At 39.2% G+C, this 51,749-nt stretch overlaps 1 protein-coding gene across 2 annotated transcripts; it reads right to left on the bottom strand.

The window, feature by feature from the left end:
- Positions 1-15,555: 15,555 nt before the first annotated feature.
- On the bottom strand, positions 15,556-44,907 carry CLEC2D (C-type lectin domain family 2 member D). 2 transcript variants are annotated; one of them, XM_032159582.2, is made up of 5 exons: positions 44,774-44,905; positions 29,827-29,937; positions 22,854-23,038; positions 17,595-17,698; positions 15,556-15,790 (listed from the first exon to the last, which is right to left on the bottom strand). In XM_032159582.2, the coding sequence occupies exons 1-5, from the start codon at positions 44,832-44,834 to the stop codon at positions 15,676-15,678; spliced, it is 576 nt and encodes a 191-aa protein (XP_032015473.1). In that variant the 5' UTR covers positions 44,835-44,905; the 3' UTR covers positions 15,556-15,675. The 2 variants fall into 2 exon arrangements, with proteins under 2 accessions (XP_032015473.1, XP_032015474.1); XM_032159583.2 differs by lacking the exon at positions 17,595-17,698 and having other exon boundaries at positions 15,688-15,790; positions 44,774-44,907.
- Positions 44,908-51,749: the final 6,842 nt, after the last annotated feature.

The following is a 51,749-nucleotide window of genomic DNA, read 5'->3' as shown; positions in this document are numbered from 1 at the left end:
ATCTATCTATCTATCTATCTATCTATCTATCTATCTATCTATCTATCATGTATCTAGACAACAAATCAATAATACAATGACTATTGATCTTGAGAAGCTAAGAGAGGCTCTCAGTCCTCAGCCAAGAAGAAGAGGAAACTTCAGCACTATAGTCGAATAAACTGGTTTTGCCAACAACCTGAATAAGCTTTGTATTACACTCTTTTTGCATTGCTATAAAGAATTCCCTTTCCAGGTGCAGTGTATCACGCCTGTTATCCTAGGACTTTGGGAGGCCGAGGTGGGTGGATCCCTTGGGCTCAGGAGTTTGAGACCAGCCTGGACAACATGATGAAACCCAGTCTCTACTAAAAATACAAAAATTAGCCGGGCATGGTGGCATGTGCCTATCATCCCAGATACATAGGAGTTTGAGGTGGAGGGACCACCTGAGCCTGGGAGGTAGAGGTTGCAGTGGACTGGGATGGCCATTGCACTAGAGCCAGGGCAACAGAGTGAGGACGCTGTCAAAAAAGAAGAAAGAAAGAAAAAGAAGGAAGAGAAGGAAGGAAGGCAGGAAGGCAGGAAGGCAGGAAGGAAGGAAGGAAGAGAAGGAAGGAAGGCAGGAAGGCAGGCAGGCAGGCAGGAAGGAAGGAAGGAAGGAAAGAAGGGAGGGAGGGAGGGAAGGGAAGGAGGGAGAGAAAAAAGGAGGAAGGAAGGGAGGGAAGGAAGGAAGACCTGAGGGTGGGTAATTCATAAAGAAAACAGGTTTAATTGGCTCATGGTTCTGCAGGCCGCACAATCATGACTCCAGCATCTGCTCCTGGTGAGGCCTCAGGAACCTCACAATTATGGCAATGGGGAGCCACCATGTGAAGAGAGCCGGGGGGAAAGTGCCACCTGCTCTTACCAGATCTTGCCTGAACTCACAGTGAGATCTCATTTACTACCAAGGGGACAGCACTAGGCCATCATGAGGGATCTTCCCCATGATCCAAAGCCATCCCCCCAGGCTCCTCTCCAACTCTGGAATTACATTTCAACATGAGATTTGGAGAGGACAAACATCCAAACTATTTCCAGCTTAAAAGTAGACTTTTCCCCAGAGCTTCCAGAAAACAACTGGGTCCTCGAATTTGGCCTTATAGGACCCTAAACAGAAAACCAACTGTGCCTGGACTTCTGAGCTATAGAAACCGCAAGATAATCAGTTTTAAGCTGCTAAATTTGTGGTAATTTGTTACGGCAGCAATATAAAAAAATAGTATCTTTAAAAAATTTTATTTTCAGTTTGTTTCTGAGAAACAGAAATACAATTGATTCTTTTATATTGAATTTGTATCCAGCTGCCTAATAAACTCCTTTATTAATTCTAATAATTTATCGATAGATTTTCTTGGATTTTCTATAAACAGAATCATATCCATGGCTGATGTGTGCTGTATTTTTCTTTCCAGAGTTTTATAACCTAAAAATTATATTGTATCTGTTAACATCATGAACAATGATGTTAAGTGGAAATTATAACAGTGAGTACCTTGTCTTGTTCCCAATGTCAAAGGGAAAGTTTTTAATATGCTACCATTAACTGTAATGTTTGTTCTAGCTTTGTTTACTTGTTAGGTTGACTGGTTGTTTTGGGGGGAGATGCTGAGAATACATATTATTAGATTAAGAATTATTTCTTTTGTGAAATTAATTTTAGTTACTGTGGATTTTAGTTCTAGAGTTTCCATTTTCTCCTTTTTCAAACTTTCCAAGTTTCAGCCCAAATTCTAATACATTCATTTTATTTCCAGGAGTTCATTTTAAATATACTAGTATTTTAAAAATATTTTATGTTGTTATATTTTAAATACTATATAGATATGTAAATTTAAGAAACGATTTATTTAAAATTTAAATATGTATTGACTTAAATCTGATTTTTCGAAATAATATTTGAACATGCTTAAAGTCTGTGTGTGATACTGCATTTTCTAGAGCCCTTGGAATTTCTTAACCACTGCCTGTTATTTCTATTTGTAACTTTTAATGTCATCTTATCTATTTATGTACCCAGTTATTTATTTTGTGTTGTTGAGTGCTGGACTTTCGTCTTAAAAAAAAAAACAAAAAAAACTGAGGCTAGGCACAGTGGTTCACACCTGTAATCGCAGCTACTCAGGAGGCTGAGACACGGGAATCGCCTAAACCTGGGAGGTGGAGGTTGCAGTGAGCTGAGAACGTGCCACTGCATTCCACCCTGGGCAACAGAGCGAGACTCCATCTCAAAACAAAAGAAAAAAATACAGTAATTATTTGCAAACTAGAATCATGTTATATTCTTTGACAAGGAGGGCCCTAATGTTTCCCTCAGACTTCTTTTCATCTATGAATCCGTGATTTTTCTTTTCTTGGATCATTTAGGAAACTTGTAATTACAAATCCTTTCTCTGCTTCTTTGAAACATAAATCTTCTCCCAGCCTCTTTCCAGTTTTACAGCCCAGGAATGTCTTTCTCAAAGACCCGGGAACCAGGCTTTTGAAATGGAACCATCGAGCGAGACACTGCCCCTATTTCCCGGCTTCTGTGGAAGCACAGGCACCTCACTTCAATGAGCTTCAATTCACAACTACCGATGACCTAATCACATTGACCAGAGTCCCCTCAACATGCTCTGGTCCTTTTCCGCCAGCTCACTCCAGTATTTAGACATCTTCCCACTTCAGCATAATTGGATTCAATTACTCTCTTCTATTACAATGGTCTTGAATAAAATCTTTCTTCCCTTTTTAGTTTGTATGATGCAATTTTTCTTTGACAAAAAAGGTACCTGCAGAAAGAATGTAAACGTGCTTCTAGAAAATCATCACAGCCATTAGCAATCTAGGATCAACTTTCCTTCGGTTTTAGTAATAGAAAGGATTTGAAGGTGATCTTCACCTCCTTCAAGAGCCAATCTACTCTTAGATGAGTCTCACTCCTAGGGCAGTGTTTTTCTACCTGGGATGGGGTGATTTTATCCCTCAAAGGGTATTTAGCAATGTCTAGACATATTTGTGATTGTTCAACTTGGTGAAGGGTCAGTGTCAGGGTAGGTGAGATGGGGGAAGAGCCTGGCTACCGGCATCTACGGGATGAAAGTAAAGGATGCTCCTAAACATCTTATGATGTGCTGAACAGCAAGAAAGAAGAATATGACTCAAAGTGCCAATAATGTCAAGATCGGAAGATTTTGTGTGGGGTGCAGCTTTTGGTGAACTAACTAGAACTATTATTTTTTCACCCCACCCCTACCTGGAGACTGGAATTACTCTAGCACCGAAGACTGCCAAGAGCCCCGCTTGGCTCCTTAGCTTTTCCATCTGTAAGATTTTCTGTTGGAAAAGCAGCTCTTATTTCTGGGTTTCAGTTTTCTCTTGGATTTGTATTGTTTTATTTTTCAATAGCATGTAATTTCACTGATGCCTTTATGATGGTTTCAGGCTGAGTGCAGTGGCTCGTGCCTGTAATCCCAGCACTTTGGGAGGCCAAGGTGGGAGGATTGCTTGAGCCCAGGAGTTTGAGGCTGCAGTGAGCTGTGATTGCACCAGTGTACTTGAGCGTGCGTGACAGAGTGAGACCCAGTCTAAAAAATTAAATTAAATTAAATTAATGATTTGAAACATTTTGTCTAGACTTTCAAATTGTCCTCAGTGGAAAGAGGGTTGGTATTACCCAGCAAGGGATTATCCACACTTCTCGTAATAGCCAAATAAAATAACTTGAAGTCTCATTCTGCCTTTAAAAATATATTTTTCTGAATAATCCTGAGAATTCTCAGAGGGTACTTAAAAAAACTTGTTTGTTACTTATTAATTCTCTCTCTTAACTGTTGCTCCAGTCTGCTCCACTGGTCACATCTTATTGATTTATAGCTGGTTCTATATGATGTGGTCTTCAACCCACACTACTTTGCTAAGTTTTAGCACTCTTACTCCCTGTCTTATCCAAAGCACCAAAATAGTAAAAGTAACAAAAGTGTGTACCAGATGGTGGCAATTACAGTAAGGATGATTAAAATATGACAGTAATTATAACCAATATCTCTATAGTGTTTCTATATGCCAGACACTAAATGTTTTACATATGTCATGTAATCTCCAAAGCAGCCCTGTGACTTAGATCTAATATCTCATTTAATATGTAACAAAACCAAGTCACAAATAATTGCTTTACTGGAAGGCTTTAAATTTGCTTCATACCCAGACAATCTGACACTTTGGAAAAACATGACATATTTTGACACATAAAAATATAGAACGTTGGATGGGAATGGTGGCTCATGCCTGTAATCCCAGCACTTTGGGAGGCCAAGGCAAGTGGATCACCTGAGGTCGGGAGTTTGAGACCAACCTGGCCAACATGGTGAAACCCCACCTCTACTAAAAATACAAAAATTAGCCAGGCGTGGTGGGGGGTGCTTGTAATCCCAGCTACTCAAGAGGCTGAGGCAAGAGAATCACTTCAACCCAGCAGGGGAAGGTTGCAGTGAGCCGAGATCCTGCCACTGCACTCCAGCCTGGGCGACAGAGAGAGACTCTGTCTCAAATTATATATATATTTAAAGCTGAACGCCTGCCTGGTTTCATTTTTGTTAAAGTTTATGGCAACTTCAATCACACAGGGCCCCCTACTGGCAGAACACCTCCTTTTCTTCCAGCTTGCACTGTTGCTGAAGCTTGCCTACTCACCTCCAGACTATTTAAATTCATCTACTCTTTCCATAGTTTCTGAGGGCGTTTGTCAAAAACACCAGGGATAATTGTTTAACTTCCGGAGGCAGCAATATAATAAAAACTGAGACAAAGAGCTGATGAAAACTTAAAAACAAAAAAACTGGAAATGAGATGTATATAGTAGGCTTCAAAATCTCCAACATATTTATTGGAATCTTGAAGGTCGTGCACAAGCACAGGGCAGTGTGAATGTACAGGGCTGTATACAGGTTCAGGAGTTACCTGAGAAGAACCTAAGCTCTCGCCTCTGGCTGACCTTGAAGCTCAGGCTGTGCAGGAAGTGAAGGAACAGCACAGCGAACTGCTTGCTGAGGGTCCAGGGTGTGCCCCCACGTGCACACAAAGTCTCTCAGCGAAGAATGGGAGAGTGAGAGTTTTCAAACTCATGAATCAGTTTAAAAAGACAGGCAACAACAAATGTTTAAGTGAGAAAAAGACTACAGAAGTAATTTCACAGAAAAAGGACACCAAAATGGCAAATAAGCTTATCAAAACACTCAAATTTGTCATCAGAGAAAAGAAAAAACTTAAAGGAGTCACTACACACCAACTAGAATATCTAAAATTTTTAAAGAAATAAACAGAAATAAAATCTGAGAATACCAGAAGTTGGTGAGAATTTAGATCAACTGAAATGTTCATAAACTTCTGGAGGAAGTTCAAATTGATAACCATCTTAATTTGGTCATCTCTACTAAAGCTGCACATCAGCACACTCCGTGAACCAGGAATTCCGCTCACTCGTTAATAGAAACAAACATGTATGTGCACCCAAAGACAGGAATAAATATTCATAGTAGTTTTATTCATAATAGCCCTGAATTGGAATCAGATGTCCATCAACTATAAAATAGATAAATGTTGCAGCATCCATATAAGAAGCACTATACTCGTTATACGTGCAAAAACACAAACAAATATCAGAAACCTACTGACAAGCAAAGAAGCCAAATATAAATGATCACAAGATTGTGTGATTCCATTTGTATGAAGTTTTTTAAAACCCTAGAATGACAAAGAGAAACCAGCCTAACACAAATTGCTGCAAAACCTGAAAATGCTTTTTCACCGCCCATTTCAGTGTGGTTAGACCACTGATTCATCATCTCTGTTTCTTAGTAAAACTAAATGCTTATTTATGTCAATGTAACATCTTATTTCAAGTGGCGCTTCCTCTCTGATGCACCTGTGGGCTGCAGTAAAATCTCATGCATGCTCTGTTGGGGCATTTTTGTTTTGTATATCAATTGTCAGTAAATTACTTACTTATTGACATACTAGAAAATCAGCTCCCTGAAGGGAGGACATCATTTTTAATCTTAACTTCCAGTTTCAGGGAAAGCAATATAGTTTAACCATTGTATTTATACGCTTTTTGGTGTCAAGTAATCTGGTTTCAAATTTCTGCTCAACTCCTATCCTTCTGTGTGACTTTGAGTGAAGTACCTTGTTTTCCTCATCAGCAGTTAGGGATAATAAAGGTGCCTAGCTCCTACAGTTGTGATACCAGAAGACTTAAATGAGCTAATACCTGAAACACACAATGTTCTTAGTAAATGTTAGTTTTTAGCTAATCAAATCATCAAACTACATTTATAAGTTTAGTGTAAATTAAGATTGCTACTTTCATATGAATATTTTCACATAAATTAACACAAATTCAATATAAATCTTATAAATTTTGTATGAAATTTCATAAAAATTAATCTATTAATACAAATCTAACCCAATGTTTCTCTGAATGGAAACTTTTTGGCATGTATGTATCAAGTGGCCTTGAAAACTCATTAATATTCTAAATTAGGTTGTTCTTTAAGAAAACTAAATAAAACATTAAAAGTAATATATCTGATTTTTTCTCTCATAGATGTGAAGTTTTTTTGTTTTAATTTTCAAACTAACAAAGGCTACCTAAAAATTCAATAGGGCACTTTCAGGTACATTTGTAATATTCAATAGATGTATTTGTTTCTGCTTTCTCTAAAATCTCAGTAAAAGTTATATTAATAAAAATATTTAATAGAATAAAAAATGATTGGGAGCAACTAGGCATAGATGAGAAATGTCTACAAAGTTTGGAATATGTTAAGTAACTTAGGCCATAGGTCCCTGGATGCTAAAGCATCAGAGACCCTATGCACCATGGACTCTATGGTGGCTTCCATCATCGCTGTGTTCTGGTCTTCAAGCCCTTGTGTGATCTCCTCTCCTTGAATGTGGATAGGACTTGGGATTTGCCTCTAATCAATAAAATACAGCAAAGGTAATGGTATATGCATGATTACATGAATGTAATGTAATGTGCCTAAGATTATAATAACTGTCTGCCAGAGGGGACTCTTTTCATGGCTGGCTTTGAGAAAGCAAGGTGCCATGTCGGGAAAGTCCTTACAGCAAGAAACTGAGGGCTACCTCTGGCTAGTAGCCATCAAGAAACTCAGGCCCTCAGTTGATGGCCCACAAGGAAGTGAATGCTGCCAGCAACCATGTGAGCCTAGAAGCAGATCCTTCCCCAGATGAGCCTCAGATGAGATGAGAGCCACAGCCAACACCTTCACTGCAGCCTTGTGGGTGTCTGAAGCGTAGCACCTACCCAAGCCATGCCTAGACTCCTGGCATACAGAAATTATGAGATAACAAATGTGCATTGTTTTAAACCACAGAGCTTAAGGTAATTTGTTATTTAGCAATAAAAAACTAATACTGTATGGGTTCAATATGGGGGAAAACTGGAGAATTAGTAGAAAATATATACAAGGAGCCCCTTGAACAATCAAACCGCAACCCTGTATGTCTACTGAAGATTGGAAGTTTATTGCCTGGCATTACTGAACCAAAAGGAGCCTGAATTCAGAGGAGGAGTCTCTAGGCAAGGCTAAGGGAGGAAGTGACTTATTAAAGACAGAGGAATTAATTGAAATTCTGAATAACAGACGTGCCTTTGACAGGTGACAGCTTGCTGGCAGTCCTCACAGCCCTTGCTTGCTCTTGGCGCCTCCTCTGCCCGGGCTCCCACTTTGGCGGCACTTGAGGAGCCCTTCAGCCCACCGCTGCACTGTGGGAACCCCTTTCTAGGCTGGCCAAGGCTGGAGCCGGCTCCCTCGGCTTGCAGGGAGGTGTGGAGGGAGAGGCTCGAGCGGGAACCCCGGCTGCGCAGCGGCGCTTGCGGGCCGGCTGGAGTTCCGGGTGGGGGTGGGCTTGGCGGTCCCCGCCCTCGGAGCAGCCGGCCGCCGGCCCTGCCCGCCCCGGGCAATGAGGGGCTTAGCACCCGGGCCAGAGGCTGCGGAGGGTGTACTGGGTCCCCCAGCAGTGCCAGCCCACCGGCGCTGCGCTGGATTTGTCGCTGGGCCTTAGCTGCCTTCCCGCGGGGCAGGGCTCGGGACCTGCAGCCTGCCATGTCTGAGCCTCCCACTCCCTCCGTGGGCTCCTGTGCCGCCGGAACCTGCCCGGTGAGCGCCGCCCCCTGCTCCGCGGCGCCCAGTCCCATCGACCACCCAAGGGCTGAGGAGTGTGAGCGCACGGCGCGGGACTGGCAGGCAGCTCCACCTGCAGCCCCGGTGCCGGATCCACTGGGTGAAGCCAGCTGGGCTCCTGAGTCTGGTGGAGATGTGGAAAACCTTTATGTCTAGCTCAGGGATTGTAAACATACCAATCAGCACCCTGTGTCTAGCTCAGGGTTTGTGAATGCACCAATGGACACTGTGTATCTAGTTCCTCTGGTGGGGCCTTGGAGAACCTTTGTGTGGACACTCTGCATCTAGCTAATCTGATGGGGACTTGGAGAGCTTTTATGTCTAGCTCAGGGATTGTAAACGCACCAATCAGCGCCCTGTCAAAACAGACCACTGGGCTCTACCAATCAGCAGGATGTGGGTGGGGCCAGATAAGAGAATAAAAGCAGGCTGCCCAAGCGAGCAGTGGCAACCCGCTCCGGTCCCCTTCCGCTTTGTGGAAAGTTTGTTCTTTTGCTCTTTGCAATAAACCTTGCTACTGCTCACTGTTTGGGTCCACACTGCTTTTATGAGCTGTAACACTCACCGCGAAGGTCTTCGGCTTAAGTGAAGCCCGCGAGACTACGAGGCCACCGGGAGGAAGGAACAACTCCAGACGCGCCATCTTAAGAGTTGTAACACTCACGGCAAAGGTCTGCAGCTTCACTCCTGAGCCAGCGAGACCACGAACCCACCAGAAGGAAGAAACTCCGAACGCATCCGAACATCAGAAGGAACAAACTGCGGACGCGCCACCTTTTAAGAGCTGTAACACTCACCGTGAGGGTGCGCAGCTTCATTCTTGAAGTCAGCGAGACCAAGAACCCACCAATTCCAGACACTTTGACCTCTCCTAATTGACCTCAATATCTTCGACAATCAAGCTTAAGGCACCCAAGAAGAAAGTCGGAGAATTTCTCTTTCAAAAAACTGACCTGCTTCATAATAAAGACCTACAAATACTGAGATTAAGAAGAAATAAATAACTTCTGCCTGAAGGTCCAGTGTTGTCCACTGATCCCAGACCCAGAAATTCCCTTCGCTTATTTAATACCTCAGTCTTGCATACTGTTACACATCTACAGCCTACTAGATATTTAGAAAAATGTCCAATAAAAGTAAGATCAGGCTGGGCCCGATGGCTCACACCTGAATCCCAGCGCTATGGGGGGCTGAGGCAGGCAGGTCACCTGAGGCCAGGAGTTCGAGACTAGCCTGGCCAACATGGTGAAACCCCGTCCCCACTAAACATACAAAGAAATTAGCTGGGTGTGGTGGCACGTGCTTGTAATCCCAGCTGCTTGGGAGGCTGAGGCAGGAGAATCGCTTGACTTGAACCTGGGGGGTGGGGGTTGCAGTGAGCGGAGATTGTGCCACGGCACTCCACCCTGGGCAACACGGCAGAACTCCGTCTCAAAAAAAAAAAAAAAAGAGATCACAACAAGTACATATAAGATGAAGTTCAAATTAGAATTGAAGATAACCAACATAACATGCTTTATGCAAAGACCACAACATCAAGGCAGCTGTGAACATAAATCATAATATCCAGCATCTAATCAGGAATTATCCAACATGCCAAAAAACAGAAAATATGAACAATAACAAGTAACTGTAAATTTTTAAAAACTATCATGAAGTGACAGAAATGAAGAAAAAAGCATACAAAAATGTTAAAACACTTCTATGATTGCATTTAGTATTGGCTATGTAAGCACATTCTTCTTTTCAAACTAAATATAGAGAAACTTTCCTTTTCAAAAATTTAACGACACAAACCACTACTGAAAACATATACATAAATAAACATGAAGCCCCTCTATTAAGAGAAATATACTTCTATGCAATTATTGTCTTTATCTTCACCTCCAAGATCTCAAAATTACGTGTCTGTGTGTAAGTCAGATTTGGATATGACTTATGGTCCATCAATACACATGTAAATTTTAATTTAAGCACGTCTAACACAGAGAGAAAATATAATAGGATAATCTTTGTTAAAAAAAAATGTATAACACATATAGGCCAGGCACGGTGGCTCACGCCTGTAATCCCAGCACTTTGGGAGGCTGAGGTGGGTGGATCACGATGTCGGGAGATCGAGACCATCCTGGCTAACATGGTGAAACCCCGTCTCTACTAAAAATACAAAAAATTAGCTGGGCGAGGTGGCGGGCACCTGTAGTCCCAGCTACCCAGGAGGCTGAGGCAGGAGAATGGCGTGAACCTGGGAGGTGGAGCTTGCAGTGAGCCGAGATGGTGCCACTGCACTCCAGGGTGGGTGACAGAGCGAGACTCCGTCTAAAATATTAAAATATATATATAGATATATCTCGCATATAAAAGAACTGTGTAAAAATAAACTTTAGTGATTTTAAATTCATTAACTAAGTCTTCATGCTGTACATAACAAGGACTTGTTGCGCTGATGCTGCAGAAACCCCATAGCAGTCCAAGCAATTATGTCAGAGAGACAACCTACTGCATATATTCTAAGACAGGTTTTCCCCCAGTGCTAATGTTTTGGAATTGGAAACGTCTTATCAATGACTTGCAGTAGTTTAATTGGCAACTTTATTTTTGCTTTCTAATTGATATTAATCTTACACTTTATAATTGAAAGGACCTTACATTCAATGAAAGAAGTATTTATCTTGTTTAAGCTAGTTTTGCTTCTCAGTCACCTACAGCTGAATTCACTTAGCTTTCTTGCATTAATTACCTTTGTACTATGTTAAAAACAACCAGTTGACTATATTTGCCTAGATCTATTTTGAGCCTTCTTTTCAGTTTCACTCATCTATCAAACTCTTCTGAGCACTGCCTTCCTTGTTAGACTCTTTTTCTGACATCACCCAAGACATTACGTTATCTCAGATTTCATGATTACTTTATGTCCTTTAGTCATTGAGTCAGTCTCAATTAATACCCAATAGCAGCTAATGATTGTCTGTCAAATGGTGTGTACCAGGTGGCCCCATTCCGAAATTTTCTGGTCCGAAATCCCCAAGGTAACCACTGGGAGGCACTCAGGAGCTGTTGCCATAAGCTCCAGTCTGCATTCGTAGGAGTGACAGACACTTGTAAAAGCCTATTTGAGTCGAGATGATAAAGGTCCAAAGGCACTGAGAGAGCTACCTGTTTTTGCAGTTTAGATAGGCCTGCCTTTGTTTAGGTTCCCACTTGTACACTGCTTTCTTTCAGGTAATCTCATGGAAAGGAGCGGGCCAGCTGTAGAGCCTGTGTTCTCCAAAATCCAAGAAGACCAACCAAACTCTGGGCTTCTAGTTTGGTCCTAGGGGTGAGTAGCAGCAGAGATTTTTTGTTTTTTGTTTCAGTTTTGTTTTTGTTTGTTTGCTTGCTCGCTTTTTGAAGTTACTGTTTATTTATAGATAGATTTGTAGATTTCAGTGTCTACCAAGTATCTGCCAGCCTGCTAGGCACTTTATAGATATTGTATCTAATTTTCAAAACAAACTTTTTTCTTAATATTTTAAAATACATTTTTTATTGTATATATTTAAGGTGTACAACATGATGTTTGTATAGGCTCACACACAGTGAAATGGTTACTGTAGTCAAGCAAATTAACATACTCATCATCTTACATAGTTACCATTTTGGTGTAAGTATGTGAGAACACTTATAATCTACTATCTTAGCAAATTTCCAGTATAGGATACAATATTAAACCTGTAGTCCTCAGGTTGTACAATCCATCTCCAAACTTATTCATCACATATATTGACAAATTTGTTCCCTTTGACCTATATCTCCCCATTTATACCACCACCCCCCAAATTGTGGTAACCACCATTTTATTCTGTTTCTATGTATTCAAGTGTTTAGATTTTTTTTAAAGGATTCCACATATAAGTGAGATAATGACGTATTTTTTTTTTATGTCTGCCTTATTTCACTTAGCACAATGTCCTCCATGGTCATCCACATTGTCACAACTGGCAGGATCTCATTTTTTAAGGCTGAATAATATTTCATTATATATATGTATATATGTATACATATATATGTACATACATGCAAGTGTATGTACGAATATGTACGTATACATATATGTACATGCATGCAAATATATGTACGAATATGTATATATGTATACATATATGCAAGTGCATGTACGAATATATAGATGCAAGCATGTACATATATCTGTGCATGCATGTGTGTATACACATATATGTTTACATATACATATATTCATATATATCATACGTATATATGTGTATATACACATACATACATAGATAGGTAGTTGAAAATTTGCCATAAAGACTTACATTGTTAGACTTACATTTTTATAAATTCATTCTAAATAATGTGTGCAGAATAGACTATGGGGATGAGGAGATAGGAAACAAGGACACTGGTCAAGAGCCTATCACAATAATCAGGTGAGAAATGAAAATGGCTTAGTTTGGGTTGGCAGCTATTTTTAAGCTAGATAGATCTTTACCTTAAAAGTAAGCTAAAGGGTCTTGCTATGTTGCCCAAGCTGGTCTTAAACTGGCCTCAAAAGGTAGAGAATATCTGGATATACTCCAAATTCATCTAGATGTATTGGGTAGGTAATATGAAATGAAAATCAACTAGTAAGATGTATTCGATAATGATAATACTGAGGGAGAAGCTTGTATGAAGTAAACACTAGGTTTTCAGCTTAAGTCATGTTAAGTGTAAAGTGCCTATTAACTATCATTGTAGGAATGTCAGGAATCTAGTTAGATACTTTAGGCTGGAAGTCAGGGGAGAGGCTAGGTCTAGAGAAATAAATGTGATTGTTAGCAGCCCATAGATGAGACCAGAAGACATTGCGTAGGAAGTAAGCACAGATAAGAAGAGGTACAAAGACTGGGGTATTACAAGCTTTAGGGGGTGGAAAAAGGAAAAGGAACCACAAAAGAAAGCTGAGAAGGACCATTGAAAAAAAAAAAAAAAAAAAAAAAAAACAATAATAATCTGGGGTAGGGAGAGGGCTTATTTTTTTTTTTTTAATTTTTTTCACATGTTAATGATAGATTTTAATTTTTCCTTTTAGTTATATAATTTTGCAAGTTACATTTTTCTTTACATGTTATTTACGTACAAATTTAGAATTATTCCATCTTTCTTGTGAGACAAACTTTTTACCAATATAAAGTGTTTTTTTTTTTTTATACTTTAGGTTTTAGGGTACATGTGCACAATGTGCAGGTTTGTTACATATGTATCCATGTGCCATGTTGTTTTGCTGCACCCATTAACTCGTCATTTAGCATTAGGCATGTCTCCCAATGCTGTCCCTCCCCCCTGAAGGGGAGAGGGCTTTTTTTAAAGAAAGAATTTCAAGGAGGAAGCAATCAAGTATGTGAATTTCTACTGATAGTTGAGTACAGTGAAAACTAAGAAGCTGTTTTTTTTTAAATAACTTGCTCTCTGAAACCAGGCAAAAGCAAAATTTTCACAGAAGCTTAATAATATGAAGTGGAAAAGCTCTAAGTAGCTTTAATGAAGAGCAGTTAATTCCACAATCAGCTTGTTTGACCAAAGCTTTTAGATTAAGTAGCCAATGCAATTCTGAAGGTAGAAACAGAACACCAACCTTCTCTGGAACCCAGAATAAGTATAAGCCAGAAAATTACCCATTGTTTCTCTTAACAGTTCTGGCTTGAATGTGAAATGGGAAAAGTTCCCTTATCTCCTTGCAGGGTGTGGCTGGCTTCTTCAGTGCCCCCTTGCTCGAACCTCTAGGGGAGCTTACAGGCGGGCAGGCTGTGGGGCTCAGATCCCACAGCAATGTCTAGGGGTGAATGTTTGCAGCTGAAGCCCCAGTAGGCATGTGTTACAGTGTGCTCTTGTAGTTTTGCTCTTCTAGTTTAGCCGCTCTAGGTGCCTTGTGTTAGTCAACTCAATTAGACCCCTGCCTTATCACAAGGACAGTGGGCTTTCTGTATCCTGAGGTTCTTGCCTTGGTGTACTGAAAGAATCAGATCACATATGGGCTTGGAGAATGAGTGGAAGGTTTTATTGAGTGGAAATAGCCACCAGCAGATGGGAGAGCCAGAAGGGAGATGGTTTTCCCCCGGTCAGGCTGCTCAGCTGCCCAGACTCTCCTCCAGCTGCCCCAGGCAAACGCCGCATTGTTCTGTCAGTCAGTGGCCTATCAGCACGCTGGTGCCTGTCAGTGTGTTCCTCTCAATGTCCAGCTACCTATGTGTTCCTCTGCCTGTGTTCCTCCGCTGATGTGCTCCTCTTGATGTCCAGTTGCTCCGGTGTCTGCCTTGCTAGGGTCTCAGGTTTCTATAGGCACAGGATAGGGGCATGGCAGGCCAGGGTGGTCTTGGGAAATGCAACATTTGGGCAGGAAATGCCTGTTCTCAGTTAGGTCCGTGGGTGTGGAGCCCTAGCCAGGGTCCACACGCTCCTCTACCCAGCACTTCTCTTCGCCTCTTCCATATCATTTAAGGGGACCACGTTCTTCCCTTCCTAGCACTTTCATATTATTTCCCCTCTCTGAAGAGGTGTATCTAACTGCCATGAGGATATGGACAATGACTGGTCTTAGCTGCTTCCTGCTGACACGGGGATTGTTTTGGGGTAAACTGCTGTCGGATGCTTCCGAGAGGTCTACCTAGGGGTTCTTAGCAAAGCAGAGCTATCATCTGAGGCTCTGGTTGCCTTTTGATTTATTACAGACATTTTCAAAGTTGCCAGTGTTACTTTAATTGGACTGCCTTCGTAATTCATTGCCTCTGCTTCAACAATGTGCAATTCATCCTTTGCACCAGCCCCTAAACTGACCGTTCTTAAAGATAACTGGTGCTCATTTTCATCATTATCCACCTTAAAGCGATAATCTTTGTCGGCCTTTAGTTCACAACCGAAAAGATAGTTCTGGGGCCTCAGGGAGCTCGTGTCCATGTCCGTCGAATCTTCCATCGGGTGGCGGCACACACTTACGTAGGAGAGAAGGCAGACGGAGATAAATGAACGCTGCTCCAGAGAACAGCCGCGCAGGACAGAATCACACCAGGGAGCCCCACACTGTTCTTGTCTCAAGATACCTGATGGTTGTATAAATAGGAGTTCCTGTACACAATCCCGCTGCCTGCCACCATATAAGACATGACTTTGCTTCCCATTTGCCTTTTGCCATGATTGCAAGACCTCCCCAGCCATGTGGAACTATGAGTCAATTAAATCTCTTTTATTTATAAATTACTCAGTCTCGGGTATGTCATTAGAAGTGGGAGAACAGGCAATATCAGCACCATGAAAACAGGTAATATTTTACTATAATTTTGATTTGTATTTTCCCAGTTATTAGTGATATTCAGCACATTTTCATATACCTGTTGGTATAAGAAATAAATTCTTTGCTCATTTTAAAATGGAGTTATCAGTTCCAATATGCTTCTAAAGATTAAGTGGGGCTTTGCTGTAACATCTAGACATGTATATCTGATTTGGAACAAATCCACTTCCTCTCTGTGTAGTGCCTGGCACTACTGGCACCTTTGTCATTCAAATAGGCACACTCTCCTGCTCCCAGGATAGGAAACCTGCAAGAGAAGAAGCAGAATCAGTTGGCCACTGAACATTTCTTCAAAAGCAGAGAGAATGAAGATGAGAAAATGAGAAAACTAACATTGATTCAGCCTCTAAAAATAATGTTTTTCCTTGTGTAGTGGTGACTAATTAGTCAGTGGGCTTTGCTTAGCAGGAGATGTTATAAATCAACTATAGGAATACTGCAAAGTCCTGAATCAAACCTATTTCATGTCTGTAAGCATAATATTCTTTCCAGTACATCCAAAGCCTTACCTGGCTGATGGGAGAAGTCTGACATCTGTTTTCTTTACACAGTTTCCCAATATTTTGCTTCCTTAAATAACTGAAGACTCAGCAGCTATTTCTAAAAACCATGCTTGATTTTATTCCTCCTACTTCCCTGGTGGTTTTAGTACTGAAACTGTAGTGCTATTTAGCTGAGTTTAGATGGCTTGGCACAGATATTTTAGGTCAGCATTTGGATTATCAATTTTCCTCTTTGCTCATTGGAATCACTGTCATCTGTGATATGATTTGCTAATTGTTGAAACATGCTAGACCTTAATCATATAATATTTTACATTTCTTTAAGTGATGAACAGTTTCCAACAACTGGTTGGTTAATAATATATTTGATCCTTAAAATATTTTGAGAGGCCAGGCATGGTGGCTCACACCTGTAATTCCAACATTTTGGGAGGCCAAGGTGGGAGGATTGCTTGAGCTCAGGAGTTCAAGATCAGCCCAGGCAGCATAGTGAGACCCCATCTCTGAAACAAAAAAAAAAGCCAAGCAAGGTGGCACACATCTGTAGTCCCAGCTACTCAGGAGGCTGAGGTGGGAGGCTCACTTGAGCCAGGGAAGTCAAGGCGTCAGTGAGCCATGATGGTACTACTGCACTCCAGCCTGGGTAACAGAGTGAGACCCTGTCTCTCAAAAATACAAACTAACAAAAAACCATTTTAAGAATTAGATAGAGAAAATTTACTACTTCTGTATTGTAAAATAAGAAATAAAAGTTAATTTATTTTAGACATTTATGAAGCAGTCACAATGTGCTAGGCAGTGTAGATACAACAATGTATAAATCTACATGTTCTCTGATTTCTAAAACTTACCATCCTATCCAAGGTCAAAAGCTAATGAGAAAAAACTCATTTCAAACCTGCCAATGTCCAGTCTGGGGCTCTTTTTATTAAATAAAGTTATATTTCCAATATTGATGAATGTATTATAATAAAGTAGATTTTCAAAACTGTCTCATCTCTCATTGAGCGAAATTGTGTGAATCCAATTTTTCCAGCATTATCTCAAATATTTTTAGTAATGTAAAGATCCTATAAATATACAATTGAGATTAAATTTTCTACTGTCAAACTTTACTCATTTTAAAATTTTAAAACTATTATTTTAAATAATAGGTATAATTGCTATCACTCATAATCTTTCCCTCATACATCAAAACCTCTGTTCCTCACATCAACCCTGTGAAATCAGGAGGACAAGTGCAATTTAATTTTGTTGTGGAGGTAAGGAAAAGACTTAAAGATATTGTATGTTTTGCTCAAAATGAAAGTGTTTGAAAATGACATAGATAAGCCTGGAGCCAAGTTCACAGTCAGTCTACCTCACCATGACAGGTTTTGGATTCATTCGAGGAAGTTGTGAAACATTTGCAACATACAAGTTGGCACCATCTTCTTTTATGACTAATCTTAAAATGAGAATTTTTAAAGCATGTAACTAGAGAACACTTTAGATTTAATGCAAAGTAAATTCAAATACAAATATTACTGCCAGATTTTTAGAACTTACTGTCTTGTCCATTCAGTACCATTTATCCATTTCCATGGTTGGCCTTGTTCTCTGCTCAGCCCAATCCAGTGATCAGATGGGCCTTTATATCTCAACAGGAAATTCTTTCAGAAAACAGAGATGATATTCATTAATCTAACATAACCCATCCTCTCCCAGAAATGTTGCTGCTATGCTATATTCTTAACTACTCATAATTTTCTTCCTTTTAATTTTGTATTGTTTAGTAATACATACAGAATAGGTGTGCTATATTATCATACATATCAAGAGAATATAATTTAAAACTGAGATAAATTGTTGATAATTTGGTTACTTTTGTTTCTGTATAGTACTCCTTTGTATGAATCTTCTCCAGTTTATCTATTACACTATTGGTTGACATCAGGGTTTTATCAAGTTTGGAATGTATGCTACTATGACATTCTTGGCACTTGTCCTAGAATGGAATTTTTAGGCCCCAGGCTATGCTTTTTGTCAACTTTAAGAAATGACACCACCAGGCCACGCACCTGTAATCCCAGCACTTTGGGAGGCCGAGGCGGGCGGATCACCTGAGGCCAAGAGTTTGAGACTAGCCTTGGTCAACATGGTAAAGCCCCCTCTCTATTAAAAAAATACAAAAATTAGCTGAGCGTGATGGCATGCACCTATAATCCCAGGTATTTGGGAGGCTGAGGCGTGAGAATCATTTGAACCTGGGAGACAAAAGTTGTAGTGAGCCAAGATCACACCACTGCACTCCAGCCTGGGCAATAGAGTGAGATTCTGTCTCAAAAAGAAACAAAAGAAAAGAAAAGAGAAGAAAAGGGAAGAAAAGGGAAGGGAAGGGGAAGGGGAAGGGGAAGAAAGGGAAGGGGAAGGGGAAAGGGAAGGGGAAAGGGAAGGGGAAGGGAAAGGGAAGGGGAAGGGGAAAGGGAAGGGGAAAGGGAAGGGGAAGGGGAAGGGGAAGGGACACCAAACTAATGTAAGTGCACCAAATTATCCTCACAGCAGCAGCATAGGCTGGTTTCCTTTGCTGTGTTTCCTTGTCAACATGTACTGTCCTTTTTATGATTACAAGTTCTGAATTTTAATGCAATTAAATATATAAACAATTTCCTTTATTATTAGTAAATTTAGGGACTTATTAGGTAAATCTTTTACTCTTTCAAATCATAAAGATGACTTTTATTTTTGCTTTACCTTTTTTAGTTCCTTACAGTGTACAGTTAGGCTATGGATTTGAGATCTTTTTTAGTTATCTGTTCACAGCTATAAATTTCCCTCTTAGAACTATGTTCAGTGTTTACCATAAACGTGCTATTTGTATTTTTACTTCATTTGTCCCAAGGTATTTTCTCATGTCCCTTGTGATTTCTTCTTTGACCACCGGCTGTTTAAGAGTGGGTTTTTAAATTTCTACATATGCGTGACTTTTCCGGTTTTTCTAGTTATTGATTTCTAGCTTCATTCCATTGTAATTGCAAAAGATACTTTTTTTTTTTTTTTTTTTTTTTTTTGAGACAGAGTCTCGCTCTGTCACCCAGGCTGGAGTGCAGTGGCGCGACCTCGGCTCACTGCAAGCTCCGCCTCCCGGGTTCACGCCATTCTCCTGCCTCAGCCTCCCGAGTAGCTGGGACTACAGGCGCCCGCCACCATGCCCGGCTAATTTTTTGTATTTTTAGTAGAGACAGGGTTTCACCGTGTAAGCCAGGATGGTCTCGATCTCCTGACCTCGTGATCCGCCCGTCTCGGCCTCCCAAAGTGCTAGAATTACAGGCGTGAGCCACCGCGCCCAGACAAAAGATACTTTTTATGACTTCAAACTTTTCAAATTTATTAACACTTGTTTTGTGGCCTAACATATGGTCTATTTTGAAGAATGTTCCATGTGCACTTGAGAAGAATGAATATTCTGCTCTTGTTGGGTAGATTATTCCGTATATGCCTGTTAGGGATAACTGGTTTATAGTATTGTTCAAATTTTCTATTTCCTTATTGATCTTCAGTCTAGTTGTCTAATCTCATGTTGAAAGTGGAATATTTCATTCTCCAACTTTTCACAGAACTGTTCATTTCTCCCTTAAATTATAGCAATTATTGCTTCATGTATTTTGAGGCTGTGTTATTAAGTACATATATTTTATAACTGATAATTGTTTTGCTATGTCAGAATTTTTATCAATGCATAATGCCCTTTTTTCTCTTGTAAAATTTTTTACTTTATTTTGTTTGACAAAAATATAGCCACTCAGCACTATTTTGGTTACTACTGCTTGTATGGAGTATCTTTTTCAGTCCTTTTACTTTCAACTTCTTTATGTCCTTATATCTAAGGCAAGTATCTTATAGACAGCATGTGGATGAGTCTTGTTTTTCTTTTTAATTTATTTTGGTTTTTAGCCAACTTGTCAGTCTCAACCCTTTAATAGGATGGGTTCATCCTTTTCTAGTTAATGTGATTACTAAAACAAGATCTACTTTTGCCATTTAATCATTTGTTTTTTCTATATTTATATGTCTTTGTTTCTCAAGTTGTCTGTTACTGACATTTTTTGTATTTGATTTTTTATAGTGTATTGTTTTTCTTTTTCCTTTTCTGTATATTTTTGGTAATTTTATTAGTGGTTACCTTGAGAATTATAATTAGCATCTTAAACTTGTAACAATATAATTTCGTAATATCAACATAGCTTCAATAACTATGCAAACATTTTGATCCTATATGTCTTCATCCCTCCTGCTTCATAAGATTGTCACAGATTGTATCTTTATAGATTATATGACCACTGTCATAGATTTATAATTTTTATTCATTTGCCTATGAAATTATAGACAAATATAAATATAGAAAGCTATAAATAGGAGAAGTTATAAACTATATGACATGTAGTAATTCTGGGTTTTATATTTACCTCTATTGTTACTTTTATGAATATTCTTTATTTTGGAGGCTCTGAATTGCTGCCTAGTGTCCTTTCAGTTCAGCCTAAAAGGTTTCCTTTAGCATTTTCTGTAGCACATGTCTACTGGTAATAAAATCCCTTAATTATTCGTTATCTGAAAATGTGTTACTTTTTCCTTCATTCTTGAAGGACAACTTTGCTATACATAGAATTCATGGTTGGCAGTTTTATTTTTTCTTTCAGACATTTAAATATGCCATTCCACTACCTTCTGATCTCCATGGTTTCTCAGAGAAAATCAGCTATTAATTTTATTCAGGGTCTTATGTAAATGATAAGTTGCTTCATTCTGGCTGCTTTCAAAATTCTCTCTTTGGATTTTGTCACCTTGACTATAATTTGTCTCAATGTAGATCTCTTTAAGTTTACCCTTTTGGAGTTCATTGAGCCTCCTGGATGTATATATTTACATATTTCCTCCGATTTTGGAAAGTTTTGTTCATTATTTCTTTAAATGTATTTTTCTGCTTCTCTTTCTCTTCTCTTTCTTGGATTTCTACAGTACATATGTTAGTATGTTTGCTGACGTCCTACAGGCTCCTTAGAATTTGTTTATTTATCTTCATTCTTTTTCTTTGTTTTTCTTAGTCTGGATTGTTTCAATTGTCTTATTTTCAAGTTTTCTGATCTCTTACTTCTCAAATCTGCTGTTGAACTTCTTCAGTGAGTTTTTAAAATTATTTTTAAATTTCAGTCATTGTACTTTTCAGCTCTGGAATTTTTGCTTGTTTTTTTTTTTTTTTTTTTTTTTTTTTTACAATTTCTACCCTTATATTGATATTCTAATTTTGTTCATTTATTATGTTTTGGGTTTCCTTTAGCTTTTTGTCTCGTTTCCTTTAACTCATTGGTTATACTGAAGACAGCTGATTTAACATTTTTGACTCATATTTTTAATATCTGAGCCTCTTCAGGGATAGTTTCTGTCAGATTACTTTTTTTTCCTGTGAATGAACCATCCTTTGCATGTTTTGTAATTTTTTTTGAGAACTGTATATTATGAGTAGTATGTTGTGGTAACTCTGGTAACTTAATTCTTTTGCTCTTCAGAGATTGTCGAATCTTGGTCGTTGTGGCTCAGAGTCATTTGGTCATGATTTTTTCCCAACTATTTTTATTCTCTGTTGTGCATGGTCATTGAAATCTCTGTTCTGTTATCTCTGCAGTCAGCCAGTTATCTAATAAAAATTGTCTTAAATGCCTGCTTCCCAAATGGAGGAAAAACACATACTATTTATTTAAATCCTTGGGAAGCCACTTCAGCTGATGAGGACTGATGCAATGATAGCCCACTTCTGTGTCTGCCCCTCAGCATTCAAAGGCAGAAATCAGCAATAACCCTGATACTTGGACAAAAAGGTTCTTATTGTCCACCCTGGCTGCAGGAATTCATTACAGGAACATGGGCAGCAGTTCCCATGGCTCCCTGCAGTAATGGGGTGTGGAAAATAGTTATTATTGAGTGGAAAGGCTGAAATTCACTGACATTAACCAAAATTATCATCCTCTTTATCAGACTCTTCCCTCGATGCTTTCAGTGTTTAACTAGACTCGAGAATTCCAAAATAGTTACTTCAGACAGTTTTTGACAGTTTAATAGTTTTCTCAGTGGAGGAACAGATTTCTGTAGCTTTTTAGTCTACAATCCTCTATGACATCATTCATGCTTGACTTACTGTTTTTATTATTTTTTTGAGATAGTGTCTCACTCTGTCGCCCAGGCTGGAGTACAGTAGCATGATTTCAGCTAACTGCAGCCTCCACCTCCCAGGTTCAAGCAATTCTCCTGCCTCAGCCTCCTGAGTAGCTGGAATTACAGGCATGTGCCACCATGCCCAGCTAATTTTTGTATTTTTTAGTTGAGATGGGGTTTCACCATGTTGGCCAGGCTGGTCTCAAACTCCTGACCTCAAGTGATCCACCTGCCTTGGCCTCCCAAAGTGCTGAGATTACAGGCATGTATCACTACTCCTGGCCTTGTTTGATTTATTTTGAAACAATGTTGCTAACCTCATACAAACTTAAAATTGGGTTTTTACCAATACTTTTCTAATCCTTATTTGCACAGTTCTGGCTCACAAGTCAAAGAAGGCTCTGGCTTGCTTGCCCTCTGGGCCTGTTCCTGCCATGAATATTAAGGTAATTTTAGATGGTTCACTGTAAAATGTAATACATGCTAGGTCACTCTTTTCTTATGCAAAAAAAAATCAATGTAAAAGCAGATGTCTAAACCTACTTCTTAGATAATTTCACAGGAAAACATATCCTTGTAGGGCTGAATCTTTGATTCTGGCCAGAACTATTTTCTTACCAGTTCCTGGAAGCTTTCAACCTGAGCAAGATCGGCATCTTGTGAATCACAAAACCTCTGACTTGATGTCCAGTTCTTGGTGTCATCAGAAAAATAGAAACACTTTCTTTGAAAACCAATCCAGCTTTCTGGGCATGCAGCTTGAAGACATACTGATGGCTTTTGATGGCAGTTAGCTCTTATTGCTGAAAATAAAATAAAAATAAATAAAATAAAAAATAAAAATTTCTTACTTTTATATTGTATTGTATAAATTACCAAGTGCTAATATACTTTCTGACACTCCTGTTAAGTATTAAATGTAATATTTTCATTTTTCAAATGAGAAATATGATGCTAAATAGAATTGCATACATTACACAGCAAATGGCAAAACTGAGATTCAAACTCATGCCTTCAGCAGGGGGTGAGCTGAAAAAGGAGTTATTAGTAACTTAAGCTTGCTCTGGGCCATGTATCTATTTGGCTCTCAACGGTGTTACCCTTTCTTAAAATACTAGATATATTAATGACAGCATTTGATCAGCTTTGGAGAACAGATAGTTCTCCAAGTGCTCTAGATCAGGGGTCCCCAACCCCTATGCCACGGATCAGTACTGGTCCATGGACGAGTCAGGAACAGGCTGCGCAGCAGGAAGTAAGCAGCGAATGAGTAAGTGAAGTTTCATCTGTATTTACAGCCACTTCCCATCACTCACATGACCTCGTGAGCTCCACCTCCTGTCAGATCAGCAGTGGCATTAGATTCTCATAGGAGGGCAAAACCTATTGGGAACTTCTCATGTGAGGAATCTAGGTTGTGGGCTCCTTGTGAGAATCTAATGCCTGATGAACTGTCACTGTCTCCCATCACTCACAGATGGTACCATCTACATTCAGAAAAACAAGCTCAGGGCTCCCACTGATTCTACATTATGGTGAGTTGTATAATTATTTTATTATATATTATTACACAATGTAATAATAATGGAAATAAAGGGCACAATAAAAGTAATGCACTTAAATTATCCCCAAACCATTCCTTGACCCCAGTCCATGAAAACGTTTTCTTTCACAAAACTGGTCCCTCATGCCAACAAGGTTGGGGACTGCTGCTCTAGATGACTTGGTAAAATGAAGGGCAGGATATAGATGCCTTACGTGAATAAGGTTTCTTGATGTGAAAAAGCCTTGAATATGTCTAAATACTATCATAAATATGAAATAAGTTGTACAGTGAGCTTCCTTCCACTAAGGAGATTTAGTGAGGTTTTCTACACTTTGAAGGCAGCAATACTTCACTGGACAGGCTTTTCTGACCCACTTCTTATATAATCAGCAGAAATGCTCTCTTCGTGTGGGATCGAGATCAATGAGTGTCTCTCCAAATAGTTGTCACTGAGCCCCTAGTAGCTAACTGTTCATCTTCTATTATATAACCACCTTCTCCCTTCAACTCAATAGTTCTGAAAGTGTCTATGATAGACCAGAATGCTGGGTATTCATAGAATCATTACTATCAATTGGCACCATTATCCGTGTATTTGGCTCTTACGAGATGAGAACTCACTATTAGTTATGAATAATAACTGGTGTAATCTGAATGTCAAATCATAACATGAGGCAAATGTGTATTGTACCTGGTTTGGTATCACAAACAAGGTACCAAATTATAACTATTAAAACGTAATTTCTTGAACCAGACCATAAGGCAGGATGACTTTCCCCAAATCTGTGCATATTTGTTGTGCTATCACTGCTCCTGTATCAAGCGGTTTAAAGAAAATGACCAGACCAGAGAGGACAAGATGGCTGATTAGGAACAGCTCTGGTCTGCAGTTCCCAGTGAGACCAATGCAGAAGGCAGGTGATTTCTGCATTTCCAACTGAGGTACCAGGATCATCTCACTGGGACTGGTTACACAGTGGGTGCAGCCCACAGAGGGCAAGCAGAAGCAGAGTGGGGCGCTGCTTCACCCAGGAAGCACAAGGGGTGGGGGAACTCCCTCCCCTAGCCAAGGGAAGCTATGAGGGGCTGTGCTGTGAGGTGCTATCTGGCCCAGATACTACGCTTTTCCCACAGTTTTTGCAACCCACAGACCAGGAGATTCACTAGAGTGCCTACACTCCCAGAACCCTGGGTATCAAGCACAAAACTGGGTGGCCATTTGTGCAGTCACCGAGCTAACTGCAGGAGTTTTTTTCATACCCCAGTGGTGCCTGGAACCCACTGAGACAGGATCATTCACTCTGCTGGAAAGGGGGCTGAAGCCAGGGAGCCAAGTGGTCTTGCTCAGTGGGTCCAATCCCCACAGAGCCCAGCAAGCTAAGATCCACTGGCTGGAAATTCTTGCTGCCAGCACAGCAGTCTGAAGTGGACCCCAGATGCTCAGGCTTGGTGAGGGGAGGTGCATCCGCCATTACTGAGGCTTGAGCAGGTGATTTTCCCCTCACAGTGTAAACAAAGCCCAGGGGGAAGTTCGGACTGGGCGGAGCCCACCACAGCGCAGCAAAGCCACTGCAGCCGGACTGCCTCTCTAGATTCCTCCTCTCTGGGCAGGGCATCTCTGAAAGAAAGGCAGTAGCCCAAGTCAGGGGCTTATAGATAAAACTCTTATCTCCCTGCGACAGAGCACCTGGGGGGAAAGGGTGGCTGTGGTCACGGCTTCAGCAGACTTAAACATTCCTGCCGGCCAGCTCTGAAAAGAGCAGTGGATCTCCCAGCACAGTGCTCGAGCTCTTCTAAGGGAAAGACTGCCTTCTCAAGTGGGTCCCTGACCCCCATGCCTCCTGACTGGGAGACAACACCTAGCAGGGGTTGATAGGCACCTCATACAGGACAGCTCAGCTGGCATCTGGTGGGTGCCTCTCTGGGATGAAGCTTCCAGAGAAAGGAGCAGGCAGCAATCTTTGCTCTTCTGAAGCCTTTGCTGGTGACACCCAGGCAAAGAAGAAATGGATAAATTCCTGGACACATACACCCTCCCAAGACCAAACCAGGAAGAAATCAAATTCCTGAATAGACCAATAACAGGTTCTGAAATTGAGGCAGTAATTAATAGCCTATCCAACCAAAACAAGCCCAGGTCCAGACAAATGCACTGCCGAATTCTACCAGAGGTATGAAGAGGAGCTGGTACCATTCCTTCTGAAATTATTCCAAACAATAGAAAAAGAGGGAATTCTCCCTAACTCATTATATGAGACCAGCATCATCCTGATACCAAAATCTAGCAGAGATACAACAAAAAAGAAAATTTCAGGCCAATATTCCTGATGAACATCGATGTAAAAATCCTCAATAAAATACTGGCCAACTGAATCCAGCAGCACAAAAGCTTATCCACCACGATCAAGTCAGCTTCATCCCTGGGATGAAAGGCTGGTTCAATATATGTAAATTAATAAATGTAATCCATTACATAAGCAGAACCAATGAAAAAAACCACATGATTATCTCAATAGATGCAGAAAAGGCCTTTGATAAAATTCAACACTCCTTCATGCTAAAAACACACAATAGACTAGGTATTGATGGAACATATCTTAAAATAATAAGAGCTATTTATGACAAACTCATAGCAAATATCATACTGAGTGGCCAAAAGCTGGAAGCATTCCCTTTGTAAACTGGCACAAGGCAAGGATGACTTCTCTCACCACTCCTATTCAATATAGTATTGGAAGTTCTCGTCAGGGCAGTCAAGTAAAAGAAAGAAATAAAGTGTATTCAATAGGAAGAGAGGAAGTCAAATTATCTCTGTTTGCAGATGACATAATTGTATATTTAGAAAACCCCATTGTCTCATCCCCTTAAAACTTATTAAGCTGATAAGCAACTTCAGCAAATTCTCGGGATACAAAATCGATGTGCAAAAATCACAAGCATTCCTATACACAAATAACAGACAAACAGGGACCCAAATCATGAGTGAACTCCCATTCACAATTGCTACTGAGAGAATAAAATATCTAAGAATACAACTTACAAGAGATGTGAAGAACCTCTTCAAGGAGAACTACAAATCACTGCTCAAGGAAATAAGAGATGACACAAACAAATGGAAAATCATTCCATGCTCATAGATAGGAAGAATCAATATTATGAAAATAGTCATATAGCTCAAAGTAATTTATAGATTGAATGCTATTCCCATCAAGCTACCATTGACTTTCTTCACAGAATTAAAAAAAAATACTTTAAATTTCATATAGAATCAAAAAAGAGCCTGTATAGCCAAGACAATCCTAAGCAAAAAGAACAAAGCTGGAGGCATCATGCTACCTGACTTCAAACTATACTATAAGGCTACAGTAACCAAAACAGTATGGTATTGGTACCAAAACAGATATACTGACCAATGGACAGAACAGAGGCCTCAGAAATAACACCAAACATCTACAACCATCTGATCTTTGACAAACCTGACAAAAACAAGCAATGGGGAAACAATTCCCTATTTAATAAATGGTGTTGAGAAAACTGGCTAGCCATATGCAGAAAACTGAAGCTGGACCCCTTCCTTACACCTTATACAAAAATTAGCTCAAGGTGGACTAAAGTCTTAAACATAAGACCTAAAACCATCAACACCTAGGCAATACCACTCAGGACACAGGCATGGACAAAGGTTTTATGATTAAAACACCAAAAGCAATTGCAACAAAAGCCAAAATTGACAAGTGGGATCTAATTTAACTAAAAAGCTTCTGCACACACACAAAAAAACTATCATCAGAGTGAACAGGCAACCTACAGAATGGGAGAAAAATTTTGCAATCTATCTCTTTGACAAACAGCTAATATCTAGAATCTACAAGGAACTTAAACAAATTTACAAGAATAAAACAAAAAACCCTATCAAAAAATGGGCAAAAGATATGAACAGATACTTCACAAAAGAAGATATTTATGTGGCCAACAAATATATGATAAAAAGCTCATCATAACTGATCATTACAGAAATTCCAATCAAAACAATAGAATACCATCACACGCCAGTTACAATGACAATCATTAAAAAGTCAGGAAACAACAGACGCTGAAGAGGATGTAGAGAAATAGGAACACTTTTACACTGTTGGTGGGAGTGTAAATTAGTTCAACCATTTTGGAATACAGTTTGGCAATTCCTCAAGGATCTATAACCAGAAATACTTGGTCTATACCCAAAGGATTATAAATCATTCTACTATAAAGACACATGCACACGTATGTTTATTGTGGCACTATTCACAATAGCAAAGACTTGGAACCAACCCAAATGCTCATCAATGATAGACTGGATAAAGAAAATGTGGCACATATACACCATGGAATACTATACAGCCATAAAGAAGAAGGAGTTCATATTCTTTGCAGGGAGACAAATGAAACTGGAAACCATGATTCTCATCAAACTAACACAGGAACAGAAAACCAAATACTGCAGGCTCTCACTCATATGTGGGAGTTGAACAATGAGAACACATGGAGGCAGGGAGGGGAACATCACACACTGAGGCCTGTTGAGCGTTGGGGGGCAACGGGAGGGATAGCATTAGGAGAAATACCTAATATAGATGACGGGTTGAGGGGTGCATCAAACCACCATGGCACATGTATACCTATGTAACAAACCTGCGGGTTCTGCACATTTACCCCAGAACTTAAAGTATAATTTAAAAAAAAAGTTAGAGACCAGAGCTATAACTGCAAAGCTCTATTAGGAATTTTTATAACTAAAGCCAATCTAAATAACTCGATCTAAATGGGGAAATACCACACTTGAATAGTTAACTAACAATCTAAATGTTAAATAAAACATAAAAATGATACAAAGTAATAAATAATAACACATTTAAAAAAAAAGAAAATGACCAGATTAGAAGATGGCTCCAGCTATTGGCTCCACACAAGAAATCATTTCCAGTCAAAGTGCTAGCTGAAAGGAAGAGAAACCCATAATGGATAATAAAGGAAAACAGTCATAAGTGTCAATTTCATATGCTTACTGTAAAAAAAGGGCTATAATTTTAAATTACATTTCAGAATACATTCCCTTGATTAATATTGAGGTACTTACAGACTACAAAAATTGTCTCTTTCCAATTTTTTCTTTCTTAAATAGTTATAATTAGTTGACTTAAATCTCTGAAATAAAACAATTATTTTTGCTTCATAAATGTATAAAGTATATTATCTGTGGTTTGAAAATGGCAAAATAAGCAAAAGATTTGCAAATGAATAGAAATTATCTAGAACATGGAGTGTTCTAAGTATTGCTGACTCTAAGTTATGTAAGCAGTATTTGAAGGGTCTCTCTGAAATTACTTCAGAATGTAATAACAGGGGGTAGATTTTAGGTTGATATCCAGATTGGCATGAGGTTTGGGGAAAGTGTTTTTGTAGTTTTCTATGTCTTAGCTTGGTCTATATTAGATGCACTGCAAGCATGTTTTCAGGTACAAGATAATTTTTATAGCTAAATTGCTTTTAGGGTACAATCACTAAAAGGAGTTTGTTTTCTAGGAAGATGGGCTACATATGCTAAAAAAAACAAGGGGCAGAACATGTTCAAATAGCTAGGAAGAAAGAATAGGCTGCCTGTGATGTTATACAGCCACTTAGTAGTTTTGTGTACTTTAAACCATCTGTTTTGCTATTTTTCATGAAACAAGGTTGTTGTGGAGGTAAAATTAACCATGTCCCTAGATTGGACAAGAGACTATTTTTCACTTTACTATTTTTTAAATTTTTGCATCAATATTCTTAAGGAATATTGTCTGTCTTCTACCTTCTGAAGACTCTGATCATCTCACTAAACTTGGAATAATGTGAACCCTATTTACATGATTAAAATTTTTGATGCCACTTAAAAAGTTATTGGAGTTTAACGCAGTTAGTGAAACAATATATTAAAAACTGTAAAGAATAACAAAATTATTTAGATTCTTTCTCTTCTTTTTACAAGTATAATTCTCTCTAGATGAATAAAGATTACAGTTCACTTACCGCTTAAAGCAGCAACCATTCCACACACTATGATTGTCAGAAACGTGATTAAGAAAAATAAGGGCCAAATTAAGGTAGCTTTAATAGAATGCTCTTTTGAATGCAGATAACCTGGAAAAAATTATTGAAAAACATTTTAACAATTAAATACAGACATAATACTGCCAGAAACATTAAGCATCAAAAGGTTATTTTTATTCAATTCCTTCGCTTTTCACTAGAGGATCCAAATGACCTGTCATCTTATGAACTTACTATTCTATCTCCAGAATTTAATCATTTTCCAAAGTTAAAAGAATTGATTTTAACTTTCCAGCTACTATATTCAAGTTACCCTTTCAATTGGAGAGATTCACGTCAACTAAACCACAGGAATGAAATCAACAAAATCCAAATCACTGGAAATTCAACATAGCAAATTATTCTGATTCCTGTCTAAAAATGTAAAGAAATATTTTTAAATGATATTAAGAGGAAATCTATCGATTAAAATAGACTTAAAAGGCATTGTTTTGGAGGAAAAAAGGCAAAACTGGAGTGATAAAGTGATTATTGTAGAGGTCAAATTAGTGTTATTCTTGGAAAGATAGGAGAGTGAATAGTTAAGAATACATGGAGGGCCTCTGAGCCACATAACAACGATCTTTCTCAGACAATATTAGTAGTTGTATTAGTCCATCGTCACTGCTATGAAGAACTGCCCAAGACTGGATAATTTAAAAAGGAAAGAAGTTTAATTGACTCACAGTTCTATATGGCTAGGGAGGCCTCAGGAAACTTACAATAATGGTGGAAGAGGAAGCAATCATGTTCTTCTTCACATGGCAGCAGGAGACAGAAGTGCCTAACAAAGGGGTAAAAGCCCCTTATAAAACCATCAGATATCATGAAAACTCACTCACTATCATGAGAACAGCACGAGGGTAACCATCTCCATGATTCAGTTCTCTCCCACTGGGTCCCTCCCAAAACAAGTGGGGATTATGAGAACTACAATTCAAGATGAGATTTGGGTGAAGACACAGCTAGGCCATATCAGGAGTCAACAAAGGTGTTTATCTTATAATAATTAATCAAGCTACATATTTGTATTGTATAATTTCCTGTAGTTGTGTTATATTTCAAAATGTCTTAGGTTATCTAAAACCTCTTATGAAATTTATTATTGGAACCCTGTTCTGACACAATCTCTTGCATACAATTCACACTTCTAGTTAATTTATCTAGGTTTGTCCTTAGCTAAATAGGCATATTTTTCTCCAACATTCCCCTCAACACTAGAGACATTAGCAAGCTTTACATTGATGTTTCCCAAGATATTTGTCTTAATCAACAGATTTTAGTTTTTATCAGTTTAAGTTGACAGAAATACTGAATTAAAAATATAGAGTTCACATATGCCCCTGTACCCCCTTTATCAAAGATTTAAGAAATCATAAGAGAATTCAGAGGAAAATAAATTCTACATGTAGAAAAACAAAGATAAAAATGACATTTACATTCTCCTCAAAAACCATGCAAGCAAGAAGATAGTGGAAACAAATATTTAAAGTATTAACAGAAAAAACCTTATCAACTTAGAATTCTTTAGTCAAAAAAATTCTTCAAAGTGAATGAGAAACAAACACTATTTTGGACAAACAAACATTGAGATAACTTGTTACCAGTAGACCTGTCTTATATCAAAAAACAAAAAAGTTAAATGCAATTATTTTAAAAGGAAAGAGAATTATACAGGTTAGAAACCTAAATTATATGAAAAAGGAACAATATAAAAAATAAGTGAAGGTAAAATAAAACTATTTTTCTTATTCTTAATTTATCTAACAAATGGCAGTTTGTTCAAAATAACAATAGTAGCAATATATTTAATTATATGTGCTTATGTATACATCTTTTATATATATTTTATATGCTTATATATTCTTATATGTAAATAAACTACAGAAATGACACATGGGATAAAAGCAGAGAATTAGGTTTTTTTTATTATAAGGTACTCACAGTACCTGTGAAATGGTATAGTATTATTTGAAAGCAAACATGTTAGTTGTGAGTGTATATTGCAAACACTAGGGTAACCACTAAAATCACATTTTTAAAGTATAATTGATATGCTAAGAATGAGAAAATATGGAACTTTATAAATGCTAAGTTAAAAACTAAAAATGCAGGAAAAAAATGGAAGTCATGGCTGGGTGTGGTAGCTTATACTTATAATCCCAACCCTTTGGGACACTGAGGCAGGAGGATCATTTGAGGCCAGAAGTTCAAGACCAGCCTGGGCAACGTAGCAAGTCTCTGTCTCTACAAAAATTAAATAAAAATTAGCCAGGCTTTGTGGCACATGCCCGTAATACCAGGTACTCAGGGCTCAGGTGGGAGAATCACTTGGGCCTAGGATTTCAAGGGTACAGGGAGCTATGATTATACCACCACACTCTAGCCTAATGAACAGAATGAGACTCTGTCTCTGAAAAGAAGAGAATGAAAAACAAAAATAGAAACAAAGAACAAGGCAACAAATAGAAAACAGAGGCTGGGCACGGTGGCTCACGCTTGTAATCTCAGCACTTTGGGAGGCCGAGGCGGGCGGATCACGAGGTCAGGAGATCAAGACCACGGTGAAACCCCGTCTCTACTAAAAATACAAAAAATTAGCCGGCCTGGTGGCGGGCGCCTGTAGTCCCAGCTACTCAGAGAGGCTGAGGCAGGAGAATGGCGTGAACCTGGGAGGCGGAGCTTGCAGTGAGCCGAGATCGCGCCACTGCACTCCAGCCTGGGTGACAGAGCAAGACTCCGTCTCAAAAAAAAAAAAGAAAGAAAACAGAAAGAAATATGGTAGATATTTAATCCACCTATATTAATAATCATTTTAATATCAATGATCTAAATGCACCAATTAAAAATCAGAGATTAAACTATATGATATCTGCAGGAAATGCACTTTAAATATAAAGACACAAATTAAAAGTAAATGGATCATGAATATATATATGTATTATATCATACTGGCACAAACAAAAGAAAGCAAGACAAGCTATACAAATTTCAAACAGAACAAACCTCAAAGCAAGGAAATTTATCAGGAATGAAGAAAAGCATTGCATAATGGTATAAGAATTAGCTTCCCAAGAAACTATGTTATGTTTCTGCATAACAAACCTAAATGTGCACGCACCTAACAAGAGAGTATTTAACTACGTGAGGCAAAAATTAATAGAACTGCAAGGAGAAATCGATGAATTCATTATCATAGTTGGAGATTTCAACAACACTCTATTGGAAATGCACAGATCCAGCAGGGTACAGTGGCTCATGCCTGTAATCTCAGCACTTTGGAAAGCCCAAAAGGCTGGATTATTTGATCTCAGGAGTTCAAGACCAACCTCAGCAATGTGGTAAAATTCTTTCTCTACAAAAAGACAAGAATGAGCCGAGTGTGGCGGTATTTGCCGGTATTCTCAGCTACTCGGGAGACTGAGGTGGGAGGATTGCTTGAACGTGGGAAGCAGTGGTTGAAATGAGATGAGATTGCACTACTGCACTCCAGCCTGGGTGACAGAGCAAGACTCTGTCTCAAAAACAACAAAATAAAAAAAAAAAAAAAGAAAGAAATGCCCAGATCCAGCAGGCAGAAAATCAGTAGAACTTAGGTGAACTCAGCAACACCATCAATTAACTGAATATAATTGACATTTATAGACTACTTTGTCCAACAACAGCAGAATACACACTCTCAAGATTACATGGAATAGTCACCATAATAGACCACCTTCTGGGCCATAAAACATATCCTAACAAATTTAACAAAATAGAAATCATACAGTGTCTACTCTCAGACCACAATGTAAATAAACTAGAGTCAATAACAGAAAGAAAATTTTAAAATCCCACTAATCTCCACAAACATGTGGAGATTAAACAATACATTTCTAAACAACATATGGGTCAAGGAAGAAATCACAACAGAAATTTTAAAATATTTCAACTAAACGAAAATGAAAATACAGCTTAACAAAACTTGTGGGATGCAGTAAAAGCATTGTTTAAAGAGAAATTGATAGCACTGAATGCATCTATTAGAAAAAAATAAAGATCTAAAATTAATGATCTAAGTTTACACCTTAGGAAACTAGAAATAGAAGAGCAAATCAGGTACAAAGTAAACAGAAGAAAAGAAATAATTAGAGCAGAAATAAAAAATGGGACACTAATAGAAAAAAGTTATCACAACCAAAAACTAGGTTTGAAAGATAAAAAAAAAAAAAAAATGGGTAAGGCTCTAGCCAGGCTAATTAAGAAGAAAAGAGGAAGGACACAAATTATCTATATCAGAAATAAATAAGGAGTTGTTACTACAGATCCCATGGATGCTAAAACGGACAGTTCTATGTCCACACAGAGGATCAATCACTTGAGAGACATAATTTGTCTAAACTCATACATGGAGAAATAGATGACCTAAATATGTTTACATTTATTACAGAAGTTGACCTTCCAAAAGAGAAAGCACCATGTCAAGATGGACTCACTGGTGAATTCAACCAAATATTTAAGGAAAAAATTATACCAATTCTCTATAATTTGTTTTAGAAGTTAGAGCCGAGAGAATACTTCTTAACTCATTCTATGAGGCCAGCTTTATCCTAATAGGAAAATCAGATTAAGACATCACAAGAAAAGAAAACTATGGACCAATATACCCCATGAACATAGATGCAAAACCTTAACAACACATTAGCAAATCCAATCCAATGATGTATAAAAAGAATTATACACTGTGATGAAGTGAAATTTATTTCAGCTATTTAAGGTAGGTTCAACATTCAAAAATCAATTAATGTTATCCATAACATTAACAAGCTAAAAAAACATTTGATTATATCAATATATACAAAACAAATTTAACAAAATTCAACAACCATTTGTGATAAAAATTTTCAGTAAACAAAATTCAACACAGATTTGTGACAAAATCTCCCAGTAAACTAGAAATAGGGAAGAACTTCTTCACCTTAATAAAGAACATCTACAATAACCTACAGCTAACATTCTCAAATATGGTGAGAAACTTGAAGTTTTCCCACTAAGATCAAGAACAAGGCAAAGATGTCCCTCTCGCCAATACTTTACAACATTGTTCTGGAAGTACTAGATAATGCAGTGAGACAAGAAAAGGAAATAAAGGAAATAAAAGGTATACAGATGAGAAAGTAAGAAATAAAACTGTATTTCTCTGCAGATGACATAATCATCTATGTAGAAAATCCAAAAGAGGAATTTATCCATTTCTTCTAGATTTTCTAGTTTATTTGCGGAGGTGTTTGTAGTATTCTCTGATGGTAGTTTGTATTTCTGTGGGATCAGTGGTGATATTCCCTTTATCATTTTTTATTGCATCTATTTGATTCTTCTCTCTTTTCTTATTAGTCTTGCTAGCGGTCTATCAATTTTGTTGATCTTTTCAAAAAACCAGCTCCTGGATTCATTAATTTTTTGAAGGGTTTTTTGTGTCTCTATTTCCTTCAGTTCTGCTCTGATTTTAGTTATTTCTTGCCTTCTGCTAGCTTTTGAATGTGTTTGCTCTTGCTTTTCTAGTTCTTTTAATTGTGATGTTAGGGTGTCAATTTTGGATCTTTCCTGCTTTCTCTTGTGGGCATTTAGTGCCATAAATTTCCCTCTACACACTGCTTTGAATGTGTCCCAGAGATTCTGGTGTGTTGTGTCTTTGTTCTCGTTGGTTTCAAAGAACATCTTTATTTCTGCCTTCATTTCGTGATGTACCCAGTAGTCATTCAGGAGCAGGTTGTTCCGTTTCCATGTAGTTGAGCAGTTTTGAGTGAGTTTCTTAATCCTGAGTTCTAGTTTGATTGCACTGTGGTCTGAGAGACAGTTTGTTATAATTTCTGTTCTTTTACATTTGCTGAGGAGTGCTTTACTTCCAACTATGTGGCCAATTTTGGAATAGGTGTGGTGTGGTGCTGAAAAGAATGTATATTCTGTTATTTGGGATGGAGAGTTCTGTAGATGTCTGTTAGGTCCGCTTGGTGCAGAGCTGAGTTCAATTCCTGGGTATCCTTGTTAACTTTCTGTCTTGTTGATCTGTCTAATGTTGACAGTGGTGTGTTAAATTCTCCCATTATTGTAGTGTGGGAGTCTAAGTCTCTTTGTAGGTCACTCAGGACTTGCTTTATAAATCTGGGTGCTCCTGTATTGGGTGCATATATATTTAGGATAGTTAGCTCTTCTTGTTGAATTGATCCCTTTACCATTATGTAATGGCCTTCTTTGTCTCTTTTGATCTTTGTTGGTTTAAAGTCTGTTTTATCAGAGACTAGGATTGCAACCCCTGCCTTTTTTTGTTTTCCATTTGCTTGGTAGATCTTCCTCCATCCTTTTATTTTGAGCCTACGTGTGTCTCTGCACATGAAATGGGTTTCCTGAATACAGCACACTGATGGGTCTTGAGTCTTCATCCAATTTGCCAGTCTGTGTCTTTTAATTGGAGCATTTAGTCCATTTACATTTAAAGTTAATATGGTTATGTGTGAATTTGATCCTGTCATTATGATGTTAGCTGGTTATTTTGCTCGTTAGTTGATGCAGTTTCTTCTTAGCCTCGATGGTCTTTACAATTTGGCATGATTTTGCAGGGGCTGGTACAGGTTGTTCCTTTCCATGTTTAGTGCTTCCTTCAGGAGCCCTTTTAGGGCAGGCCTGGTGGTGACAAAATCTCTCAGCATTTGCTTGTCTGTAAAGGATTTATTTCTCCTTCACTTATGAAGCTTAGTTTGGCTGGATATGAAATTCTGGGTTGAAAATTCTTTTAAGAATGTTGAATATTGGCCCCCACTCTCCTCTGGCTTGTAGAGTTTCTGCTGAGAGATCCACTGTTAGTCTGATGGGCTTCCCTTTGTGAGTAACCCGACCTTTCTCTCTGGCTGCTCTTAACATTTTTTCCTTCATTTCAACTTTGGTGAATCTGACAATTATGTGTCTTGGAGTTGCTCTTCTCAAGGAGTATCTTTGTGGCATTCTTTGTATTTCCTGAATCTGAATGTTGGCCTGCCTTGCTAGATTGGGGAGGTTCTCTTAGATAATATCCTGTAGAGTGTTTTCCAACTTGGTTCCATTCTCCCTGTCACTTTCAGGTACACCAATCAGACGTAGATTTGGTCTTTTCACATAGTCCCACATTTCTTGGAGGCTTTGTTCGTTTCTTTTTATTCTTTTTTTCTCTAAACTTCCCTTCTCGCTTCATTTCATTCATTTCATCTTCCATCACTGATACCCTTTCTTCCAGTTGATCGCATCAGCTCCTGAGGCTTCTGCATTCTTCATGTAGATCTCGAGTCTTGGCTTTCAGCTCCATCAGCTCCTTTAAGCACTTCTCTGTATTGGTTATTCTAGTTATACATTCATCTAATTCTTTTTCAAAGTTTTTAACTTCTTTGCCTTTGGCTTGAATTTCCTCCTGTAGCTCGGAGTAGTTTGATCATCTGAAGCCTTCTTCTCTCAACGCGTCAAAGTCATTCTCCATCCAGCTTTGGTCTGTTGCTGATGAGGAACTGCGTTCCTTTGGAGGAGGAGAGGCGCTCTGCTTTTTAGAGTTTCCAGTTTTTCTGCTCTGTTTTTTCCCCATCTTTGTGGTTTTATCTACTTTTGGTCTTTGATGATGGTGATGTACAGATGGGTTTTTGGTGTGGATGTCCTTTCTGTTTGTTAGTTTTCCTTCTAACAGACAGGACCCTCAGCTGCAGGTCTGTTGGAGTTTGCTAGAGGTCCACACCAGACCCTGTTTGCCTGGGTGTCAGCAGCGTGGCTGCAGAACAATGGATTTTTCGTGAACCACGAATGCTGCTGCCTGATCGTTCCTCTGGAAGTTTTGTCTCAGAGGAGTACCTGGCCGTGTGAGGTGTCAGTCTGCCCCTACTGGGGGGTGCCTCCCAGTTAGGCTGCTTGGGGGTTAGGGACCCACTTGAGGAGGCAGTCTGTCTGTTCTCAGATCTCCAGCTGCATGCTGGGAGAACCACTACTCTCTTCAAAGCTGTCAGACAGGGACATTTAAGTCTGCAGAGGTTACTGCTGTCTTTTTGTTTGTCTGTGCCCTGCCCCCAGACGTAGAGCCTACAGAGGCAGGCAGGCCTCCTTGAGCTGTGGTGGGCTCCACCCAGTTCGAGCTTCCCGGCTGCTTTGTTTACCTAATCAAGCCTGGGCAATGGCAGGCGCCCCTCCCCCAGCCTCGCCGCCGCCTTGCAGTTTAATCTCAGACTGCTGTGCTAGCAATCAGTGAGACTCCGTGGGCGTAGGACCCTCTGAGCCAGATGTGGGATATAATCTCCTGTTGTGCCATTTTTTAAACTTGTTGGAAAAGCGCAGTATTAGGGTGGGAGTGACCTGATTTTCCAGGTGCTGTCACCCCTTTCTTTGACTAGGAAAGGGAACTCCCTGACCCCTTGCGCTTCCCGAGTGAGGCAATGCCTCGCCCTGCTTTGGCTTGCACACGGTGCGCTGCACCCACTGTCCTGCGCACACTGTCTGGCACTCCCTAGTGAAATGAACCCGGTACACCTCAGATGGAAATGCAGAAATCACCCGTCTTCTGCGTCGCTCACGCTGGGAGCTGTAGACTGGAGCTGTTCCTATTCGGCCATCTTGGCTTTGACAATTCTGGGAACTGATATGCAAGGTTACTGATATGCAAGGTTGCAGAATGCATGGCTAATACACAAAAGTCAATCACTTTTCTATATGCTGGAAATAAACAAATGGACTTTTAATTGAGAATACAGTGCCATATACATTATCATTCAAAAAATAAAATATTTAGGTATAAATCTAACAAAATATACACAAAATCTATATGTGGAAAACTACAAACTGATGAATGAAATCAATGAAGAACTAAATAAGTGGAGAGGTATTTTATGTTCATGGAGAGAAAGACTCAACATTGCCAAGATATCAATTCTTCCCAGCTTAATCTACAGATTAAATGCAATGATAATAATAATCTCAGCAAGTTATTGTATAAATATCAACAAACTGATTCTAAAGTTTCTATAGATAGGCAAAAGACCCAGAAAAGCAAACACATTATTGAAGGAGATGAGCAAAGTTAAACAACTGATATTACCTGACTTCATGATTTACTCTAAAACTACAGTAATCAAGACAGTGTGGTATTTGTTAAAGAACAGACAAATAAGTCTGGGCGCGGTGGCTCACGCCTGTAATCCCAGCACTTTGGGAGGCCAAGGCAGGTGGATCATGAGATCAGGAGATCGATACCATCCTGGCTAACATGGTGAAATCCCGTCTCTACTAAAAATACAAAAATTAGCCGGGCGTGGTGGCAGGTGTCTGTACTCCCAGCTACTCAGGAGGCTGAGGCAGGAGAATGGTGGGTGAACCCAGGAGGCGGAGCTTGCAGTGAGCCAAGATTGTGCCACTGCACTCCAGCCTGGGCAAGAGAGACTCCATCTCTTTAAACAAACAAACAAACAAAATAGACAAATAAATTAATGAAAAAGGATAAAAGGATGGAAAGCAGAGTAGCAGACTAAAAAGAAATAGACCCAGATAAATATAGTCAACTGATCTTTGATAAAGGAGCAAAAGCAATACAATTAAGACAGTCTTTTCAACTAACGATGCTGAACAACTAGACACCCACATATAAACAAATGAATCTAGACCCAGATTTTACATTTTTCTCCAGAATAACTCAAAATATATCATAGTCCTAAAGGTAAAACACAAAACTGGAGAACTCGTAGAAGATAATATAAGAGAAAGCCTAGATAACTTTGGATATGGTGATGACTTTTTAAATGTAATACCAAATGCACAATCCATGAAAGAAAGAACTGATAAACTGGATTTCATTAAAACTAAAAACTTTTGACCTGCAGAAGACATAATCAAAATAAAAGACAAATTATTAATATCATGTCTTTTGAGAATTGCAAGTTAAAATAATGAGATATCATTACATATTACTTAAGTGTTACATTAAAACACTAACAATATCAAATGCTAGCAAGGATGTGGAGCAACCAGAAGTCTCATGCATTACTGGTAAGAAAGCTAAATGCTATAACCACTGTGGCAGTTTCTTACAAAAGAAAACACACTTGAAGGGAGGGGCCAGCATGGCCAAACAGAAACAGCTCTGGTCTGAAGCTCCCAGTGAGATGAATGCAGAAGGCAGGTGAATTCTGCATCTCCATCTGAGGTACCAAGTTCATCTCATTGGGCAGCTGGTGCAACCCACAGAAAGCAAGAAGAAAGCAGGTGGGGTGTCATTTCACCCAGGAGCTGCACAGGGCAGGGAGACCTGCCTCCCTGAGGTAAGGGAAGTGGGGAGGGTCTGTCCTACCCACCAGGGGTACTATGCTTCTCCCACAGATTTTTGCAATCTGCAGATCAGAAGATTCCCTCATGAGCCTACACCACCAGGGCCCTGGGTCTCAGGCACAAACCTGGGCAAACCAATGACAGCCACTCCCATTGGTGGCTGTTTAGGCAGGCACTGAGCTGCAGGAGTTTTTACATACTCCAGTGGTGCCTGGAACTCCAGTGAGGCAGGAGAACCATCCAGTCCCATGGAAAGGGGGCTGAAGCCAAGGAGGAGAGCCCAGCAGTCTCCATCAGTGGGTTCTACTCCCATGGATCCCTGCAAGCTAAGACCCACTGGCTTGAGATCCCCGCTGCTAGCAGAGTAGTCTGGAGTGTGCCTGGAATGACTAAGTTCCTGGGGGAGGGATGGCCACCATTAGTTGGCAGTTTGCCCCTGACAGTGTAAAGGAGCCTGAGAGGTTTGGACTGGGCCAAATTTCCCACAGTGCGGCAAAGTGGCTGTGGCAGGTTGTGGCCAGACTGCCTCTTTAGGTGGGACCCTGAGCCCTCCCTCCTCACCAGGCAGGTCATCCCTGCAAGAATTCCAGCAGCTCCAGTCAGGGACTTACAGACAGAACTCTCATCTCCCTGAGTCAGAGTACCTGAGGGGAGAGGCAGTTTCAGGTTCAGCGGACTTAATCTTTTCTGCCTGCTGGCTCTGAAGAGACCAGATGAACCCGATGAGTGGGATTCCCCCAGCATAGCGTACCAGCTCTGTTAAGGGAATGTCAGACTCTCTACATAAGCGGTCCTTGATCCCGTGCCTCCTGACTGGGTGAGACTTCCTAACAAGGGTCACCAGACACCTCATACAGAAGAGTTCCGGCTGGCATCAGGCCAGTGCCCCTCTGGGGCGAAACTTCTGAAGGCAGAAGCAGGCAGCAATCTGCTGTTCTGCAGCCTCCACTGGTGATACCCACATGAACAGGGTCTGGAGTGGATCCCCAGCAAACTGCAGCAGACCTGCAGCAGAAAGGCTGACTGTTAGAAAATGAACAAACAAACAGAAAGTAACAACAACAACATCAACAGAAAAGACTCCACAAAAACCCCATTCAAAGGTCATCAGCCTCAAAGATCAAAGGTGGATAAATCAACGAAGATGAGGAAAAAACAATGAAAAAACGCTGAAAATTCCAAAAGCCAGAATGCCTCTTCTCCTCCAAATGATCGCAACAGTTCTCCTGTGAGGGCACAGAACAAGGCTGAAGCTGACATGGATGAACTGACAGAAGTAGGCTTCAAAAAGTTGGTAATAACGAATTTCGCTGAGCTAAAGCATTATGTTCTAACCCAATGCAAAGAAGCTAAGAAGCATGATAAAAGATTACAGGAGCTGTTAACCAGAATAAACAGTTCAGAGAGGAACATAAATGACCTGATGGAGCTGAAAAACACAGCACGAGAACGTCATGTTGCAAACACAAGTATCAATAGCCGAATTGACCAAGCAGAAGAGAAAATATCACAGCTTGAAGACTATCTTACTGAAATAAGGCAGACAGACAAGATTAGAGAAAAAAGAATGAAAAGAAATGAACAAAACTTCCAAGAACTATGGGACTGTGTAAAAAGACCGAACCTACCACTGATTGGAGTACCTGAAAGAGACAGGGAGGATGGAACCAAGTTGGAAAACACAGTTCAGAATATAATCCAGGAGAACTTCCCCAACCTAGCAAGACAGGCCAACATTCAAATTCAGGAAATCGAGAGAACCCCAGTAAGATACTTCATGAGAAGATCAACCCCAAGACATATACTCCAAGGTCGAAATGGAAGAAAAAATAATAAGGGCGGCCAGGGAGAAGGTCAGGTCACCAACAAAGGGAAGTACATCAGACTACGAATTTTGAGTGACTACAATATGCCAATGTAGGTTATTAATTGTAATAAATGTACTGCTGTTGAAGAATGTTGATGTTAGAGACTGCTATGGTTTGAATGTGTCTCCAAAGTTCATGTGTTAGATACTTAATCCCCAATGCAATAGTGTTGAGAGTTGGGCCCTTTAAGAGGTAATCAGGTCATAATGTCCTTATAATGGGACTGGGTTTACTATCATGAAAGTGGATTTGTTATAAAAGCAAGTTTGGTGCCTCTTGCTCTCTCTCTTTGTTATGCATGTGCTCTCTTGCCCTTCCAAATTTTGCCATGGGATGATGGAGCAAGATGTGTCTCTCAGTCTTGAATTTTCCAGCCTCCAGAACTATAAGCCAATAGATTTTGTTCATTATAAATTACCCAGTCTTGGGTATTCTGTAATAGCAGCACAAGACAGACTAAGACAGAGTCTATGTATGTGTGGCAACAAGGAGAAAATGAAAAAAAAAAAAAAACAACCTTTCTCACAATTTTGCTGTGATCCCAAAATGGCTCTAAAAATATGGTCTTTAAACAAAAAAAAAGGAGCAAAAGGAAAAAGGATATACTAGCAGCAGATCTTACAAGAATATCCAAATTTAAAGAGCCATCAAACCAGTGGTGAATTTAAATTTCCCTCCTCTAGTATCACTGCCCTGAACTTAATACAGCTAGAAATATGGAATTGAGCCTCTGTCAGCATAAAAATAGAGACGGCTCCAGGAGAAGCACTAGAGGTATGGTCTGAGGAACAGAAAAGCAACTCCTACCTCAAATAGAGTATGAAAATACCACATTTATTTTTTCTCCCCCTCTTGTCTACATTCTCATGTGCCTCAAACCTCAGGCAATCTGATGATGGTAGGGGAAACTATAGCAACATGCAATAGCCAAAACCTTGAGAAAGGTCAATCCTCGGCTGGGCGCAGTGGCTCACGCCTGTAATCCCAGCACTTTGGGAGGCCGAGGCGGGCAGATCACAAGGTCAGGAGATGGAGACCATCCTGGCTAACACGGTGAAACTCTGTCTCTACTAAAAATACAAAAAATTAGCCAGACATGGTGGCGGGCGCCTGTAGTCCCAGCTACTCGGGAGGCTGAGGCAGAATGGCGTGAACCCAAGGAGGCCAAGCTTGCAGTGAGCCGAGATCGTGCCACCGCACTCCAGCCTGGGGGACAGAGCAAGACTCCGTCTCAAAAAAAAAGAAAAGAAAAGAAAAGTCAATCCTCTCCATTCAGAAGAGCTGTGGCTCCATGAGAGTGGGGCCAAACCTCTTGCTTTTTTTCCTTCTTTCTCACTGTCCGTCTGCCATATGAGCTTAAAGATGCAGCCATAATTGCAGAAGTGTATGGTTCATCAGAATAAAAGGAGCCCCGCATTTCTAGCTGGAGGATGGAAAGCAGAAGCACCTGGGAACCTGAAAGTATTGGTCAGAGGGTGAAGAGGAAGAAATTTTAGAAAAAGACCCATGAACATCATTTATAAACTCCTGGATTCACCTGCCCCTCAACTTATGTATGCCTAGATATGGTTCTAATTGGCATACTAAAGATACTGAGACCTGAATTAATGAATAGAGCATTGCACCGTTCCCAATTTCACCCCTGGTTGATGCACATATCTGAATAGCACTACAAAGGCTTTCAGAATGGAACTGACATTGGAACCAGATCCCACAGATTGTCTTCATCTCACCAGGGTGATTGCTTGCTAAAACAATAGTATCAATATACTCCAAAATTTAAATAAGATCCAGTCTAAATATTTATTCAAAACGTTCAAATTGCAATCCAAAATTACACAGTATATGAAGAACCATGAAAATGTCAACTTCCATGGGGAAAGACAACACAAGCCAAGGAGGACATGACAGAGATGTTGGAACTATCTGACAAAGACTTTAAAGCATTTGGTATAAAATGCTCAAAATACCCAATGAATGAAGAAATAAATGAAGTCATTTAACAACATTTAGAGTTCATCTTTTTCCCCCTCTGAATTACCTTTTCTGTAAATTGATTACCTTTTATGTTGGGAGGAAAAAAACTCCAAACTTTTAAGTCCTAAGTTATAAAACCTTGATTTTCCCTAACTGTGGCAAAAGTCATTTTTTTCACTTACTAAATTATCATATAAAGCTTTTCACTTACTAAATCATCATATAAAGCTATATATATATATATTTCCAGTGCATCCAATGTAACATAATTCCATTAGAATGCCCTACTAAGTTTTTACTTCAACCTTTGTTTACTTTTTTGATTTGTAAATGTCCCTTACATACTATTTTCTACCTTTTCTCTCTTAAGAGCTTCCATGATAGGTTTTCTACCTATGTAATAATGATAGTATCTTGTATCTGAGTAACACTTTAGAGTTTGTATAGTTTTTTTTTTTTTTTTTGGTGAAATTAACTATTTTTATTTTCAATCCTAAACTTAACCTTATCTCATTGTCTTACATCTTTCTCTCATTGTTCCCTCTCCTTAGTTGTTAGAACTGGGAATATAAATATATGCATTTTTACACAAATTATAAGCCAATTTATGGACTCCCACATTCCATCTCTTATCCTTGAAAACTTTTTACTAGATCAGCACCTTTCCTGTGTGAGCCCATCACTACCACTACCTTCCCATTCCAGTCCTCACACTTACTCTGTATAGCCCAGCTTCTTACCTGGGTTTGCAGGCAATTCAGATGGTGCAATGTCTTTCTCCACATTGTTACTGTCATGCATTTTGCCTCCAGTTTCCACGAGTGATCTAAACCACAGTCTCTACGTTTTCAAACCCCAAGAATGATTCAAAACAAAACAAAACAAAAAGCCCAACGACTAAAATGCGTCAGTGTATGACACGCCAGTAACTCAAAATCTCAAGCCTTTAAGTTAAATATAGTTAGAGGAACAAATGAAGCATAAATTGTTTCAAAAATCAGCTCGTCACAACAGAATAAACTGGTGTTTGTAAGAATTTAAAAGAAAAAAGTAGAATCTACTTCTCTAGCAGTATTCTGGTTACGAAAGAAACTAATGTTTGATAACTTAAAATTTTTTTGACTATTAAAAATTATAATTGTATTTTGTGCGGTACAAAGCAATATTATGATAGAAAATAAGAATTTATTGAAAGGAAGGAGTTGGCTCTCAGAGGAAATGAATGTTAGGTAAGTAAAGACAACAGCAATTTTAATCTCAAATTAAAATTCATTCCCAAGAGTTTACACTCATTCAAAAAATATCTTGTTTTCAATTTCTGCAAGATACTTTGGGAATTTGCTGCTATGGCTGCTACAACAACGTTTCAAAAATGGGCTTGAACGGGTGCAGCTTCTGTGCTCCCTGTGGCACAATCCAGGAACACAGAGGCTCTTTAGCAGCAGGAGCTTCTTGTCAGATGTGTTGATTTCTTGTATATAAATGCTGGTAAGGGCACCTTTTACTAAAATATAATTTATAGTAATGTGCACAAATCATAAGCATACAACTAAACACATTCATTAAAAATATAACATGTAACAAGTGCCTAGATGAAGTATATCTTAAAACCACATAAAACAATACCAACACGCTATGTGCCCTACTCATGTCCTACAGCGCTCATTACCCCAAATATAATCTCTATCTTAACTCTGACCACATAAATTTATTTTCCCTGCTTTTGATTCTATACAGTAGTCCCCCCTTACCTGTGAGAAATAAGTTCCAGATTGGACAGCTATTGCCTTAATCGAATAGAAACGAAGTTGAGTTAGGACCGAGTTCCAGTTTCTGTAAGATTCTATATATCTTTTTCTTTACTATTTCATCATTTCTAGTTTGTCCTAGGACCTATGATAAAGCCTTCTAGTAATTCCATCTGAGAACCTGCTTTTTATCAAAGCTGCTTCTCTTTGTTGGAAGTTGAATTTGGTTTTGTCTCCTGAACAACACGTGATTGCCAAAAGTTGAAGTCTGTTTTTCACATAGTTCTTCCTAACCTCTTTTCCTGTGAAATTTAATAATTTGAAAATTGCTTGAGAGAAAAATTTTTCTCATTTCTTTGGCCCTCTCTCCTATCTGGGGGTTTTGGCCCTTCAAGTGCTTTAGGAAGAGATTTCTCTCTCCCCCCAAAAAATGCCTGGTATCCACTGCCCTCTCCCCAGAATCTCAGCATCTGACCCACTGCCAAGATGCCCCTAAGAGAAGGGTGGCTCCTGGAATGCTGACTCACTTCTCTGTGGCCCCTTTCCAGAATCTTTGTTCCCCCTCCAGTTGCCTCGAACACTCTCTAATATCTTAATGAAATCCTTTTTCTTCAACTCTAGCTCTTCTAGTTGTTCTCAGCATGAGTTTGATGTCTCTCCAGTTATATTATCATACACAGAAGTGGATATGAACTGTCAGGCTTATCCCTTTCATATCCTTTTATGATTTCATTGTTAGCTTAAAGGGGACAAAAGATAAACCCTGATAAATTTCACATCATCTTGGAATTTCCACACTAATCTTGGACCTTCTAGTGAAACTACTATTACTTTTACTGTTACTAGCCTGGCATGACAACATGCCAGGTTATTACTGCTTACTATGCTCCATATACATTAATATGAGATTTAAATATGTGTTCTTATTTAATTGGCATAACTAAATAATGAGGCTGATATTACCTTTATTTTTCAGATAATCTTGGGTGAGGGACTAACTAATATGTCTAAGTTCACAGTAAGCTATAGAACCCATGACTGAAAGATCTGATATGAAAACTACTTTAAAGGTCAAATATCAAATGACATGGTACTTGTGAGTTAGTCACATCACTTATTCATATGAGTCTCTTGGTTTCTACGTTGCTGTAAGTTTCTCCTTACGTGGAAACCAAACTGAAAGTAAGTTCACGAAGTCCTAAGGATTTACATAATCATTTACCCTTTAACAAATATTTTCAAACTTAACATCTTTCAGCCAGCATGCCAGGTGGACTTTGAGTGTAGAGTAATGGCCCTTTCTTTAAGGAAGTTAATATGAAACTAAAAAATAAGTAGGTATACATGACTTATTGTAACAAGACGTGAATGGCAGTAGAATAATTTGTTAGGAGAGCAGTTAATGAGGGCACTTAACCCAGAAGAAGTTTTCCCAAGAAAGTACCAATCAAATGAGCTGGAGTTAGTTAAACAAAGTGAGGCATTTCGGCCAGGCATGGTGGCTCATACCTGCAATCCCAGCACTTTGGGAGGCCAAGGCGGGTGGATCACCTGAGGTCAGGAGTTCAAGATCAGCCTGACCAACATGGTAAAATCCTATCTCTACTAAAAATACAAAAATTAGCTGGGCATGGTGGCTTGCACCTGTAGTCCTAGCTACTTGGGAGGTTGAGGCAGGAGAATTGCTTGAACCCTAGAGGCAAAGGTTGCAGTGAGCCACAGTTGCACCACGTGGGTGACAGAGTGAGACTCTGTCTCAAAATAAATAAATAAATACATCCTGGCTAACACAGTGAAACCCTGTCTCTACTAAAAATACAAAAAATTAGCTGGGCGTGGTGGCGGCTGCCTGCGGTCCCACCTACTCAGGAGGCTGAGGCAGGAGAATAGCGTGAACCCAGGAGGTGGAGCTTGCAGTGAGCCAGATAGTGCCACTGCAGTCTGGCCTGGGCGAAAGAGCGAGACTCCGTCTCAAAAAAAAAAAAAAAAAATTAATTAATTAATTAAAAAAAAATAAAGTGAGGCATTTGAGGTGGAGGAAGTCTTCCAGTTGAAGGAGGTCTTCTAGGTTCTTTAGTTAGGCCCAGAGAGAAGAGAATATATCTCGGAGTTGGGAAAACACCTGAAATCTGAGAGAGCTGGAGCGTAAATTATGAAAGGAGAAATGTGACAAAATAACTCTCTAATTATCACAAGAGCTTTATATTAAACTATGTGAATCTCATGACTTCTAAGCCATATCATCGTGCTTACTTTCTTACGCAACCTTGTGTTAAATAGCCGATACCGCACGTAAGATACAGTGATGTGCATTTACACTGTCCTTAGAGAATTCCAGTGTGAGGAAGAGAAGTACACATACAGAGTAATTTTAATTTCATTTAGAAAATAAATTTCTTTCTTCAAAATTTAATTTTTTAGTTGAGTCTATATTAGAAGGCAGAAATTGATGACTAATTGACTGGATATAAAGGGAAAGAAAAAAGCCCCTTCAAGGTACCCATTACTCTTCAATAGATGTGAGTGTCTCAACTAAGTAGTATAAAAGCAATATATTATCAGATTTTGCTTCATTGGAATAGCTGACTGATAAAAAGTTACAAGAAAGAACAAAAGTTTATAAAAATTATTTATTCTCAATGACCTGTATCCCACTCTTCTTGGGTTTTTGTGTTTGTGACAGCATGATGGATGGTAATGATATTGAATAAGTGAGGGATATAAAAGGCAGTATATTATGATATAAAAGAACACAGCTGGCAGGGCGTGGTGGCTCACGCGTGTAATCCCAGCACTTTGGGAGGCCAAGGCAGGCAGATCACCTCACGTCAGGAGTTGGCGACCAGCCTGGCCAACATGGCAAAACCCTGTCTCTACTAAAAATACAAAAACTAGCTGGGCGTGGTGGTGTGCACCTATAATCCCAGCTACTTGGGAGGCTGAGGCAGGAGAATCGCTTGAACCCAGGAGGCGGAGGTTGCAGTGAGCCGAGATTGTGCCACTGCACTCCCACCTGGGCAACAGTGAGAGTCCATCTCAAAAAATAAAAATAAAAAAAATAAAAAAAGAACACAGCCTTGGGGGCAAAACAAGCTCAATTCATATATGACTTTTGTAGCCCGATAGTTAATTTTAAATGTATGTGGAAAGCAGAATAATGACCCCCTAAAGACATTAATAAGCTAATTCCCAAAACCTTGAGGTAAGGATGTTATTTTACATGACAAAAGACATTTTGCAGATATGGTTAAGGGTCTAAAGACAGAGGGATTATTTTGGATAATCCAGGTGGGCCTAATCTAATCACATGGGTCTTTATTAGGGGAAGGCAGGAATGTCACTGTCAGAGAGAGATTTGAAGACGCTGTGCTGCTGGCTTTAAAGCTGTAGCAAGGGACCATAAGCTAAGGAGTGCAGGTGGCCTCTGGAAGCTGAAAAAGGCAAGGAAACAGCTTCTTCCCTAGAGCCGCCAAAAGAAATGCAGCCCTATCAGTGGCACCCTGACTTTAGCCATTTTGAACCTCTCATTTCTAGACAGTAAGATAATAATTTGTGTTGTTTTTAATCCACTTGTCTTAGTTCATGTGGCCTATAACAAAATACCATAAAATGGGTAACTTATAAACAACAGAAATTTATTTCTCACAGTTCAGGAGGCTGGAAGTCCAAGATCAGAGTGCTGGCAGATTTGGTGCCTGGTGAGGGCCCACTTTCTGGTTCATTGATGGCAACTTCTAGATGTGTCTTCACATAGTAGAAGGAACAAGGGAGCTTTGGTGGGCCCCTTTTGTAAGGGCACTAATCCCATTCATCAGTGTTCTACCCTCATGACTTAATCACCTCCCAAAGGTTTCATCTCCTAATGCCATCACCTTGGGAGTCAGGATTTCAACATGTGAATTTGGGAGTGGGAGACACAAATATTGAGATCATAGCACCCCTAGTTTATGGTAATTATTACACAATAATATAGCATATTGATTAAACTCTCTCAGCCTCAAGATCTATATGAATAAAAGGAGTATAATAGCACCTTTCTTGACTGGTTTGTTCTGAGAAATGAAAACTTCATCAGTTAATATACCTGTTAAGTTACCAGTAACTCATACCTGCTTTAGGAAATATTACGAACTTCAACATCTAAAATCTTCCTGGCGATGCTTTGATCTGGAGAATATCTACAACCTTTTTCTTCAGGGCTCAGATAATGTCATTTCCCTCAAGTGTGGAACGTTGGCCAGAAACTCTTCTGATTGGTCAGTGCCTGGGTTTAAGTATTCTGAATATCGATGTTTCCTCAAGACTAGGAGAAAGGGTGTGCTTCATCCTAGTGCATCATGATAACGATCTGAGAGAAATGGATGGATGAGGCCCATTAGGCAGGGCAACTACTGTTAAACAGCTTAGCAGCGAAAGAAGAGAAAATTACCCTCCTGAAGAAGCAAATTCACTGAGCCCAAAGAGGCCATGGTGAATTAATTGATCATGGGCAAAAATCATTCCATTTGCAGGGCCAGATACATGAATGTGCAATCTGTGTGGTAGCACAGTTTATCATGCTTAAAGGGCCCCCCACAGGGGGCTTAATGCTTTATCATCAATGTCTCAAAATTATTAATAATTTTTGAACAAGATGTTTTACATTCGTATTCTGCTCTAGATCCTGCAAATTATGTTACAGTCTCTGACTCTGTGTGCATGACAAGGGTGAATTATTTTTTGCTTTATTTCATGTAGTTTTTATTTTATAATTAAACTTTTTATTTTGAGCTAGTTGTAGATTCACATGCAGTTGTAAGAAATATTACAGAAAGATCCCACATCTTCTTTACTCAGTTTCTCCCAATGGTAACATCTAAAAAACTACACTATAGTATCACGACTAAGATAATACCATTGATACAATGAGGAAACGAAACTCTTCCATCACCACAGAGATCCACACCACCCTTTCTCTATACTGCCGCTTCTTCTCCACTCACCCATCCATAACCCTTATTCTCTATCTGTACAATTTTGTCATTTCAAGAATGTTATGTAAATTAAATCATACAGAATGTGATCTTCAGTAATTGGCTTTTCTTACTTAGCCTAAGTACTTTGAGATTCAAGGAAGTTGTATGTATCAATAGCCCATTCCTTTTTATTGCTGAGTAGTATTCCATTGTATGCCTATAACACAGTTTACTTAATTATTCACCCATTGTGAGACATATGGTTGTTTACAAGTTTTGACTATTATGAATAAAGCTGTTATGCACATTTTATATACAGGCTTTTGTGTAAATATAAGTTGTCATTTGTGTGACAGAAATGTCTACAAATGTAGTAACTAGATTGTATGATAGTTTAATATTAAAAGAAACTGTCAGAGTCACAAGATGGCAGAATAGAAGGCCCTAAACTCTCCTTCCCCAACATCAATTCAACAGCAACACACAGGCAAATTCCCACCATTGGAAATCCAGAAACTGACTGAGCCACTCCTGCACCCTAGGTGAGTGTGAAACTATCCACATCAAAACTGATAGGAAAAAACTTGCACACACTGTGATCATAACCCCCAACCCTAATACAACACCATGTGATCGGGAAGGAACTCCCATCTCTTAGTCTATCCCTGAGGAGTGAAGGGTTTGGACCACCTATCTGGTATCACAACTTCTCTAGATACTACCAGAGAGACTGGTTTCTAATTTCCCTGTTTTGGTGAGCTGACAGGGCCCAGCATCTGCTAAACCTCTGGGGCTACACAAAACAAACAATTATTATTATTGATTAAAGACTTACATGTTAGACCTAAAACCATAAAAACCCTAGAAGAAAGCCTAGGCAATACCATTCAGGACATAGGCGTGGGCAAGGACTTCATGTCTAAAACACCAAAAGCAATGGCAACAAAAGCCAAAATTGACAAATGGGATCTAATTAAACTAAAGAGCTTCTGCACAGCAAAAGAAACTACCAT

Source organism: Hylobates moloch, unplaced genomic scaffold (genome assembly GCF_009828535.3).
Source record: "Hylobates moloch isolate HMO894 unplaced genomic scaffold, HMol_V3 SCAFFOLD_8, whole genome shotgun sequence".
Lineage (NCBI taxonomy): Eukaryota > Metazoa > Chordata > Mammalia > Primates > Hylobatidae > Hylobates > Hylobates moloch.
The sequence above is the reverse complement of the archived record's forward strand: the minus strand, read 5'-3'. Positions and strand labels throughout refer to the sequence as shown.

Bases quoted from the DNA above. Each gene is read 5' to 3' on its own strand.
- CLEC2D (XM_032159582.2), bottom strand. From the start codon at position 44,834: ATGCATGACAGTAACAATGTGGAGAAAGACATTGCACCATCTGAATTG. The intron at 29,938-44,773 runs GTAAGAAGCTGG...AATTTTTTCCAG, and splicing joins TGAATTGCCTGCAAACCCAG to GTTATCTGCATTCAAAAGAG. The intron at 17,699-22,853 runs GTAAGAAAATAG...GTTTTCTGAAAG, and splicing joins TTGAAAGCTTCCAGGAACTG to AATTTCCTGTTGAGATATAA.